Source organism: Loxodonta africana, chromosome 1 (assembly GCF_030014295.1).
Source record: "Loxodonta africana isolate mLoxAfr1 chromosome 1, mLoxAfr1.hap2, whole genome shotgun sequence".
Lineage (NCBI taxonomy): Eukaryota > Metazoa > Chordata > Mammalia > Proboscidea > Elephantidae > Loxodonta > Loxodonta africana.
Genome location: NC_087342.1, coordinates 239,639,611 through 239,711,699, shown reverse-complemented (window position 1 = coordinate 239,711,699; position 72,089 = coordinate 239,639,611). Strand labels below are relative to the sequence as shown.

Below are 72,089 nucleotides of genomic sequence, written 5' to 3'. Positions count from 1 at the left end.
ACTCAGGGCCTGAGCCCATGTCCCTCTTTTCATCCTCAGGTTGTCCATTAAGGCAGACAGCAGCCCTCCAGTTTAGAGACAAGTGAGAGAGCTGAGATTCAGGGAGCGTGTCGCTTTCTCCAGACCATCTTGTTGGAAGGCGCCATCAGTGTTGAGCTTGGGAACGAAGCCTCTGCCCTCTGAATGATCACCAATTCCTCTTATTAACTTCTCTCTATTCATGTCTTGAGGATGTTGAATATTTCCTACCTCCACACTATTTCTAGGTTCTCTCGTGGCGTAAACGGTAAAGCACTCAACTAAGAGGTTGGTGGTTCGCGTCCACTCAGAGGGGCCTCAGAAGAAAGGCCTGACAATCTGCTTCCAAAAGGTCACAACCTTGAGAACCTCCTGGAGCAGCTCTGCTCTGCGCACACGGGGTTGCCGCGAGTCGGCGTTTACTCGACGACGATGTCTCGGAAGAGACAGCTTCTGGTACGGTCGGCGGGGACAGAGGTACAGAGGCCGACCATGCTGCCTGATTCTAATCTGGATTTCTAGACACAGCTAGGTTTTTTTGGAAAACGTGTTTTTCCTCAGTGGTCAAAATCAGGTTGTGAAACCATGTGCCCCAAGGGGTCTTGACCACGTGGCCATCTGCACCTCTCAGAACACCAGTACTCCGGAAGAGTGCTGAGCGCTGTTGCCAGCAAGACATTTTTTGTAAGTTAGACAAAGAAACTGCATGTGAGCATCCTGTGAAACCACCTGCAATCCCTAATCGTAGCCATTAATAATCAATAACCAATCCAATCCCTAATCGTAGCCATTAATAATCAATAACCAATCCAATCCCTAATCGTAGCCATTAATAATCAATAACCAATCCAATCCCTAATCGTAGCCATTAATAATCAATAACCAATCCAATCCCTAATCATAGCCATTAATAATCAATAACCAATCCAATCCCTAATCGTAGCCATTAATAATCAATAACCAATCAGTGTCTTGCAGTTTTACCCTCTGAGCCAATAGGGTGCCCTTTCCCACCTCAGCAGGATCCCACCTCCGGCTTCCCTCACTGGAGAGGCACCGGCCAAGAGTGACCCGTGGCTGCCTGGTGCCTGCTGCAGTTGTACACCCAACCCCCGTTCCAATCCCCTCTACAGACACCATCGTCTCATCTCAGTGAGCTGGGTTGTCCCCTTTTCTAACTGTAATCTCTGCTTAGAATAAACTTCTTTGATTTTATCTTAAACAGATTTGGTTCTTTGACACAGTGACAGCAACTAACACCAAAGGACCATTTGTTACAATGCCGTTTTTCCTACCTCGGGGGTCCTGGTGCTTTCTTCAGAACACTTCGCCAAGATCCAAGAGGCAGCAGCCCTGAAGTGCAGGGTCAGACTGAGACAGGAAGCTGGCATCGCCCCACCTGGTGTTGGTCCTGGTCTCTCCCCTCAGGTAGGCTGTCCGTGTCCAGGATCAGCCCAGGACGGGATGGACATGGCCCATGCTGCATCAACACCAGCTCTAAGGACACGAGCCTCATACCCTCTCCTCTGCCCCGGGATTTCGAGGAGAGTGAGAGACAGAGAAGGAAGACACACAGGGCATTCTCCTGTGATTCAGAGAGGCTCCAGGGCTGAGAGAGGCAGAGCTCCGAGGAGACTGCAGACCCCAATGTCAGCACTGGCTCCCCCTGAGCTGAGCACCAGGCGGTCCTCGTTTGGTGAGGATCTGGTGAAATCCCCGGTGTCAAAGGCTATGCAGTCAGGCTGAACTCAGTAGACTAGCAGAAAACGAGCCCAGTGTGGAATTGAGTTCCTGCTGTCATTGAACCCTTCACTCTAGCTTTTCTCTACTCAGAACGTCAGGAATGTTACCAAAGGTTTGCTTTGCCACCCAGGGGCTCCTTTAGTTTCTGTGGCCTCTGTAACAGAATACTGGCAGCTGGGTGGCTTAAAGCACGACTGTGTAACTCTCACTGAGCTGGAGGCCAGGACTCCCAGTTCAGGGCTTGGGAGGAAACCGGAGGAACAGAACTCCCTGGAAACCTCGTCTCTGTGGCTGCAACCTCCCTCCATGTGAAGAGGAGATGGTCTGGGTGGATGTGGGACCAACAGTGTCAGACACAGGCTGAGCTCCCCCCAATGCTGCCACAGGAATTTCACACAGGAGCTGCTCTGGAGACCCTCTGGCCGGACTCAGGCCAGCACATGCCCAGGGCCCCAGCTCGGCACCAGGCCTCCTGCCCCCAGACCAGCATATGGCCCAGGGCTGGCACTGGGCAGCCCCCAGGACACTAGGCCTCTTGCTCTCAGGCCAGTACACAGCCCAGGGCCCGTACCAGGCAACCCCTGGGACACCAGGTCTCCTACCCTCCAGCCTCCTCCCTTCCTGAACTGACCAGGTTGGTGATGAGACACAGGGTGCGAGAACCTCCACGGCTGAGTTTCAGTTAGCATCTGCTCCTCCGGGTGCAGAGGGGATGCCAAGCCTCAGAGAAGCAGGGTGTTAATTGGGGAGAATCTCCACTAAGCTCCCCAGGACCGGGCGGGAGTCCCCCACCTCCCATCTCTCCTATCTGTATTTAGCCCCTTTTCTGACTACTGGAGAGAAAGAAGCCTGAAAACAACACTGCTCTTACAGAAGGAGAGCAGGGGATGACAGAATCCGAGGGCTCCCAGGGCTCAGCAGTCCCTCCGGCATCTCCCACCCGCTCTCGGGCAGTGTCCTTAGGGTGTCAGTGTGGGAATCAGGGGGTAAGGTCTGGTGTCCAGGCCTGCAGACACAGCATCAATGCCCAGTCTCAGCTCCCTATCCCACCTCCCTGGGTCCTGGACACCCCCATGCCTCACTGCCCCTTCCACCCCCCTCTGAAGGAGAAGCTTGCAAGGACTAACTAGGACCAGGCTAACAGACACCGCAGGGGCAGGGGGCTCAGAGGTTTGCTCAAGGGCACGGCATGTTTGTGCCAGGGTCCTTCCAAGTCCCTCCCTGCCAGGCCTGGCTCAGACAGAGGTATTTCTCCTGGCTACTCTGAATGAATTATAAGCTCAAAGAACACACTGATGTCCAGGCACCTCCCTAGATGTATAGGATTTCCAGCCTGCACTAAAAATAACCAGCTGGCACACAATCACACCTTTCAGAGAGCCCTGGAGGTTTCCCTGCAGCATCAAAGCTTTCAAGTGCTAATTGCAAAAGCAGGACAGAATCAGCTTGTCTGCTGCTGCCCTTGGGGGTACCCCACAATCAACACCCAGCTCAGAAGGAAACAACAAAAGGCGCTTTTCAGGTCAAAAACAAGCCCCATGTTGTCACTGGACACACACAGCCAATACAGGCTTTTTAAATTTTGTCAGTGCCTTTGACTCAATATTGGAAAGTGTGTTTCTTTGTTGTTTTTGAATCATGTTCAACTTGCCGATGGAGGAAGAAATGTAAACCATTGATTAAAGGACTATTTTCTTGACTATTTTAAAAGTTAATCAGAATCAATAAGAAGAAGACAATCACCCGGTAGAAAAGCTGACAAAGAACATAATCAGACAATTCCTAGATAAACACAGATGTCCCTTAAAATGAGGAAAAGCTACACAACTCCGTCATAAATGGAGAAATAGGAATTGAAACCACACCTAACTACAGTTTTCACCTGTCATGTTAGCAAAGCTCCAGAGGAGCCACCCGTTCTGATGAGAGGTGCTGGGAGACACCTGCTTAGGCCTTTCTGGTGGCGGGGCAGGTGGCACGGGCTTACAGAGGGAAACCGGCTGCACGGACGCCTACTTTCCACCGCAGTCCATAAACACACCGGCATATGTTGCAAATGACATGAGAGAACCTCTGGCTGAGGAAGGCTGCCTCAGGACTTCTGTCAAACTGCCTCACACAGCCTTTTCTGTTCTGTCAGGACCACCCCAGGGGAGCTCAGACCCCAAATGAAAACAATCAGCACCCGAAGTCCAGGACTGAACAGACCCCACTCCCTCTGCTTTTGGCTTCCCATTGTCTTAACTCCTTCCCCTTCTGTCACTTTGTCACTCTGTGCTAGTTTGCATATTGCTGGGGTGCTGGAAGCTATGCTACCGGTTCTTCTAATACCAGCAGGGTCACCTAAGTTGGACAGGTTTCAAAGGAGCTTCCTGACTGAGACAGAATAGGAAGAAGGACCTGGACATCCACTTCCAAAAATTAGCCAATAAAAACCCTATGGATCCCAACAGAATATAGGCTGACTTGCTTGCTTAGGACATATCATCAGGGGGGATCAATTCCTGGAGGAGGGCATCATGTTTGGTGAAGCAGAGGGCCAGCGAGGGCAAGGGAGACCCTCAGTGAGATGGACCCAGTAACCACAACTATGGGCTTGAACGTGCTGGTGATTGTGAGGATGACGCAGGCAACATTCTATATCATCATGAGTCGGAATCACCATGAGGATAGCCATCTCCCATCTCTCTCTCTCTCTCTTTCTATCTCATCCTATCTTCTCAGGGCTACTCTGTTCCCCTCCCATAAGGGAACAGGGCACTGGGGCCACAGATCTCTCACAGGTCTGCTAGAGGACCTCCCTGCCACTCCCTCCTTGGCAGGAACTATACTGCATTCTGAGCTCTTGCTGCCCTTCCCTTAAAAACCTTTTCAAATTCAGAACTTGCTTTTACTTCTTAATAAAACCTTAACTTTCATTGCCATTGTTTCGCTTTGGGTTTTAAAATCCTACTTTGATGGGCAGTTATTGCTTAGGGGTACTGAGCTTCTGTTTGGGGTGATGAAAAACTTTTGGAAATAGTAGATGTTGATACCCCAATTGTACAGATGAGGAGACTCAAGCTTCCAAGTGGTTACGCAACTTTCGAGATTCATATGACGCCGTTGATGAAGCTGAGCGTTCACCCCAGGCTTCCTGATTCTTGGACTGATACTAGAAAATGCTTCCTTTTATTATTTAAACATACAGTTCAGAGACACAAGAAATATAAAAACATTATGGAAAACTTTGAAAGGTTTCAACAAACAGATGCAGCGCTGGAAGTGCTCATTCATCTATGCCAAGAAATTCAGAAGACAGCTACCTGGCCAGCTGATGGAAAAAGATCCATATTTGTGTCCATTCCTAAGAAAGGTGATCCAACAGAATGCAGAAATTTTCTAGCAATATTATTAATATAACACGCAAGTAAAATTTTGCTGATGATCATTCCAAACTTGTTGCAGCAGCACATAGACAGGCAACTGCCAGAAATTCAAGCCGGATTCAGAAGAGGACTTGGAACCAGGGATGATTTCAGATGGATCTTGGCTGAGAATAGAGAATACTAGAAAGATGTTAACCTGTGTTTTATTGATTATCCAAAGGCATTTTTTCTGTGTGGATCATAACAAATTATGGATAACATTGTGAAAAATGGGAATTCCAGAATACTTAACTGTGCTCATGTGAAACCTGTGCAGAGACCAAGGGTTAGTCATTCAGACAGAACAAGGGGATACTGTTTGGTTTAAAATCAGAAAGGTGTGGAGCAGGGTTGTATCTTTTCACCATACTTTTTAAATCTGTATGCTGAGCAAATAATCTGAGAAGCTGGAATATATGAAGAAGAATGTGGCATCAGGATTAGAGGAAGACTCATTAACAACCTGCATTATGCAGATGACACAGCCTTGCTTGCAGAAATCCAAGAGGACTTGAAGCACTTACTGAAGATTAAAGACCACAGCCTTCAGTATGGATTACACCACAACATAAGGAAAACAAAAATCCTCCCAACTGAACCACTAAGCAACATAATGATAAACAGAGAAAATATTGAAGTTGTAAAATATTTCATTTTACTTGGATCCACAATCAATGCCCTCGGAAGCAGCAGGTAAGAAATCAAATGACACATTGCATTGGACAAATTTGCTGCGGAAAAAAAAAAAAACTTTAAAGTGTTAAAAAGCAAATATGCCACTTTAAGGACTAAGGTGTACCTGATCCAGCTATGATGTTTTCCATCGCCTCATATGCATGTGAAAGCTGAACCATGAATAAGAAAGACCGAAGAAGAGTAGATGCCTGTGAATTATGATTTTGGCAAAGAATTTTGAGTATACCACGGAAGAAGCACAGCCAGAATGCTCCTTAGAAGCAAAGGTGACAAGGCTTCGTCTCACATACTTTGGACATGTTATCAGGAGGGGTCGGTCCCTGGAGAAGGACATCATGCTTGGTAAAGTAGAGGGTCAGGGGAAGAGGGGTTGACAGGTGTTAAATCTTAACAAAGTCTTTGTACTCTTGACTTCCTTGTTCTTGCTATATGAATGCTTGACTTTTTTTCAGTTTGCATGCCGCCTTATTCATGAATTTTTTCATCCTCCTCAAATAAAGTCATTATAAATTTAAACTTTGCCTTAATCTCTGAAGTTTTCTTTGACCATACAAACACATGAGTGTTGTCAGTGCGCTCAAACATGGCGACCACTGGGAGGACCATACAAACACATGAGTGTTGTCAGTGCGCTCAAACATGGCGACCACTGGGAGGACGGCAGAGGAAGAGGCAGCACCTTGCTCTGTTGCACTTAGGATTGCTATTTTGTCAGAACCAACTCGACGCCGTCTAACCAAACAACAGAAAACTTGGACAAAAGACGCTTGTATTCCTACCACACTGATTAGAAATGTACAACTATTACCGTTTCTCACATGCATACATTTTTATGTAGTTTAACCTCAGTCCAAAGCACTGACAACGCCAAATGCTGAGGAAGACGTGAAGCAACAGGAACCCACATTCGTTGCTGGTGGGGATGTAGATGACACAGCCTCTTTGGAAGACAGCCTGACAGCTCCTTAGAAAGCTAAATATGATCATACCATACGACCCAGCGATACTCTGCTGATATTTACACAGATGAGAGGCAAATTATGTCCACACAAAAACCTACACTTGAGTGTTTATAGCAGCTTTATTTATGATTGCCAAAAATTGGAAGCAACCAAAACGTCTTTCAATAGGTGACTGGTTGAACAAACTGTGGTACAGCCACACGATGGAACACTATTTGGTGATAAAAAGAAATAAGTTATGATGCCAAGAAAAGACATGGGAAATGTTAAATGCACATTGCTATGTGAAAGAAGGCATTCTGAAGAGACTACACACTGTCTGATTCCGACTCTATAACATTCTGAAAAAGGCAAAACTATAGAGACAGTGAAAAGTTCGGGTGCTGTCAAGGGTTCGGGGGGAAGGGGCGAACAAATGGAGCCCAGGGCATCTTTAGGGCAGTGAAATTATCCTATATTACACTGTAATGTTAGAGATATGACATTTTGCCTTTGCCAAAATCCATGGGACTGTACGGTTGTGAGGATGGTGCAGGACTGGGCAGTGTTTCATCCTGTTGTACATAGTATCACTGTGAGTCAGAACCGACTCAACAGCACCTAACAACAACATAGGACTGTACAACACAGAGAGTGAACCCTGATGTAAACAATGAACTTTAGTTAATAACAAAATATCAGTATTGGTTTATCAATTGTGATACCTGTACCACACAAATGCAAGATGTTAATAATAAAAGAAAATGTATGTGTGAGTGGGAGAAGTATATGGGAGCTCTATACTTAATATGCAATTTTTCCATAAACTTAAAACTTTTCTAAATAATAAAGTCTAATAAAATCCCATATAACACCATTTTATGATCTGCTTTTTCATTTGCTGTTTTGTAAAATTCTTTCCCTTGTTGAGATAGCCGCAATGATTATTGTAGTGTTACCTAATATTCTAAGCAGTAGATGAGTCATAACTTATGTATCTTTTCTCCATTCCATGGGCAAACACATTAACTGGTTTTCAGTGTTATAAATAACGGTGCCATGGATACCTTTGTGCATGTATTTGTGGCCATATGGGATTTTAAGCTGAAGTACAGTACACTAACGGTGCAGAGGAACCCTGGGGTTCTGGGGACATGGTTGACAATTTGAGCTGCAAACGATTGGCAGGTTTGAGCTGATTCATTGCCTGGTTGTCTCTGGTCTGTCCTTACTATTTCCTTCTCTCAGGTGTGTGAGGATGAGAGGAGAGTTTCGTGGGCCTCCGGCCTGGGGCCTACATAAGTCCTGCTGATGGCTACCCCTCCCACATCCTCCCTGTCTACTCTGCTCTGAGCAAATTCCAAAGCCCTTTGGTCATCTGTGCACATAAGTTTGTATTGTCAAAAGAAATTTCAGAGATCAAGGCAAATTTTAGATTTATAATGAGTTTATTTGAGGAGGTTGAAACACTCAGGAATCAGGCAGCACCCAAATCGAAAAAAAAGTCTAGGGTTTATATAACAAGAATAAGGAAGTCAAGAGTACAAAGACTTAATTAAGATTTAACATTTGTCAAAATTGGGTAAAAGCCAAAATACCAAACCCGTTGCTGTCGAGTCAATTCCAACTCATAGCAACTCTGTAGGGCGGGGTAGAACCGTCCCGTAGTGTTTCCAAGAAGCAGCTGGTGGGTTCCAGCTGCTGACCTTTTGGTTAGCAGCCAAGCTCTTAACCACTGTGCCACCAGGGCTCCTAAAATAGGTTAAAAGATGTTCAAGTAGCATGTAGTCATAGATGCAGTCAGTTGTTGATCTTGTTGTTAGGTGCCACCGAGTCAGTGCCAACTCATAGCAACATTGGGTATAACAGAAAAAAACGTTGCCTGGTCCTGCGCCATCTTAATCATCATTGATACGTCTAAGCCCGTTGTTGAAGCTGCTGTGTCAATCCATTTCTTGGAAAGTCTCCCTTTTTTCCACTGATCCTCTACTTTTTTTTTTTTGTTGTTGTTGTTTTTTTTCCTCTACTTTACCAAGTTGGAGATCACAAAGTCTCTTATCCACAACAGTGAGGATGATCTGAGGAATTGTGACTCTGGGCGGACGACATTCGTGGGTCACAGGGGCCAGTAGGCCTAGCTCTGTTAGTTTTAGGAAGCATGTGGTTTCCTTAGGAGCTGGGACGGTTTCGAGCTTCCAGTTGTTAGGCTACAGCAACTCTGGAGAACACACGTATTTATTTTTACAGTATTTTGTGCAAAGAGTACCTACCTTCTCCAAGAAGGCCCTGGGACAGATGCTGAAATCACCAATGTGCTGGTCCTGTAATGTCCAGGAGAGCTTCTCAGAAAAGAGGCCCAAATGCATTTTTTTTTCTTTTATAGATACACAAGGTATTTGAACTTACTAGGGTCTGGGGAGATGGGGTTATTGTTGTTAGTTGCCACTGAGAGCATTTTAACTCACGGCAACCCCATGTGTGCAACGTAGAACTGCTCCACAGGGTTTTCAAAGTCTGTGACCTTTTGGAGGTAGATCGCAAAGCCTTTCTTCCGAGGCATCCCTAGGTGAGTTTAACCCACCATCCTTTTGGCTAATACTTGAGTGCTTATCATTTGTGACGCTCAGGGAGTCCAGGCAGATGGGGATTAATTAGTGGCCTAATGGGTCCACAGTTGCTGCATGGGGTGATGAAAATGTTCTGGAAATATGGTGGTGATGGTACCATAGCACTGTGAATGTATAAATGCCATTCTATTGTACACCTAAAAATAGTTAAAACTGCAAACTTTGTGTATATATTCACCACAATAAATATTTTCATTGAGCTCAGAAAAGCATGGCTAACAATTCCCAGCACTGCCTGCTCCTCTCTCAACCTGGGGTCCTTCTATGTGGACACCGGAAGGGCCACAGGGGATGCCAGCTGACCATCACTCCTGTTATGGAAAAGGGCAGCAAGGGAAAGGCTACCACGAACTAAAAGAGAAAAATATTGTTATGGATTGAATTAAAACCAAAACACCAAACTGAATGCTCTTTCTAAATCCCTAGGTTCTCCCTTGGCAGTGAATTTATAGCTTTTCTGTGAAAGGGAAGCATCTAAATTACTTTCATATTTATAGAGTTATGAATTAGGATGGTTTCTTTATAGCCTTTAATCTTTGAAGTTGTTTCGAATGAGATCAAAAGAAAACTGAGTTAACAAGCAGTTTTTAGTATCTGCTCCACTATGCATACTGTGTGTTACTGCGGAGTTGGTTCCGACTCCTGGCAGCACCACATCTGCAGAGTAGAACAGCTCCAGAGGGTTTTCGGGGCTGTGACTTTTCAGAAGCAGATCTTCAGACCTGTGTTCCGAGGCACCTCCGGGTGTGTTCGAACCACCAACCTTGTGGCTAGTAGTCAAGTGCTTAACTGCTTTTGCCACCCAGGAAGTCCAGTTTTTCTGACCTTGTAAACGGTAGCCTGATCACCCCTCACAGGGGTCCACTGTTACTGCATGGGACTCCTGTGAGTGCTGGACACGCCCTTTGCAAAACCCTTTTAAGAGAAAAAATCTAAGAGAAAACCATTACCAATTTGATGTTAATAAATTAAAAAAACTTAAAAGAAATAATAAATTTACTAGTAAAATATAAATTTGCAAGCTGACTCAAAATACATACGAAACAATGATAAGATCTACAAGCATTAAAGAAATTGAATAAATATTCAGACATTCAGGAGAAACCTACCAGGCCCAGATCATTACACCAGGCACCCCAGCAGCGTGGGAGGACGGAACGGGACGTCTCTGAGGGCGGCAGAGTGGCTGGCTGTCTGGTTGCAGGGCTGACCTAGGAGCCACGTGCTGCACATTTTTTGCAGGGAGCACAGCATGGGCACACACTGGACACATACGGACACTGTCCCTGATAAGCTTGGCTCTGTCCCTCACTGCCTGCCATGTCTACAACCTACCCTGCCCCTGGGCTCGTCCCCCAGCTCACCAGCAATGCTGGAAGTGGGCGCTCACTGCTGCTTCCCATTTGGCCCCATTTCAGCAGCCGTGTCCAGTACTCAGGACCTTTAGAGGACTTGCAAACCCCAGCAAGATGGGTGTCCTAATATCCGGGCCTGCCTACATCCTAGGGACAGAGGGCCAAGAGATGGCCTTATGTAATAAGGGAGGGGTGGCATTCCCTGGGGTTGGGGGGCCCTTAAATCCCTTACTCAGCTGTGAGCTCAGCTCCCAGAGGGCAACAAAGAATCTGTCAGCTGGGCTCCTGAACACATCTGTCATTCCTCTGCCTGGCCTGTGGTACACTGCAGCTCTCCAAACACTAGGCTTCCAACCCTGCTGTGTTAGCTTTATACACAGGCCCTCCTGGAAACCACATCAGTGTCGCTTCACGGGCCTGATGTTGACATGGGAGCTGAGAGTTTGGGCTGTTTGACCTCAGGGTCGGCCTCAAGGGAAGCACAAATTCCTTCGCTTACTAACCGAAACATAGAGATGGAGAGAGATAGATACTTTTAAAATAAACAAACTTGTTGCCATTGAGTCAGATCTGACTCATAGGGACCCCATATGACAGAGTAGAACTGCCCTATGGAGTTTCCAAGGGGTGGGCTGGTGGATTTGAACTGCTGACCTTTTGGTTAGCAGCCATAGCTATTAAGCACTGCACCACCAGAGCTCCAGGTAGATATATAGATGGGTAGAGAGATACATAGATGATAGATAGGTAGACAGACAGACAGACAGACAGATAGATGTGTAGATGTTGAAAATCCTGGTGGCTTAGTGATGAAGAACTTGGTTGCTAAAAAAAAGGTCGGCAGTTCGAATCCACCAGGCTGTCCTCGGAAACTCTATGAGGCAGTTCTACTCTGTCCTATAGGGTCACTATGAGTTGGAATCAGCTCAACGGCTATGGGTTTGGGTTTTTTTTTTTTTTTTGGTATAGATGTAGTTTTGGATTGAATTGCGTGCCCCCAAAATAAGTGTTTTAATTCCTAACCCCTGTGCTTGTGGATCTGTGTACAGGCTCCTCCTGAGCACAAGTAAGTGTTCTGGAATTCCCACTCTCCCCAATGTTATCCATAATTTGCCATGATCCCCAGAGTCGAATGCTTTTGCACAGTCAATAAAACACAGGTAAACATCTTTCTGGTATTCTCTGCTTTCAGCCAGAATCCATCTAACATCAACAATGACATCCCTCGTTCCACGTCCTTTTCTGAATCCTGCTTGAATTTCTGGCAGCTTCCTGTCAATGTACTGCTGCAACCTCTTTTGAAGGACCTTCAGCAAAATTTTACTTGCATATGATATTAATGATATTGTTTGATAATTTCTGCATTCGGTTGCATCGTCTTTCTTTGGACTAGCAATAAACATGTACCTCTTCCAGTCAGTTGGCCAGGTAGCTGTCTTCCAAATTTCTTGGCACAGATGAGTGAGCACTTCCAGTGCTGCATCCATTTGTTGAACCATCTCAATTGTATTCTGTCAATTCCTGGAGCTGTGTTTTTCATCAATGTCTTCAGTGTAGTTTGGACTTCTTCCTTAAATACCATTGGTTCCTGATCATATGCTATGTCTTGAAATGATGGAGAATCACCCAATTCTTTTTGATTCCATGCATTCTTTCCAACTTGTTTTGATGCTTCCTGCATCGTTCAGTATTTTGCCCATAGAATCATTCACTATTGTAACTTGAGGCTTGAATTTTTGGCTCTCATGGAATTGTTCTAGTTTTCTTCAGTTTCTGCTTGAACTTGCATATGAGCAATTGATGGGCTGTTCTGCAGTCAGCCCCTGGCCTTGTTCTGACTAATGATATTGAACTTTTTCATCATGTCTTTTCACAAATGCAGTCGATTTGATTCCTGCCCATTCCACCCGACGAGGTCCATGTATATAGTCACCATTTACGTTTTTGAAAAAGTGTATTTGCTATGAAGAAGTCATTGGTCTTGCAAAATTCTGTCATGCCTGGTTTAAAGCCAGGAAAGTTGTGCGTCAGGGTTGTGTCCTTTCACCATACCTACCCAGTTTGTATGCTGAGCCTGTCATCCAAGAAACTGGACTACATGAAGAAGAATGGGGCACCAGGATTGGAGGAAGGCTCATTAGCAACCTGTGTTATGCAGATGACATAACCTTGCTTGCTGAAAGTGAGGAAGAATTGAAGCACTTACTAATGAAGATCAAAGGGATTACGTTTTAATGTAAAGAAAACAAAAATTCTCAACTGGATCAATAAGCAACATCACGATAAATGGAGAAAAGATTGATGTTGTCAAGAATTTCATTTTACTTGGATCCACAATCAACAGCCATGGAAGCAGCAGTCAAGAAATGGAAAGACGCATTGCTTTGGGCAAATCTGCTGCAAAGGACCTCTTTAAAGTGTTGAAAAGCAAAGATGTCACCTTGAAGACTAAAGTGCACCTGACCCAAGCCATGGTGTTTTCAATCACCTCATATGCATGGGAAAGCTGGACAATGAATAAGGAAGACGAAGAAGAATTTGTGCCTTCGAATTAGGGTGTTAGTGAAGAATATTGGCTATACCATGGATTGCCAGGAGACTGAACAAATCTATCTTGTAAGAAGTACAACCAGAATGCTCCTTAGAAGCAAGGATGGCGAGAGTTCATCTCACATACTTTGGACATGTTATCAGGAGGGATCATTCTCTGGAGAAGGACATCACACTAGTAAAGTAGAGAGTCAGAGAAAAAGAGGAATACCCTCAACAGGATGGATTGACACAGTGGCTACAATAATGGGCTCAAGCGTGATAACAATTGTGAGGATGATTCAGGACCAGGCAGTGTTTTGCTCTGTTATACATAGGACCATTATAAGTCAGAATCAACCCTATAGTACCCAACAACAACCACATGCTTGTGGGTGTGATCCCACTTGGAAATAGGGTATTCTTTGTTAGGTTAATGAGGCATATCAGTGTAGGGTGTGTCTTAAGCCAATTACTTTTGAGATATAAAATGAGCAGGTTAGGCTCAGAGCAGAAAGCACAAATGAGGAAAGATAGATGCCACACCACATGAGATCTCCAACAGAAGCTGGGAAAAAGACAGGGACCTTTCCCCACAGCCCACAGAAAAAGATAGAAAGCTTTCCCCTAGACCATGCACCCTGAATTCTGACTTCTAGCCTACTAAACTGTGAGAAAATTAATTTCTGTTTGTTAAAGCCACACATTTGTTGTCTTTTTGTTTAGTAGCACTAGATAACTAAGATGCATAAATAGATGATAGATAGAAGGATGGATGGATAGATGGGTGGGTAGATGAACTGATGGATGGATGGATGGATGGATGGATGTTGCTAGTTGCTGTCAAATCGATTCTGACTCTTGGTGACCCCATGCGTGCAGAGTAGAACCGTTCCGTAGGGTTTTCAAGGTTGTGCAACCTTTCAGAAGCAGATCAACAGGCCTGTCTCCTTATGCATCTCTGTGTGGTTCAAAACTCCAACATTTTGGCTAGAAGTCAAGTGTTTAGCCATTTGCTAAACACAAACTCCAGATAGATAGATGGATGGATGGTTGGATGGATGGACCTAGATAGATATAGAGTATAAATTTGCTCCAACATTTTCTGTTATTTTCCTTCCTGAAGTTTTATTTCCTTCTTGATTTTATTTGCACCACATTTACTCATCTTGAACTAATTCGCACCTTTTCTGTCCTTGTCTTTGATGCATCTGGTACATCAGCAAGGGCAATTTGCCTGCCTTTTTGTGTTTGAGGATTTAAAATGGCAGCTGGCAAACTCATGATGCTAACAAACAAAAAGCAGATTCTGCCCAAACTTTGCTTTAATTTATGCTCAGAGGCATGGATTGAAGGGGAGCGAGCACCACCCTGGGAGTCTGGGAGAACACCGGGTGCTGACTCCATTGTATCTTGTGGCTTCAGGAAAGTCACGTCATCTCCCTGGCATTCAGGCCTTCTTCTTAGAGGAAGGGGCTAGAAGTGACACCTTCTGAGGCTTTAGTTGTGAGGAAGCAGGAAGAAATCTAACAGTACATTCAAGATGCCACTGAAGAAAGTCATTATTAAAAGAATTAGCCTATAAGAAGTAGGTTGGAAGAAGCCAATTGAAAATATGTCTTTACTTTTATTTCTGACTCCATGTTTTTAAAAACATATGTTCTAGTCAACTCCTATTCAACCCACTGGTGAGCGAGGACTTTTCCCACCCTAAACAGTATGAGGTAGTCAAACACAGGGCACCCAACACTGGACAGAGGAGAACCACAGAAGTGTATTAGTAACATGTACTCACATCCCAGGGGCGGAGGTCATTGCACACCTCATAGGGCTGCACTCAGGAGCAGAGTGAACCAGCAGGCACTGTGGGAGGCAGGCTTTGTGGTAACAAAAGGTAGAGGTGATCCCTGGTTCCTGCATGAGAATGTGATTTCTTGTTTGAATAATTCTGCAGGCTGGCAGAGAACTGACACCAATTAGGTTAAGGACCGGGTGGCGTGCAATAGTTCATCTAAAAGGGTGACAAATCAAGTGAGGAGCTTTTATAATAAATAACATATGAAAAACAACAATAACACTATAGCCCCATGTTGTTGCTAGGTGCCGTCGAGTCGGTTCAGACTCATGGCGAACCCGTGTACGACAGAATGAAACGCTGCCTGCCTGGTCCTGTGCCAACCTTGTAATTGTTTCTATGCTTGAGCCCATTGTCGCAGCCACTGTGTTAATCCTTCTCATTGTGGGTTTTCCTCTTCTTCACTGGCCCTCTACTTTACCAAGCATGCTGTCCTTCTCCAGGGACTAGTTCTTCCTGATAACACACCCAAAGTATGTGAGATGTAGTCTGGTCATCTTTGCTTCTAAGGAGCATTCTGATCCTGCTTCTTCCAAGACAGATTTGTTTGTTCTCTTGGCAGTCAGGGTATATTCAGTATTCTTCACCAACACCACAATTCAAAGGCATCAATTCTTCTGTCTTCCTTATTCATAACCCAGCTTTCACATGCGTATGATGCAATTGAAAACACCACGGCTTGGGTCAGGTGCATCTTGTCCTCAGGGTGACATCTTTGCTTTTCAACCCTTTAAAGAGATGTTTTGCAGCAGATTTGCCCAGTGCAATGCGTCTTTTGATTTCTTGACTGCTGCTTCCATGGGTGTTGATTGTGGATTTAAGTAAAATGAAATCCTTGACAACTTCAAACTTTTCTCCATTTATCATGATGTTGCTTATTAGTCCAGTTATGAGGATTTTTGTTTTCTTTATGTTGAGGTGTAATCCATACTGAAGGCTGTGGTCTTTGAACTTCAACAGCAAGTGCTTCAAATCCTTTTCACTTTCAGCAAGCAAGGCTGTGTCATCTGCATAACACAGGTTGTTAATGAGCCTTCCTCCAATCCTGATGCCCAATTCTTCTTCACAGAGTCCAGCTTCTCGGATTATTTGTTCAGCATATGGATTGAATAAGTGTGGTGAAAGGATACAAACCTGACACACACCTTTCTTTACTTTAAACTATGCAGCATCCCCTTGTTCTGTTCGAATGACTGCCTCTTGATCTGTGTACAGGTGCCTCATGAGCACAACTAAGTGTCCTGGAATTTCCATTCTTTGCAATGTTATCCATAATTTTTTATGACCCACAGAGTAAAATGCCTTTGCATAGTCAATGGAACACAGGTAAACATCTTTCTGGTATTCTCCGCTTTCAGCCAGGATCCAACTGACACGAGCAATGAAAGCTGGATTCAGAAGAGGATGTGGAATGAGGGATAGCCCCATACACAGTAATTGTGTTTCAAATTTTAAGAGAAAGCATTGCCAACTTTATGTTAATAAATTTGAAAACTTAGAAGAAATTATAAACTTACTAGTAAACTGTGAATATTCAAGTTGAATCAAAATAATGAAGAAACGTGGTAAGACCTACTAATATTAAAGGAATTGAATAAATACTCAGACATTCACAAGAAACTTACCATGCCCAAATGTTATACAAGTAAGGCCTTGTATAAGTAAATACAACGTAAATTTTCAATTCCATTACAATGAAAGTAAGAATCCTGCCTTTTGTATACTGTTTATGGCAATCTAACTAATAAGAAGGAAACCTTTACAACTCATTTTATGGCTAGTGTAGCTTTGGTTGGAGTCCCTGGGTGATACAAATGGTTAAACCCTCGCTACAAACCTGAAGGCTGGAGGTTGGAACCCACTCAGTGTCACCACAGAAGAAACCCCTGGCAACCTACTTTCAAAAAATTAGCCATCAAAAACCTTATGGAGCTGTCCTACTCTGACACACATGGCGTCAGCATGAGTCAGAATCAACTGGACAGCAAGTAGAAAAACTGTGTTATAAAAACTAGATAAAAATAATACGAGAAATGAATTTAATAGATCAACCTCATTTATGAACATAAGATACAATCTTAAACAGAATGTTAGCTAACTGATTTCATCAATGTATTAAAAATCATCACAAATAATTTGATGTCTGGACTTTGCAGAAAAGTCATCTGGAGTGGTGGAGTTGGGGATGTGGCTAGGCCTATAGACTAAAAGATTAGTCTTGAGCTGACACTGTGTTATGGGCACACTGGAGTTCATGTTCTCTCTACATTTGCATATGTTTGAAATTTTCCAGAATAAAAATGTTTAAAAGTGGAAATAATATCATAACTAAATCTTATTTAGTCCATGGCTACATGATTTAACATTGGAAATTTTATTAATGCAATGATCTTGTTGTTGTTGTTTGAGGTTGTTGAGTCAATTTCAACTCGTAGGGACCCCATGTGACAGGTTAGAATTTCTTCATAGGGTTTTCTTAGCTGTAATCTTTAAAGAAGTAAATTTCCAGGTCTTTCTCCCATACAGCTGCTGGGTGGGTTCAAACAGCTAACCTTTCAGTTATCAGTCAAGTGCTTAACCATTGTGCCACCAGGGCCCCTGTCATCTTATTAACAGATTAAGTGAGAAAAACAATTATTATCTAAGACGATAATATTTTTCCACACTGTTTTGCAATAATATTGTGTACGCTGTTGTTGTTGTTAGTTGCATTCAAGTTAGCTCTGACTGGTGATGACCTTCTGTATAGCAGAATGAAATGTTGCCTGGTCCCCCACCATCTTCATGATCATCAGTCTGTTTGAACCCATTATTGTGTCAAATCATATCATTGAGGGTTTTCCTCATTTTCTATTTTACCAACCACGATGTCTTTTTCTAATGATTTGTCTTTCCTGATAATGCGTCCAAAAGTAAGTCTTACCATCCTTGCTTTTAAGGAACATTCTGGTTGTATTCTTCCGAGATTGATTTGTTCATTTTTCTGGCAGTCCATGATATAGTCATTATTCTTCACCAACACCACAATTCAAATGCATCAATTCTTCTTCTGTCTTCCATTTTCATTGTGCAGCTTTCGCATACACACGAGACAGCTGAAAAGACCATGGCTTAGGTCAAGTGTATCTTAGTCATCAGTGTGACACCTTTGCTCTTTAACACTTTAAAGAGGTCTCGTGCAGCAGATTTGCCCAATGGAATACATCATTAAGAAGAAAAGAAAGTTCCTTTAACCTAAAAATAGGGTAGCTACCAAAAATTACACAAAAAATTGTGAAATGTTAGAAGGATTTTCTTTAAAATGGAACAAGGGAGAATGCCCACTAGTATGGTTGCTATTTAACATGGTACTGGATATCGCAGCTTCTACAGTAAAACTAGAAAAACAAGTAGAAAACGTAAGCATTACGTGTGTAGTCAATATTTGTTAGGGAGAAAGTCTTCTTTCTCCAACACTTTTTCCCACCTTCCATCTCTAAAAAACCTTCCTTCCACGTAGAGGAAACTCCTCTAGCTAACACTCCTTTCTTAACATTTCTTCATGGTCTCCACACCCACTCACTCTAGGGGAGGTGGAGTGTTAAGTTGCTGGTGATGTTGGAAGGAGAGACTGGACCTGCACCTAAAACCAGCTTTATGGGCTTATCACCTGTCCACTTGATGGATCCATGCTTAGTCAATGTTCTGCTGTTGCCATCTTGAAATTCTCAATAACTTTGTCTTTGAACTGATGTTCTGTAAATGAAATCTGCTGAGACGATGATGCATGTGAGTTTGCTGCTCCAGGCTGCCTCATTCCCATGTAGATTCTGGGATGCCCATGAGCACAGAATTCTGGTGGACACCCATATGTGGAAGCTCAGTGAGGCTCGAAGTGAGTCCAAGGTAAGCATGTTACATCTATGACTGAGCCAAGCAGTCAGTCTCCAGAAACCACGCTTTCCACGGAAACCAGAACTTACATTGAACATAGAAAGAAGACAATGGCCTTCTAGGAAATACAAACAACCAAGAACCCTATCATATCCTTTCTTATTCTTTTGATAGTTAACTTATGTGTCACCTTGGCTAGGTCAGTGGGCCCAGTCATTTATGCAAACCCTACTCTGTATGGTGCTGTGACGATATTTTGTAGATGTGGGTAACGCTTATAATCAGTTGACTCTAAGTAAATATCAGTGTTGACATTGTGGTGGGCCTCATCCAAATAGTTGAAGGCCTGAAGAACAAAAACTAAGGTTCCCTGGAGGAGAAGGAATTCTGCCTGAAGAATAACACAGAAATCCTGTCAACTTGCCCTGTGGATTTTAGATTTGCTGGCCCCCACAATTGTTTGAGAAAATTCCTTAAAATAAATCTCTGGACATAGAGATATACGTTGTTTTTGTTAGTTGCTGTCAAGTCAGCCCCGACTTATGGTGACCCCCATGAGTACAGAGTAAAACAGCTCCATAGAGATCTCAAGGCTGTGACCTTTCAGAAGCAGAACACCAAGCCTGTCTTCTGAGGCACCTCTGAGTAGATTTGAACTGCCAATCTTTCAGCTTATAGCCAAGGGCTTAATTGCACCACCCAGGGACTCCCATGTAGATATATAGACACATAGACACATGGATCCGTGGATACATAGATACATATCCTCCTGGTTCTGTTTCTCCAGAAAATCCAGACTCATGTTACTTCCCTGTATTAGCCAACCCTTACATGAAAACGATGACACAGACAGAAACGGGGGATGACGGCCCATGGTTTCTTCTCCATTCAGTCCTTCCTTACTCATCAGTGAGCGAAAGGTAGAGGGTGTGAGTAGACTGTGAGTGTATCAAGAGGTGAAATAAAAGCACCTGAGTTAGTTTCATGCTGTATTTCCACTGTTCCAGTAAGAAGGAAATGTGTATGTATCTATGAGCTACAAAATACTAATTGTGTCATTTCAGTGATTCCACATATGAGTTAAATGCTCAGGTACTTGCCTTCAAAACTGGCATCGCACAATGTAAAGGTGAATGGTAAAGTTCATGCCTATAACTTTAAATTTTTGTACATTTAAAAGCACCTTTTTCCTGTGTTGAACAAGGGTCCTCTGTTTTCATTGTGCACTTATGTCCTCAAATTCTACAGCTGGTCCTGCCTGTATCTCTGCCCTTTCCTTCCTTTTTCCTTTTGATGGTCAGCCTATCCCAGAGAACGTGTGCTCTTCATTTTCCTAAGCCAAGTGGTCAGCAGACTGACAAGTCCCTGGCACCAAGGGGACAGTCCAGTACTTCCAATTATTAGGTGGTAAATCTACTAATTTGGGGTTCACTGTTAGGAAGCCCACTAGTCTGCAGATATGATACTTTCTATAACATCAGCATTTTCTTAAATAGAGCTGATGTCATGATCTTTGGCTACTTGATTTTTTACTTCTTTCTTAGTTGCTTCAGAACCTGGACAGGAAAGGGGAGTGTTATTTATTAGGTTAAACAAACACTCTAACTGCTTGATTATGTACACTGAAAATCCAAGAAAAGCCACACATAAACTCTTAAAATCAGTAAGAGCGTTAACTAAGGTTGCTGGATACAAAACCAATAAACATACTCACATATACGCACATGCACAAAAACATACACACACACGCCAGTGTAAATAACTAGAAAATATAACTTAAAATTCCAATTCCATTTATAATACAAAAAATAAAGTATAGAGGGATTAATTTAACAAAAATTGGACAAAACTAAGATAATTTAAAATTTTCTGAGATACATAAAATAGATCTAAATACATGTTCATAGGAAGACTTGTTATCATGGAGATGGCAGTGCTTCTCAAAATAACCTATCAATTAAAGGCAATCCCATTGAAATACAGAAAAAGTTTTTCAAAGAAGTTGATCAAATGACCCTGTTTCATATGCAAGTGTCAAGATTCCAAAATGACTAAGACAACTTTGAATAAGAACGGTTGAAATCTTCAACCTGTACCAGATATTAAGACTTTTTAAAAGCTGTGAAAAATAAACAATAGAATAGATAGCCTTCCAGAAAGTACCAGTACCAGTTGCCATCAAGCCGACCCTGACTCATGGCGACCCCACGTATATCAGGGTAGAACTGGGCTCTATTGGGTTTTTAATGGCTGATTTTTCAGAAGTAGATCACCAGGCCTCTCTGCCCAGACACCTCTGGGTGGATTTGAACCTCCAATCTTTCAGTTCAATACTGCACATTCGCATACTCAATGTAGCAGGGGTGCAGGACAGCTCAGTAGGAAGGCTGGACTAATCTGTTCATGGCATTAAGTCAATTGGTTGTGAGTATGGAGAAACAAAAGTAGAACACTTTCCAAACATACTAACATAAAAACCAAAAGACGAAAAAGCTATATTTGAAAGGAAAACATTTAAAACTGTAAATAAAAATATATATTCATAATTTATAATATCAGACTAAAGAGAATCCTATGAATAAGATTTTGATAAAAATCCACAAACCATAAGTGAAAGATTCATAAATTTGACTATACTGAAATAAAACCCTGCCTGCAACAAAAACACTAGGCTGTTGTTAGTTACTGTCAAGTAGATTTTGACACTATAAACAAAGTTAAAAGGCAAGCCACAGCCGGCGACTAAAAGTCACTTTAAGGACTAAAGTGTGCCTGACCCAAGCCATGGTATTTTCAATCACCTCAAATGCATGCGAAATGAATAAGGAAGACAAGAGAAGAACTGATGCCTTTGAATCATGGTGTTGGCAGAGAATATTGAATATACCATGGACTTCCAGAAGAACAAACAAATTTGTCTTGGAAGAAGTACAGCCAGAATGCTCCTTAGAAGCAAGGATGGCGAGACTTCTCACATGCTCTGGACATGTTATCAGGAAGGACCAGTCCCTGAGGAAGAAACCATACTTGGTAAAGGAGATTAGTGAAAAAGAGGAAGACTCTCAGTGAGATGGATTGACACAGTGGCTGCAATAATGGACTCAGGCACAACAATCCTCATTACTGTAACAGCAGTTGCAGGGAAATAATGAAACCACTTTGGAGAGATGTGGAGATATACACCAAAAACTAAACCAAATCCATTGCCATTGAGTAGATTCCAGGGTTGTCTTCTGAGGAGCCTCTGGGAGGGTTTGAACTGCCAACCTTTTGGTTAGCATTCAAGCACTTAATCATTTATGCCACTCAGGGACAAAGGTAAAGACATGAGAGACTGCTAGGTGATTTCTAGATTTTTTTGTATGTTTGAAATATTTCAAAATTTAAAATATGTTTTTAAAGAAGAAACAGACATTGAACCCTTGAAAAAATAGGCACAGTACCTACGTTTGGAGTCCAACTTTTAGTATTTAGTGGTTTGGTGTTCCTGCCACCCCATGAAGCTTTTGTCTTAACAACAAATAAAGACCCTAAGTGGTGTCCTAGAGTCAAATTCACTTGGGAGGGCCCTGAATTCAAGGTGGGGGCCAGGGCTTGGGCCAAGCCTTCACGTCTTACTAGCTGTGAAGAGCACGCTGATTCAGCCCCTGGATCTTAAAGAGGAGACTTCGATTCACTCACTGAGCTCCAACTAAGTGGCAAGTCCTATCATAGCTAGCTTGGAACCCTGGTAGCACAGCGGTTAAGAGGTTGGCTGCTAACCAAAAGGTCAGCAGTTTGAATCCACCAGATGCTCCTTGGAAACCATATGGGACAGTTCTACTCTGTACTATAGGGTTGCTATGAGTCAGAATCGACTCCATGGCAACTGATTATCATATCATAACATTGTGAAAAATGGGAATTCCAGAACACTTAATTGTGCTCATGAGGAACCTGTACGTAGACTGAGAGGCAGTTGTTTGAACAGAACAAGGGGATACTGCGTGGTTTAAAGTCAGAAAAGGTGTGTGTCAGTGTTGTATCATTTCATCATACTTATTCAGTCTGTTTGCTGAGCAAATAATCCAAAAAGCTGGACTATATGAAAAAGAATGGGGAATCAGGATTGCAGGAAGACTCATTAACAGTCTGCAATATGCAGATGACACAACCTCAAATGCTGAAAATGAAGAGGACTTGAAGCACTTACTGAGGAAGATCAAAGAATACAATATGGATTACACCTCAACATAAAGAAAACAACGATCCTCATAACCAGACCAATAAGCAACATCATGATAAACAGAAAAAAAGATTGAAGTTGTCAAGGATTTCATTTTACTTGGATCCACAATCAACCCCCATGGAAGCAGCAGTCAAGAAATCAAAAGACGCATTGCATTGGGCAAATCTGCTGCAAAAGACCTCTTTAAAGTCTTAAAAAGGAAAGATGTCACCTTGAAGACACTTGACTCAAGCCATGGTGTTTCCAATCGCCTCATAAGCATTTGAAAACTAGACAATGAATAAGGAAGACCAAAGAAGAATTGATGCCTTCGAATTACGGTTTTGGTGAAGAATATTGAATATACCATGGACTACCAAAAGACGAACAAATCTGTCTTGGGAGAAGTAAACCAGAATGCTCCTCAGAAGGGAGGATAATGACACCTTGTCTCACATACTTTGGACATGTTATCAGGAGGGACCAGTCCCTGGGGAAGGACATCAAGCTTGGTAAAGTAAAGGGTCAGTGAAAAAGAGGAAGACAGACCCCCAATGAGATGGATTGACACAATGGCTGCAACAATGGACTCAAGTATAACAACAATCATGAGGATGGCGCGGGACCAGGCAGTGTTTGGTTCTGTTGTATGAGGGGTCACTATGAGTCAGAAGCAACTCGACGGCACCTAACAACAAAAACAACATCATAGCTACCGAGGAGTCGTGGTGGCTCAGTGGCTAGGAGATCAGGCTGCTAATCAAAGTGTTGGCAGTTCGAATCCACGAACCACTCCTTGGAAACCCTATGGGGCAGTCCTACTCTGTCCTATAGGGTGGTTATGTCTTACTATGATAGTTCTACTGTGTCCTATAGAGCCAGAATCAACTTGATGGCAACGGGGTTTATCACAGCTACTGAGATGCAAATATAAATACAGCAAGGCCATGCCTTAAAGAAGGTTCCCATCTCACTAGGAGCCATGATCTTCAACAAGAGAGTTGTTTCTGAAACAGCAAGCCTTCGTTTAACTCTCCACACCTCCACATGCTAGCTGGGTAACCTTAGACTATCCACTTACTCACTGTGGTTTTAGTTCCTTTAGCTTTAGAACACTGTACAGATCTAACATACCTGCCATATGTTTGTTGTTAGTTGTCACTGAGTTGACCCTGACTCATAGAGACCCCACGTGACAAAGTAGAGCTGCCCCACAGGATTTTTCAGGCTGTAATTTTTTAGGGAGGAGATCACCAGGTCTTTCTCCTCAGAGCTGTTGGGCACGTTCCAATACACCGCTTTCTGTTAGCAGCTGAGCGCTTATCCATCGCTCCACCAGGGCTCCTTTACCGTATTTACCTCTTGGAATTATTGTGAGCATCACAGAAGACTTTTGCGAGGTACTTGGTAAAAGTGGTTAGTAAATATTAACTATTAATCACCTATACTTGTTAAAAATAAATAGGAGATAATGTCAGTCATTAATGACTCCACTATCAATCTCAGAGTTAGTTAATACCTCTCTTAACCCAAACCGTTGACATGCACTCAACCAAAGGGCCCTGAGAATCCTTTGATAAACTATCTTTTCCCCAAATTACATGTAAAAGTACAATCTTAATATTAAATGGGTTCCTAATTTTTTTTTTTTAAATTACCTCAGATCCCTCAGCTAATAAAGTTGTTAGGTGACAAGGAGGCAGGTGTGACTCACAGAGACCTTACGTATAACAGAATGTGCCATCCTCACTATCATTGTTATGTTCCAGCCCGTTGTTGCAGGCGCTGTGTCAATCCACCTCATTGGGGTTCTTCCTCTTTTCTGCTGGCCCTCTACTTTACCAAGCATGATGTCCTTCTCCAGGGCCTGGTCCCTCCTGACAGCATGTCCAAAGTACATGAGATGATGTCTCTCAATCCTCAGTTCTAAGGAGCATTCTGGCTGTAGCAGATGCAAACTCCTAGAGCCTCAGCATAAATTTCTTTGGGTATATACAGGAAGAATTTAAATTTCTTGTACATATTTTCCATCGGTTTTCCTCATCATCAATGATCTTTTTGAGATGAACATTTGTGATTTGTGAACCCTTCACTAATGGTTTTGAGTACAGCCATACTCTGCAGACCTGCTGAGTTCTGATTCTAAAACTTCCTCTGTTTTGAACAGTTTGAGTTTGGCAAAATTAAAAGGTGTCTTAAGGCAAATAATTAAGCATAAATAAAATTTAAGTGATATTCTACTCCAGGAACTATTATTCTCATTATTTTAATGACAAAACTTGATGGAGTGAGGTGGGATGCCTTCTGCAAAGTCCTGAGAATCATTGCTGGAGCTAGAAAACCATGTTTTGTTCTACACAGTTACATAAACTATGGAGACAGGTAATCCCGAACCGAAACCTATTTGCAGCACACTCTGAGCAAACTGAGTTCAATGCCTGTCAATCCGTAAGCACGTCGAGGCAGCTACCACAAGGTATTATCCACACATTATGTTTCTGTAGTAAAAATTCAGAAGACCAGTGTATTCTGATGGTTTTACAACAGCGTGTTTCAAAATTAAACATAAACCTGTTGCTGTAGGAAGTTCCTATAGAGTCCAATCCACTTCAGTGACTGATAGTTGAGAGTAAGTAAATTAGCCTAACAGCAACAATGAATGCTAAGTGCTGTAAAAGGTGGTTAAAGGCAATAATTTCTGCAATGGCCAGGAGCCCCATACAGATGCTAACTACACATTTTTTAGCTTCAGGAACCAGCAGGCTGGAAGGCTGCCTTCTAGACAAACCTCCGAGCACTGCTGCCAACCGAGGCTAACACGCTGAAGTACCACGCGGGTTCCAAAGAACCGCGGAGGCTTCATTTCCTTTTCCTGAACGACTGGTTGGCGCAGAAGTACTGGAGCAAAGGGGGTGGGGGCCTCTTCTCTCCTGCCGAGGATCCGTCTTAGCACCTCGACAAGCAAGGTGAGTTTTTGGTTCTGAGCATCACCAAGGAGTAAGGACAGCCTTCTTCATCACAAGACAGCCTGTTCATTTTTCCTTCATTAAGTGATCAGAAGAAAGGCGGCCAGGCATACAGGTGACCCCCTACTACAAATTCCAACACTAGCTCTATCTTTTTTCGGTGGCACAAGCTGCTAGCCAAAAGGCTGGGGGTTCAAATTCCTCAAAGGTGCTTCAGAAGAAAGGCCTGGTGACCTGCTCCCCCAAAATCAGCCATTGACAACCTTGCGGAGCACAGTTCTACTCGACACGCGTGGTACTGCCGTAAGTTGCGGTAGACTTGACGGCAACTGGTTTGGTAAGAATTAAAATATCTGCCAGGGTCCTGGTGGTGCGAATGATAAGTGCTCAACCACTAAGCACAAGGTTGATAGTTTGAATCCACCCAGAATTTCCTCAGAAGACAGGCCTGGTGATCTGCTTCTGAAAGTCATGGCCTTGAAAACCCTGTGGAGCAGTTTTCTGCACATGTGGGGTCGCCAGGAGTCAGAGCTGACTCGATAACAAATAACAACAACATCTTCACTATTGGTGTCGTTGTCACTGGTCAGAGATTGTCAGTGTCGACCAGAAACAACCATGACCAGTGTAGACCAGCCACAGCTGCTTCCACCTGCAAGCCTTCATTAACTGCTATTTTCCAAACCCACCTTCTCTTGAGGCTTCGTGATAGTAAAGCCAAGAAACCTTCACCTATTTCAGGAGAAAGACTACACCTTTCCAGAACCTGTCCTTTTTTTCCCAACTGACTTCCTCAAAGCTTCTTATAAAAAAGAGGGGGTTATCTTTCTCAAACCAGACTGGCAGCTCCCTGGAGTGCCAGCCTTCCTTGTTGCAGCAATTTGATTTACTCCCAAATAAAATCTTTGTTACGGTTTTTATATTTTGAATCCAGTATCTGTCACTTGACATCAGAATGGATTTAAGTTGCAACTTCAAACTCTGATGAGGCCCAGAGGGTTTCTAAGTTAGAGCGTGGCCGTGATGGTAGCAGTGACTGATTCTACCTGTCTCCGAATCAGAGGCGACGTGCACCATCACCTCACCCCAGGATGTAGAGTGTGTCACTGAGAATTTGAAGTCTAGGAACTGAAACCTAAAACTCCAAAATATGACCCCAAATGAGACAAGGGAAGGAAGCTAGGAAAAAATAATTCTTAAGGAAAACGAAGTTAGATACACTGACAGGAACGGTTTGGTGTTTTGCCCTGGCGTGCATTTTGTCCCTGGTTGAAAGGAAAAGAAAGTAAAATTAAAGAGAAAATAAAGACTTATTAGAGTGTCTTTATTTCTACAAGGATGGTCTTATTTCTATAATTATATATTCTTACATCAATAACCAAAACCAAACCCATTACAGTCAAGTCAATTTTGACTCATAGCGACCCGATAGGACAGAGTAGAACAGCCCCGTAGGGTTTCCAAGGAGCGACTGGTGGATTCAAACTGCTGACCTTTTCTTTAGCAGCTGAGCTGTTTACCACTGCGCCACCAGGGCTCCAAGGATTCTTGTTTCTTATTGAGGATAAAGAAGTCGCATTGAGAACAATCTTCAGTTCCTTTGCATCCTGTGTTGCTTGTGGCGCATTTTTCAAGAGGCAAAAGGTTTTCAAAACCACAAATGCGCTTTGAGTTACTGACTTATCCCCACCTTGGCTTGCCCCCGCTGCCACGCCCCTGGGTCAGTCCCTCTCTGGGAATCCAGCCTCCTAACTGGTTCTCTGGTTTCTTATCAGTCACATATCAACACAGTCACCCAAAGGTCTTTCTATAATCAACATCTGCATGTTCTTCCTGATTCATGGTCTTCAGTGGCTCCTTTCTACACACTAGCTGACGTCTGACCTCTGTTGGATAACCTACAGGTTCCTTGTGAATCGCCCATTGTCTGCCTCACTCCCACGCTCACTCTACAGAACTGCTCTTCCTTCATGGCCCTTGCTCGTGCTCTATCCTCCTCCAGGAATGCTTCTGCCTCTTCCCTTCATTGACCCCTTCCTCCCCCTCCTCTTCCTCTCTGCCCTCACCCAGCCCCAGCTCCAGCCTAGTCCCTGCCCTGCACTTCTTCTCCCAATGGCCCCTTCAACTCTGAGTCCTCCAGGGCCTCCCACCCTCAATACGCAGCCTCCTGGTTGTTATGGTTAGCCAGTATCAAGTCGGCCCTGGCTCCCAGTGACCCCATGCACCACAGAAGGAATCAATGCCCGGTCCTGTGCCATCCCCATCCTCAGTTGCTGATCAGACTGCTGTGATCCATAGGGTTTTCATTGGCTGATCTTCAGAAGCAGATCACCAGGCCTTTTCTTCCTAGTCTGTCTTAGTCTGGAAGCCCTGTTCAGCATCATAGTAACCACTGAGCATGACTATTATGTTATCATTGTGTATGTGCAGATTTCTCCAACCAGACAAGCTTCGGGAGACTGGTATGCCGTTCCTTCCACGCACAGCATTGAACATAGTTGTTAGAACATATCAGGTTCTCAGCACATAAGGCTGGCTGGATAAGCAAATTGGCTTGACTTTTCCTTAGTGCCCCAGCTACCCTCCTGGTCATAAGAAAAAAATGATGCATTAAATGAGAAAAAAAAATGCGGTATGTTAAATTTTCTCTTTCCTACAACCCTAAGTCTTTAAATTCTCCCTCTTCTCTTTCTCAGCTCCTCTCAATTTCTGCTCTGTAAATGCAAAGAGAACAGAACAGCCTCGGGAGGAGAGCCCAAATGTCTAGGATGGTGTCTCTTATTTTCCATTTAATATGCTTGTAAAAAATGCTCTGGAACAAGCAATTCATTTACAAATTGGGCAGACGGCGTGAATGGGTATTTCTCAAAAGAAGTTATACCCATGCCCAATAGGCATGTAAAACGATGCTCTACATCACTAGTCAGCGGGGAAAAGAACATCAAAACCAAAATGAGATATCACTACATGCCCACTAGGATGGCTATTGTCAGAACAACAACAGAAGGAGGTGGGGAGAAATAGGGACCCACATCCATTGCTGGTAGGAATGTGAAATGGCACAGCTGCTGGGGAAAAGAATGGATGAATCTTAAAAACACGCAAAGTACAATAAGTCAGACACAAAAGGACACAGATTACATGATCCCACTTACATGAAATATCTAGTGTAGGCAAATTCACAGAGACAGGAAGTAGACCAGAGGTTAGCAGGGGCTGGGGGATGGGAAGGAGGGATTGTGGCTTGATGGCTGCTGAGCTTGTTTGAGACAATAAAACAGATTTAGAAACAGGGAGTGGTGACGGTCGAACATGCTGAGTGCAGCTAATGCCCCTGAATTGCATGGTTAAAATGGCAAACTTTATGTTATATATATTTTAGCACAATAAATAAAATCCAACATAAATTATACTTTTTGATAAAGTGGAGAAGCACAAAACATTTCCCAGAGTAAGCATGTTACTTGTTAAAAAATGTTTGAAAGAGACAGCCACAATTTATTCCGTAATTACACGCTTTCTTGTATTGTTAAAAAAAAAAGTATGTATTTTATATATGGATTCAACAAATGCTTACATTTTTTATCCTAATTGTTTTTACCCAACTTATTGCTGCTTCTCTATGTAAACTCTTTAATGGGAGGGGCCCTGCTTTGTACCCTCCAAGGAATGCCCCTTAGAATCGAGGATGGTGAGACTTCGCCTCACATACTTTGGATATGTATCAGGAGGGATCAGTCCCTGGAGAAGGACATCATGCTTGGTTAAGTAGAGGGTCAGCGAAAAAGAGGAAGACCCTCAACGAGATGGACTGACACAGTGGCTGCAACAAGGGACTCAAGCATAACAACGATTGCGAGGGTGGTGCAGGACTGGGCAGTGTTTCCTTCTGTTGTACACAGGGTCGCTATGAGTCAGAATCAACTTGACAGCACCTAACATCAAAGGAATGCTCCTGGCTCCATAACTTAGTAATTGCGGAGTTCTCCTTGGTTTATTGATTAGCTGGTTTGCCTACCATTTCTGGGCTCTGCTCTCATAGCCACAGGCAGCAGGCAGATGGCTCAGCAATCCGCGTGTTCCTAAGCCCTGCTCTCCTTCCCAGGAGCAGGGAATTCAAATTCCTCTCCAGTTACAGCCGCAAAATGCCATTCAGACGCCCTAGGAACATTCTATCCCCCAAATGCCATTCGGATGCCCTAGAAATGTTGAACAGTGGTTCCTTCCTCTTAAAAGCAGTCTGGTGACCGCCAGCATTCTGCAGGACCATGTATCCGCCCCTGCGTTTGTGGATAGCCAGCTTCCTGGCAGAGTAGCTTCTATAGTCCTTTATCATTTCCAGGGCACCTTCTGACAGTAGTGCCCTCTGTGCTCCAGGTGAAAAGCCGCTGCAGCAGCAGGAGCTGCTAATCAATCCACTTGAACTCAAAACACATTTGCGTAGTTGCACCGGCAAAAATACTCAGATTTAAGAGCACAGTTGTTTGCAAAGGAAGGGCTTGCACTGTTGGTGGGTGAAGCCCCCGTCTTGAGAAGCTGCCCTGGTAGCAGTTCCCCCAGAAACCCAGCACAGGAGAGAGGGCTTTGGGTCAAGAAGGACCAGGCACTGAAGGCGAGAACCCTCTTTCCTTTCTGTGGAGTCGACTGCGACTCACGGTGACCCCGCTTGTGTCAGAGTACGGCTGCGCTGCACTGGGGGTTCGATAGCTGAGTTTTGGAAGCAAATTGCCAGGCTTAAGTGTTTCTTGGAGTTCAACCATTTACAACACCCAGGGACTCCTTGTACAATGTTGTGTGCTGTGGAGTCGATTCTGACTCATAGTGACCCTATATGACAGAGTAGAACTGCCCCATAGGGTTTCCTAGACAGTAATCTTTATGGAAGCAGAATGCCAGGTCTCTCCTGCAGAGCGGCTTGTGGGTTTGAATTACCCACCTTTGGTTAACAGCCGAGCACTTAACCATTGTGCACCAGGTCTCCCTCCTTGTGCAATAAAGCCCCAATAACGTGTGGGTTTGAACATTGCTTTACATTTCAAGCTGCTTTTAGAAAGCTAAGAGAGGGCACTCCTGCTGCTGGTCAGCAGATCCCATTAAGGAAGGGCGGGAATTCCATCCAGACTGGAAGGAATGTTTGAATTTCAGCACTGGCCCTGGCCTCTTGCAATGTTTGCACTGGAACACCTTTCCACGAAGAGGAGCTGCAGCCTTCTCCGTCCTTCCTTGAGACACCTTGGAGGACAACTGCTTTGTTCTAAAAGTTCATCTCTTTAAGCTGCGTCCTGAACTAGCCAATTGTTACATGACTAAATTAATTACTGTTTTGGGTTTTTTTTTTTTTTTTAATGCCTAGTATAAGATCTACTCATATTTTTAACCATGTTTCTTATCAGTTTGCCCTCTAAATGAGCCTGCCAACCATGCTTTAGCTCAAAGGTTCTAGAACGTCCCCGACAGCCCCACAGGGCAAATGCCCACAGGGTAAATGCCCTTGACCTCAGAATCCCACCCAGGCCCCTTCTCTCCCTCTCAGTGTAAAGGGAGGAGCCTGTGAACCATTCAGGAGAAAGCTGCCTGAGAGCGGAAACGTCAGCAGGACTCAACAGGCAGCTTAGTTGCAAACCCTGCCACATTGAGGGCATTTTTCTTCAGGAAAATAAAGACCAAAAAGTTGAGCAGAACACTTTATGCTCGACTTAACTGTTCTGAAGCCAGAGTTGAGGCTCTGTGATAAGAAGTGATTTCCCATCTCAGGGGTAGAAGACCCTGGTGCTAGAGAAATGGGAAGAACCAGAACAAAGGAAAAAGAAAACGCTTTGCTTTTATTTGGGAAGATAATGGCATGATTTGGGTGTTTCATTCACGTTGAGAGCTCAATATAGGAGTTCATACTCAAAACCACTTTCCACTGCAGTGTCTTGTAACTGCACCCCTCTTTGGAGGCAGTGACGTGGGAGGGTGAGGACTCACTCATGGCTGGAGTGGGCCAGGTGTGCCTGGCCAGCGCTCCAATGACGGTGACAATACACAGAACCAGGACCGGCAGTAACAAAGGTTTGCCCTGGGAAGGCGCTTGGGTGGCTTGTAGAATCTTCAATGTGTGGGTTCCAGATGAAATGTCTCCACACACACAGCCCCCAGTCTGTGGGCTGAGCCCAGGGCTGTTCTGTCACCTCCCTTGACAAGGTCCCTTTGCAAGCGTGACTTCAGAAGACAAAGCCAACTGGCAAGGTGACACAGAAACCCAGATCTGCATAAAGAGCTGAAAAGGCCGGACAGGCAGTTCCTTGTGTAGTGTTTGATGGGGGGAAGCCCCTTGTGCCTATTGAGGCAGTCAGGTGCACTGGGAGTGTCTGTCCCTTGTTTAGAATGCTGGCTGCCCCCATCCCCAGGTGGGGCAGGGGTAGGCTATCCCTGGGCTCACACCATGGTCATGACTCGGAGCGAGGCAGGCTGGAACCTACGGATCTTCTTCTTCAGGGCCCTGGAGGCCTTCACACGGCAAAGTCTGGGCACTGGTGATGGCCTCAGCCCAGAGCTGGCTCGTGGGGGCTGTGGGGCAGCTGATGGAGGCCTTGCAGGGTCCCCTGGCCCAGCTGTCCCCCAGCCCAGCACCGGGCCGCTGCTGCCTGGGCCACAGTCCCCCTCAGCCTCACTGTCGCTGGACTCCCCATCCCCAAAGCAGTTGGTGGTGTGGTCGCTGCTGCCCTCATCCTGGCTGCTCTCTGCAATGGTGGAGTGGAAGAGGGTGGTGCACTCGGCTGAGTACTCAGAGTGCTGTGACTCACTGCGGGCACGGGGGCCCGGCTGGGGCAGCGGGGGCCTGCCCTGGGGAACTTCTGCCCTCCTGCCCTGCGGCCTGCGAGTCCCCAGGCCAGGGTGGGCAGGGAGGCTGGTGGGGTGGGCCCTGGCTGAGATCTCCACCGAGGACTGCCACCTACGCTGCTTCCTCCTGGTCCAGCCACTGGCCACCACGCCAAGGGGGGTGGCACCCAGCGGGTACAGGGCCTGGGCTGATGCACGGTGGCTCTGCTGCTGGGCTACCACCAGGGGCACCAGGAAGGGCACAGGGTAGAGGCTGGTCTCAGAGCAGGACCGACCTGGTGCCTCCCCAGCCATGGCTGCCCTTCCCCTGAGACGGCCATCCCCAAGGGGCCCGTGGGAAGGGTTCCACTCTGGGGGCAGCCAGGGCACTGGGGGGGCCCTCCACTGCCTCTCTGGGAACCTCAGCCCCTCCCTACCAAACCTCAGTGCCCTGTCACTCATCCTCCGCTTGACTTTTGCAGCCTTGACCCTGGGGCGGCCTGTTTTTGGCCGTGCAGGGCAGGCTTCGGGGGCAGCAGCAAACGGGGTATGGACAAGCTGCCCCCAGAGCAGAGAGGGGCTCCTGGTGCCCCCTTTTGTACAGGGCAAGTCATCCTTGTCATCCCAGTAATGGGGGGTGGGGTGGGATGGCCAGGCCTGGGGACGAAGGGGGGCGTCCTGCTCCTGTAGATGGGGGCCCCAGGTGGTCTTCTCAAGGATGTAGCTCTCTGAGGGCATGGAAGCTTCGGGAAGGGTGGCAGGCTGCTGGGTGTCCACCAGAGACACAGATCCTGGCTGCATGGGGCTCCCCCTGTGGGTGCTCTCCGTCTGAGTCATGCCTTCCACTTCCTTGCTCTCCAGAGAGCTGACAAGCTTCTCAAGCTGACCCTCCCGGTTCACACTGTGTCCACTGCGTGCCTGCTGGGGTGCAGCCACCCCACACCTGGGGGGGCCCTGCTCACCGACACTGCCCCTCAGGGGGCTCCCCCGGCCCCGAGTCCGCTGCAGCAGCTTGTCAATGTAGGCCCCTGCCCGGTGGGCCTCGGGGACAGGTCCGAGCCAGATGGAGCTCACACCCATGGAGCCAGGAGAAGGGTTCCTAGGTGGCTCGCTGCTGTCAGCCTGTGGAGTCTCCTTGGTCAGGGTGAACAGGGGGCTGTGGAGGGCCACCGCGTGCAGGGGGCTGGGGTATAGGTACACCTCCTTGCCACTCCGAGACACCAGATCACTCTGGTACTTGGGGTCCATCACTTGTGGCAGGATGTGGACCCCATGGCTGAGAGAATAACTGGACCAGGCATCAGTGCCAGCTCGCTGGGACCCCACCTCAGCCGGTGCCTCCCTCTCAAGGTCTCCTAGGAATGAGAAAACGTAAAATAAACAAATTGTGGAAGGGATGCAAGGCAATGTTAACTGCATAATTAATTACAAATCTAATTAATTCATAATTAATCCACTTAATTAAGGCACAATCTCACTCTGTGCTTTATGACAGCAAACCTTTCCCCTATTCAAGGCTGAATACAGAAGACAACCTACAATCCACCATCTACACCAGGGCCTTAGACTTCAGAAAGTTGGTGGGGAAAAAGTCGCACTGGCACGCTGATTCTGCCTCATGGATTCAACCATCCCCTTTTAATGACAGTGTGTTTGTAAAAGAGAAACCGCAGATTCTCAATACGCTGCTCAATGCCCTCATTCTACCCAGGACTACGAGGGTGTGCGGAAGGACGGTGTGCCTGCGCTACACGGGTTTCCAGATGGCGGTCACAGGTGATGCCTCTTCAGTGCTCACACAGATGCTGCGAGGAGCCACGTGGGGATTTCCGCCAAGAGAAGACCAAGTAGTTATCACTACACCAGGTCTTGGATGACAAATAAAACGGTGAAAAGTGACATCTTTGCCTCTTGAGACAGTATAGAGAAAAACTGTGGCTCTTCTCCAACACCCAGAATCCAAGTGTTTGCCGAATCATCCTTCCACATCCACGCCCAACTCTGCTCACCTTCCAAACGGTATCAGTCGGGCTGCTGGAGAGATGTTTTTAAACTTTTTGATGTCCATCTTAAATAAGAAAAAATTCTTCTTATTAGAATAGCTCTGCTATAGTAAACAGAAGTGGCTGTTTGATTCTTACCTCCATCTTAAAAAAAAAAAGAAAAAAACTTGCGAACTCTAAGGTTCTATTTGTCTGGTTAGTCCCGGCAGATGAAGTCTACGTTCCACTTCTGTGTCTTAATCATCAGCGTTAAACGCATTCTGCTCTGCAGCTGGAGTCCTTGGTGATGTAAACAGTTAATGCACTGGGCTGCTGACTAAAAGGTTGGAGGTTCAAATCCACCCAGAGGCATCTCAGAAGAAAGTCCCAGCAATCACCTTCCAAAATCAGCCGTTGGAAACCCTGCAGAACACAGCTCTACTCTGACACACGCGGGGTCCCTGGCTCCTGGCTCCCCGCAGCCACCGTCGAACACAGCTCTACTCTGACACACGCGGGGTCCCTGGCTCCTGGCTCCCCGCAGCCACCGTCGAACACAGCTCTACTCTGACACACGCGGGGTCCCTGGCTCCTGGCTCCCCGCAGCCACCGTCGAACACAGCTCTACTCTGACACACGCGGGGTCCCTGGCTCCTGGCTCCCCGCAGCCACCGTGGAACACAGCTCTACTCTGACACACGCGGGGTCCCTGGCTCCTGGCTCCCCGCAGCCACCGTCGAACACAGCTCTACTCTGACACACGCAGGGTCCCTGGCTCCTGGCTCCCCGCAGCCACCATCGAACACAGCTCTACTCTGACACACGCAGGGTCCCTGGCTCCTGGCTCCCCGCAGCCACCGTGGAACACAGCTCTACTCTGACACACGCGGGGTCCCTGGCTCCTGGCTCCCCGCAGCCACCGTCGAACACAGCTCTACTCTGACACACGCGGGGTCCCTGGCTCCTGGTCCCCCGCAGCCACCGTGGAACACAGCTCTACTCTGACACACGCGGGGTCCCTGGCTCCTGGTCCCCCGCAGCCACCCACTCACACTGGAGATAAAGTTCCCCCTTCTCCACCTTACCTGCAGACACGGGCCTGGTTCTGAACCTGCCCCAGGCCCTGCAGGTATCCTCCGCTCTGCCCTCTGCAAGGTGGGGCTTTCGAGGGGGGCCAGGAGCCGCGTGCACAGTGGTCTCGTCGGCCGACCGTGGCCGGTACTCCCCAACCCTGGTCGCGGGGTGCTGGGTGCTGGGCAGCAGGCTGCCGAGGGAGGAGGACACGGACTCACTGCAGACAGAGGCACAGGAAGTGGAGCGCGAGCAGGAAGCAGCGTCGCTCAGCTCGTAGAAGCCTGGGAGGGTGGACGGGGTGTCAGAACATGTCCTGGACAAGACAGCTGCCACACTGCAGGACCCCATCCTCCCACAGGACCCCCCATCCTCCCGGTCCACCAGGAGGGGGATTGCATAGTCGGAGGAGGGGGATGGCCCCAAGTGAGGCTGGGTAGTGACACTGGTAAAAACCCAGGGATGGCCCAAGACCTGGACATGCTTCCAAATTCTTCTCTGTGGTCACCCCCATAACAGTGGGCGGACACCACCTTGAACCTGGTAACCAGGTTCCATAGTATCTCCCACACCTTTGCATGACAAACAGTCCATTTAATCCCCTGGACCAGGCCCCTGTAGTCGCAGGGTACTGGGTCCCCCTGGGCCAGGCCTGTGTGGTCTCGGGGATGCTGGATCCTATCCCCTGGACCAGGCCCCTGTGTCTCATGGGTGCTATGTCCTCTGGGTGCCAGGTCTGGTACCTGAGCTGGGCCGGCTGTCACTGTCTGGCGGCTCGCTGGCGCCCTTGCGCACACCCAGCTGTAGCTCACTGATCTGCTGATCCAGCTGGTCCAGGTGGGTTTTCAGCCCCGTGTCCTGTTGCCTTAAACGGGACTAAAAAGCCAAAGAAAGGGAAATGAAAATGTGGCACATAATGACTCAACATGGTGACAAGGTTTGCATTCTGAATGTAATTCAAACCTCAAAAGCCTAGTGAAATGGACCTTCTTAGAGTCTACTGACCCCAGCCAGGCTTTGCCCTCCAATCACAGATTTCTTGTTTTTTTTTTTAATTAACAATTTTCCATGAGCTGTGTCTTTATAAGGATGCCAACTCTAGGACTTTGAGAGTGAAATCAGCTCAAAAATGGCACCAGTCCCTCGGGCAGGCCCAGGGCAGCAGTTCTATCTCTACTTTGCTCCTGGCTCTAAGCAAGGATCCCATCTCCCACGCTCACTCACCCGCGTCAGGGGCCTGGGCCACTGCTTCTCTCGTGTTCCTGTCCCATGTGGTCTAGGGACACTGGGGAGAGCTACCTTCTGACTTTTCAGGGGATAAGAAAGTATGCCCCCCCCAGCCCCACACAAAAAACCCCAACGCCACTGAGTCGATTCCAACTCATAGCCACCCTACAGGACAGAGTAGAGCTGCCTCATAGGGTTTCGAAGGAGCGGCTGGTGGATTAGAACTGCTGACCTTTTGGTTAGCAGCTGAATGCTTACGAACCCGTTACCATGGGGTTGATTCTGACTCATAGCGACCCTAAAGCTGTGAGTAGAACTGCTGCATAGGGTTTCCAAGGAGCACCTGGTGGGTTCGAACTGCTGACCTTTTAGTTAGCGGTTGCAGCTCTTAACCACTATACCACCAAGGTTTCCCTGAAATTCCCAAGGGAAAAAAAAAAGGCTTCTGTAGGTTTTTTAGCCCTGGTGGTGCAGTGGTTAAGCGCTCGGCTGCTAACTAAACCATCAGTGGTTTGAACCTATCGGCTGCTCCACAGGAAGACAATGTGGCAGTCTGCCCCCATAAAGATGTGCTGCTTTGGAAACCCCATGGGGCAGCTCTACTCTGTCCTACAGGGTCGCTGTGAGTCGGAATCCACTGGATCACAACACACTTGGCTTGGTTGGTTTGGGTAGGTTCTTAGCACCCTCTCCCCCAACCCCCTCATATCACAAGGAACACTCTGAACTTCCCTAAGCTCTGGAGGACTCCCTGGGTGGCACAAAAGGTTATACTCTCGGCTGCTAACCAAAAGGTTGGAGGTTTGAGTCCACCCAGAGGCACCTCATAAGAAAGACCTGGCAATCTACTTCCAAAAAATCAGCCATTGAAAACCCTGTGGAGCACAGTTCTGCTCTGACACACGTGGGGTTGCCGTGAGTCAGAACTGACTTGATGGCAACTGGTTTTCAGTTCTGGTAGAGACACCAGGGAAGCGGAGTTCTCAGTAAGGGGTGGGGGTGGGGGATGCAAGAGGTGATAAACGCCGGTTTGCCAGGGCCTGGGAAATGTGCCGGGAGGGTCTCTCCGATTCAGAAGTTCACACCTCAGCTCTGCTACTGAGCAGCTGGGCCTGCCTTCTCCCAGCCTCAGCCTCCTCGCCTCTAAAGTGGGTTACTGCGAGCATCCACTAACAACATACCCTGCGAGTGTGCACGCATGTGTGTACAACATGTATGTAGAACTAGCACGTCACCAGGTGTAGTAAATGTTGACTTCCAATTAGAAACCTCACCCTGTTTTCAGAGGTCACTGCAGACATTTCTTGTTTTGACAAGCAATTAAGTTGAAAGCAAATAAGTAATGAATGCAATTATGTGGTCCATCCCATTTACGAAAATGACCGTATCTCAAATTTATACACAGGAAATGTGACATTTCCCTGGTTCCAGGGCAGAGGGGATTATGTCAGTGGTTTCAGACACCTGACGAATCTTCACAAGAAATGAGCAGGTAATGGCCATTTTCTACTTGAATGACAATTCTTTCTGCACAGTTTTCCAACATGGGCAGATGTCACACCAGGTGAGGTACCCCAAGGTCTAAAACGGGCACAGCCATGAGTAACCTCAGAGCATCGAGGCCACTCACAGCTTGTCCCCCAGGACCCAACACAGGGGGGTCTCAGGGCCACCACTTATAGCAACACAGTCTTGAAGCCATAAGATAAAAATCATCCCAAATTGAATCGAAACTTTATACTACTTGAGTCCGTGGGTGGTGCAAACACTTGATTGCTCGGCTGCTAACTGTTAAGGTTGGCAGTTTGAATCTACTCAGAGGTGCTGTGGAAGAAAGGCCTGGCAATCTACTTCCAAAAAACCAGCCACCGTGAACCCTATGGAGCCCAGTTATCCTCTGACACACGTGGGGTCACCGTGAGTCAGAAGCGACTCGACAGCAACGTTTTTTGTTTTTTTTAATATACTAATCAGAACCACCCAGCCCAGCCTAATCAGTTTTCTGACCTTGCCCATTTCTAGAAGGGTAAAGTGTTAACTCAAGTGAACAGTGCTACTAAAAGCCGGCCCATCTAGCAGAGAGAGATAGGGCCAGCTGAAATGACCATCTCTAAAAAGACATCCGGGTTCAAACACAGGAGCAGTGAGTATTTCTACTGCAAAGGACTTCTTGTCATGTCATAAAACAAACTGTGGTACCAGCAGGAATATAAGGGTCCTGGCACTTTAGTGTTTAAAAGCATATATTTGACCTCTTCCCCTCCAAATGATGGAAGACGTCTCTAGGCCCCCTCATTCCACCACTTCTTTCCTCCCTCCCTAACCCCCTTTCGAAAAAAAAAAACAGAATCAGCCCCCGTGTTTGCACTGGACTAATTGCTCTGTGATTAATGTTTGGCCAGCTGGTCCTTCAGGTGGAGGCTTCTGATTAATGGTCTCAGCCCACCAAGCACACAGCAGGCACCCAGGTACTCACAGGTTATTTATTACATCCCAGGGTCCCACCATCCACGGGTTATGTCCTCCTTGTTAGCCATTCCCCTTCCTTTTGTTGCTGTTGTTGGGTGCTGTCCAGTCGATTCTGACTCAGAGACCCCCTGTGACAGCAGAACGGCCCCTTTTCTGGGCTATAATCTTTATGGGAGCAGATTGCCAGGTCTTTTCTCCCAGAGAGCTGGTAGGCTGGTCTGAACCGCCAACCTTTCGGTTAGGAGCCCAGTGCTTAACCATTGCACCACCAAGCTCCTTCCTCCTGCCCCTGACTTACGTCCTGTGCTTTTCACTAGCTCCTCCTCGGCACCGAACTTGCCGCTAATCATCAATATCACTTTATGCAACCAAATTGAGTCTCACCTGGTGCAGAGCCAGCCGCAGGGCTGACTGACCCCCATGTTCCCACAGAGAAAGCCCACGCCTAGTCAGCTTGGCTCTAGCGGTCCCGCTGACTGTCCCCACAGTGAGGGGCAGGCTGTGTGTGGCTCCCCCCACCCGACACTCGATTTCACTTGCTTTGCCTTTTTCTCCTCATGTTCAATTTTGCATGTTAGCCTTTTCACAGCCTTTTGTTCAGAGGACAGGAACAATACATGCCTTAAGCTTCAGACTAGAGATGACATCGAAAGTGCTGGAGCCCCAGGCAGCACAAACAGTGAACACGTTAGGCTAACCGAGAGGCTGGAGGCTTGAGTCCACCCAGAGGCACTTCAGAAGAAAGGCCTGGCAATCAACTTCCGAAAAACGGCCATTGAAAACCCCACAGAGCACAGTTCTACTCTGACACACGTGGGGTTGCCATGAGCTGGAGCTGCTGCCACGGCAAAAAAAAAAAAAAAAAAAATCAAGAACACGACCTTCCTGTCCTTGAAAGCTAAGCATGTACGAAGGATATTCTGTGCATGAACCCTGTGGCTTCAAGCGTCGGCAGGTGAATTTTACCACCTCTATTCCAAACGGAGTCAGTCCCCGGGTGCTGCAGATGGTCACGTTCTGGACTACTAGCTGAAAGGCTGGCCATGCCACCCTATCCAGAGGCGCCTCAGAACAGAGGCCTGGTGATTTGCTTCCAAAAGGTTACAGCCTTGAAAACCCTACGGAGCACAGCTCTACTCTGCACACACGGGGTCGCGACAAGTTGGGGTCGACTCAATAGCACCTAACAGCAGCAAGTTTAGAACAGGAAGCCCTAGCACAAGGCCCAGGCTCACAGGCGAGTCCAGGATCGGAAGCCCGGGAGCTGCAGAAGCCCCGCGCTGTCCCGTGGGTGCTTCTCCCACGTGGGGACCTTGAGAGTCCTCGCCCTTCCTTTCTCCCTTCCTTTCTCTGTGTGTTCTGAGCACTGTTGGTCCAGGGGATTCCAGGCATCTGACAGCAGGGACCAGCCCTCGGCGCGCTGCCTCGGCAGGGAACGCTGCGGCCTGGCAGCGAGAGGAATCGCTGCGTGCGGCCGCTTTAGGACAAGTCCCGGCCAGCAGAGTCCAGCCCAGGACGTTCTCGAGGATAAAGTTTCAGGGCAGAGTCCGCGCTGCCCTCTCTTCAGTCCGAGTGGTGCCCCTGGCTGGCCGCAGCAGCGACACCTGCTGGTGAAGGTGGGCATTTCGGACTCCGCTCAGGCCTTGGATCCGGGGGCTTAGCCTTTCCACGCCAGTGCTGCTGGGGACCCTGGTCGCTCACGAATCGGAAATGCAGGCACTGCATGGCACAACCAGTGCTGCCAGGGCCGCCCCAACACTAACACGTTGCTTTGGCCAGCGGTCCTGGCAGTTTTCTCTGGCTCAGAAACACCAGTGTTTCAGAGGGAGAATATCAGAGATACTGACTCATAAGTGCTAATGTGATGAGTGCTTCCAACTTCCAAATTACAGGTTAAGTCCTCAGAAATACTCAAGCTTATTTTCACTTGAGAAGCCCTGTGAGAGACCGGGATTAGATAAATATTCTTCCTGTTTTCGCACCTGACCCAGGACCAAGGCTAACCCTGCGTCGAGGGGGCGGGAACCCTCCTTAACCAGGCTTCCTGGGGTGTGAAACTGCCTTTTGACTGTGTTCTTCATTATGGAGTGAGTATCACTCCTAATTTTTTCCCTGTAAGAAAAATGTAAAAGTGTTACATGCTGGGCTGATGTCACACGGATTCAATTATTTTTCTCTTTTGATCACATAATCCGCTCCGAGAACAAAGTTCCAAGACAAACCCTACGTGTTCCTTCTGGCCTCCACATAAAGAAAAAAAAAAATTAAACAGAAAAAAATGTTTGATCTTCTCTTCCACAAGGCCACTTGTAATTAGAGGCTGGTGCTCACAAGCCTGATTCGTGTATGACTTAAGCCCAGTTAATCATCAGCTGTGTGCTCACAGCCCCACAGGACAAGTCTCCTTAGCGCCTTCCTGTCACACAGGTGTAACACACCTTCCCAGGCCATTGTGTGCCTCACTGAGGGCAGGATGACGTCAGGACTGCACCTGAACACGCTGTTACGCCTGAGGAACTTGAGGGAGGTTGGTAAAACACGGGAGGAAGGCTCCAGAACCAGCCAGCTCCCTCTCCACATGGCAGCATTTGATTACAGACGGATGGAGAGTGTGGAAAGATGGGTGCCCTGGGCCTTCTCACTCAAGACTATCACACCTCTGCCGTGTGTACCATGGGAAGATAGCAGGAATCCTAGCAATAGCCAAAGCTTTTCTGGGCCTGGACTCCGAGGGTACCAAGTTCCTTAATCCAGAAGCACTGGACCAGTAACAAGACGGAGCTCTACAGGGCAAAACTACCACTTCCCCTAGACGACCATGACCTCACTGTTTAAACAGCACAGCCTTGAATTTCCAGTTAAAAAAAGAAACTCTATTTGGAGGAGTTAGAATAATTCAATCAAGTCGCCATCTTTGGACAGCATTTTTATTTTTCTTGTAAGAAATACTGCAATTCTGCAAGACCTCTTGAGTTGTTTCCAATAGAAGAAAGGAAATCATACAGAGTAATAACGAGAATACCTTCGATCGTATAAAAAGGAACTGACATTCGCAGGAACCCAAGTACCCCTGAGAAAGGCACAAAGTAAAGAAACCATAAAAGGGCCGATTTTACCTCCTCGGTTACGAGGATACGCCTCTTTTTACCGATCAGGTTACATCTCGAAGCTGAAGAAGCCCGCATCAGCATCACGTTTACAACGTGTTAGAACGACGTGGCCCCATCCAACCCTCCCCATTACTGCGCGGTTAGGGCTGCGCCCTGCACTCGGGCACTGTGGTCCCCCGACCAACGCAGTTACTTCAGAGCCTGGGGGTGGGGGAGAGGGTACCATACAAGGATTCGAGGTAGACCAACCCCCACGGGGGAAGTAGGGGAACGCACTGTATCTGGACAATACTGCAAAGCAAGCACACAAGGGCACAACCTAAACACGCCCGTGGAGCCCGGAGTGGGCATAGGCGGGGCGCAGAGCCCCCGCACTGCCCCGCCGGCTTCCCGTCCCGTGGCCACTCCGAGGGTCGTTACCTGCTGCCCGGGATCCCGCTCCCCGCGCCCCTGTAGCCACTTAGTTTTACACCGAACTGCCTTCCACTCCAACCCCAAAAGGGTGGCGCCTCAATCCAGCAGACAGCCCATCATCACCAACTAGCACAAAGCTGTCGCGGCTTGCCCCAAGTAGAAGAACCCCTGGTTTTGCAAACCACGAACTCTAGTGAGCCCGGTGCCAGCCTTACCAGCTGCTCCTTGAGCGCGGCCAGCGCGCCCTCCAGCCGGCGCTCCTGCCCGCGGGGGTCGCCAGCCGCGGAGCCCGGCGGCGGGGGTTGCGGGCCCAGGGCCCCCCGCACGCGCGCCTGCTGCCGCTCGCGCAGCACCTGGAGCTCCTGCAGCCCGGCCAGCGCGGCGCGCAGCCGCGCTCCGACTCGGCGTCGGTCCCAACCCGCGCCCGGCGCGCCCGGCGCGCCCGGCGCCAACATCCCCGCAACTGTGACCCGTGCGCCCCGCGGGCGGGTAGGGCGGCGAGGCGGCGCCGGGCGAGCGGGCGGGGCGGGACGGGGCGGGCCGGGCGCTCGCGACCCCCGCCCGCGCCGCCGCACACTTGCTCGCCCGCCTTCGCGCGCTGCCGTCCCCGCCCCCGGCCAGCAGGGCGCCCAGGTTGGCTGGGATGCAGGAGAGGTGGGGCGAGGGCGGGGTGAGCGCGCTCCGAAGTCGCTCCCCGCCGGCCTCGGCTCCACTGCGCGCCCCCGGCCCAGGTGGACGCGAGCGCTCCTGCCCCGGCACCGTGGCGGTCCGCCCGGAGAACCCGGAGGGCTTCCCAGGACCGGAGAGAACCCAGAAAGCGTCATGTGACAAAGAAGGGGACGGAGGGGAAGGAGGAGCCCGGGCGTAGTGCAACAGGGGCAAGAATGGACAGAAGGCAAAGCTAGGTCTCCTTTCGGTTCTTTACGTTGTTAAAAGGAATGCACGGCCATCCCCATTCTGAGGACGTGCACCCGTCAGACACTCACTCGGCAAACAGTTGAAAAACAATTCCGCTGTCCTAGTGTACATACCTGCAGTTTGGAAACCACGGCTTACTTTTTTTTTTTTTTATGACAGTTTTATTCGCTTATAATCCATGTTGTTGTTGTTGTTAGGTGTCCTCGAGTCTGTTCCGACTCATAGCGACCCTATGCACAACAGAACGAAACACTGCCCGGTCCTGCACCATCCTTAGAATCCTTGTTATGCTTGAGCTCATTGTTGCAGCCACTGTGTCAATACACCTCGTTGAGGGTCTCCCTCTTTTCCGCTGACCCTGTACTCTGCCAAGCATGATGTCCTTCTCCAGGGACTGATCCCTCCTGACAACATGTCCAAAGTATCTGAGACGCAGTCTCACCATCCTTGCTTCTAAGGAGCATTCTGGTTGTACTACTTCTAAGACAGATTTGTTCGCTCTTTTGGCAGTCCATGGTATATTCAACATCCTTCGCCAACACCACAATTCAAAGGTGTCAACTCTTCTTCCGTTTTCCTTACTCATTGTCCAGCTTTCACATGCATATGATGCGATTGAAAACACCATGGCTTGGGTCAGGTGCACTTTAGACTTCAGGGTGACATCTTTGCTCTTCAACACTTTAAAGAGGTCCTTTGCAGCAGATTTGCCCAATGCAATGTGTCTTTTGACTTCTTGACTGCTGCTTCCATGGCTGTTGATTGTGGATCCAAGTAAAATGAAATCCTTGACAACTTCAATCTTTTCTCCGTTTCTCATGATGTTGCTCACTGGTCCAATTGTGAGGATTTTTGTTTTCTTTATGTTGAGGTGTAATCCATACTGAAGGCTGTGGTCTTTGATCTTCATTAGTAAGTGCTTTAAGTCCTCTTCACTTTCCGCAAGCAAGGTTGTGTCATCTGCATAACGCAGGTTGTTAATGAGTCTTTCTCCAATCCTGATGCCACATTCTTCTTCGTATAGTCCAGCTGTTCGTATTATTTGTTCAGCATACAGGTTAAATAGGTATGGTGAAAGAATACAACCCTGACGCACACCTTTCCTGACTTTAAACCAATCAGTATCCCCTTGTTCTGCGTGAACAACTGCCTCTTGATCTATGTAAAGGTTCCTCATGAGCACAATCAAGTGTTCTGGAATTCCTATTCTTCACAGTGTTATCCATAGTTTGTTATGATCCAAACAGTCAAATGCCTTTGCATAATCAATAAAACACAGGTACAGATCCTTCTGGTATTCTCTGCTTTCAGCCAGGATCCATCTGACATCAGCAATGATATCCCTGGTTCCACATCCTCTTCTGAAACTGGCCTGAATTTCTGGCAGTTCCCTGTTGATATGCTGCTGCAGCCGTTTTTGAATGATCTTCAGCAGAATTTTGCTTGTGTGTGATATTAACAATATCATTCTATAATCTCCACATTCAGTTGGACCACTTTTCTTGGAAATAGGGATAAATATGGATCTCTTCCAATCAGTTGGCCAGGAAGCTGTCTTCCATATTTCTTGGGATAGACGAGTGAGCACCTCCAGTGCTGCATCTGTTTGTTGAAACATCTCAATTAATATTCCATCAGTTCCTAGAGCCTTGTTTTTCGCCAATGCCTTCAGAACAGCTTAGACTTCTTCCTTCAGTACCATCGGTTCCTGATCATATGCCACCTCTTGAAATGGTTGAATATCGACTAATTCTTTTTGGTATAATGACTCTGTGTATTCCTTCCATCTTCTTTTGATCGTTCCTGCATCATTTAATATTTTCCCCGTGGAATCCTTTACTATTGCAACTCGAGGCTTGAATTTTTTTCTTCAGTTCTTTCAGCTTGAGAAGCACCAAGCGTATCCTTCCCTTTTGGTTTTCCATCTCCAGCTCTTTGCACATGTCATTGTAATATTTTATTTTGTCTCCTCAAGAAGCCCTTTGAAATCTTCTGTTCAGTTCTTTTACTTCATCAATTCTTCCTTTTGCTTTAGCTGCTCGACACTCAAGAGCAAGTTTCAGAGTCTCCTGTGACATCCATCTTGGTCTTTTCTTTCTTTCCTGTCTTTTCAGTGACTTCTTGCTTTCTTCATGGATGATGTCCTTTGATGTCATTCCACAACTCGTCTGGTCTGCGGTCACTAGTGTTCAATGGGTCAAATCTATTCTTGAGATGATCTCTAAATTCAGGTGGGATATATGCAAGGTCATATTTTGGCTCTCATGGACTTGCTCTGATTTTCTTCAGTTTCAGCTTGAACTTGCATATGAGCAATTGATGGTCTGTTCCATAGTTGGCCCCTGGCCTTGTTCTGACTGATGATATTGAGCTTTTCCATCGTCTCTTTCCACAGATGTAGTCAATTTGATTTCTGTGTGTTCCATCTGGCAAGGTCCATGTATATAGTCACCGTTTATGTTGGTGAAAGAAGGTATTTGCAATGAAGAAGTCTTTGGTCTTGCAAAATTCTATCATTTGATCTCCAGCATTGTTTCTATCACCAAGGCCATATTTTCCAACTACTGATCCTTCTTCTTTGTTTCCAACTTTTGCATTCCCATCGCCAGTAATTATCAATGCATCTTGATTGCGTGTTCAGTCAATTTCAGACTGCAGCAGCTGATAAAAATCTTCTATTTCTTCATTTTTGGCCCTAGTGGTTGGTGCGTAAATTTGAATAATAGTCATATTAACTGGTCTTCCTTGAGGGCGTATGGATATTATCCTATCACTGACAGCATTATACTTCAGGATAGATCTTGAAACGGTCTTTTTGATGATGAATGCAACACCATTCCTCTTCGAGTTGTCATTCCCAGCATAGTAGACTATATGCTTGTCTGATTCAAAATGGCCCATACCAGTCCATTTCAGCTCACTAATGCCTAGAATATCGATGTTTATGCGTTCCATTTTATTTTTGATGATTTCCAATTTCCTGGATTCATCATACTTCGTACTTTCCAGGTTCCGATTATTAATGGATGTTTGCAGCTGTTTCTTCTCATTTTGAGTCATGCCACATCAGCAAATGAAGGTCCTGAAAGCTTTACTCCATCCACGTCATTAAGGTCGACTCTACTTTGAGGAGGCAGCTCTTGCCTAGTCATCTTTTGAGTGCCTTCAACCTGGGGGGCTCATCTTCCAGCACTATATCAGACAATGTTCCACTGCTATTCATAAGGTTTTCACTGGCTAATGCTTTTCAGAAGTAGACTGCTGGGTCCTTCTTCCTAGTTTGTCTTAGTCTGGAAGCTCAGCTGAAACCTGTCCTCCACGGGTGACCCTGCTGGTTTCTGAATACCGGTGGCATAGCTTCCAGCATCTCAGCAACACACAAGCCCCCACAGTATGAGAAACTGACAGACATACACCATACGCCATACAATTCGCCTGTTTAAAGCATATAATTTCAGTGGCTTTTAGTATATTCACAGAGTTTTGTAACCATGACCATCATTAATTTCACGTTTTTATCACTCTCCAAAAATCCCACACCCATGAGCATCAATCACCCTCTGCTCAGCCTTTCCTCCCTCCCTCTCCCTGACCTAAAACACCAAAAAAACAAACCCCAATCTGACTCATAGTAACCCTGTAAGGACAGAGTAGAACTACTCCCTAGGGTCTCCAAGGAGTGGTTGGTGGATTCAAACTGCAACACTTCGGTTAAAAGCCTCAGCACTCCCCAGCTCCTAGCCACTGACTACTGGAGCTCCCAGACCTAGGCAACCAGAATCTACTTTCTGTCTCTACAGATTTGCCTAGTCTGGAAATCCCATAAAAATGGAATCTGAATACACTGTCTTTTGTGACTTGGCTTCTTTACTTACCATAGTGTTTTCAAGGTTCATCCATGTTGGAACATGTATCAACACTAGATTGCTTTTTATTACCAAATAATATTCCATGGCTCCTTAGAAGCAAGGATGGCGAGATTGTGTCTCACACACTTTGGACATGTTGTCAGGAGGGATCAGTCCCTGGGGAAGGACATCATGCTTGGTGAAGTACAGGGTCAGGGGAAAAGAGAAAGACCCTCGATCAGAAGGATTGACACAGTGGATCCAATAATGGGCTGAAGCGTAACAATGGCTGTGAGGGTGGCACAGGACTGGGTGTGGCTATCTCACAATCTGTTTATCCATTCATCAGTTGATAGACTTTTGGATTGTTTCCACTTTCTGGCTGTAGTATAATTATGATAGATTCACTTAATATATAAGTAATAAAATAATATTCCTACAAACATTTGTGTCCAAGATGTTGTTTGGAAATATCTTTTAATTTTTCTTGGATATAAACCCAAAAGTGCAATTGCCGGGTTTTCACCTATGTTTCAGAGCCCGGCAGTTGGAACCCGGCAGCCACTCTGCAGGAGAAAGAGTGTCAGTCTGCTTCTGTAGAAACGTACCGCTTTGGAGACCCTGTGGGGCGGCCCACTCTGTCCTGGAGGGTTGTTATGAGTTGGATTTGATTTCATAGCCATGGGTTTGCTTTTTGGTTTTTATTCAATGTTTAAGTTTTGGAGGAACTGCCAACTTGTTTTTTACATTTTCAGCAGCAGTTTGTGTGGGTTCTGCTTTCTCCACGTCCTGGCTGACACGGGTTTTTTTTATTATAGTCACCCTAGTCGACTGGACGGCAATGGATCTGTTTCAGTGGGTGTGAGAAGCGGAATCCCATTGTGGTTTTGATTTGCATTTCTGTAAGGACTAGTGATGCTGAGTGTTTTTTCATGTGCTTGCTGGTCATTTGCATAGCTTCTTTGGGGAAATGTCTTTTCAGATCCTTTGCCCATTTTTTAATTATTTGTCAATTTATTACTGAGGTGTGAGAGTTCTTTGTTCCAGATATAGCTCCTTTATCAGATATATGACGTACAAATGCATTCTCCCTTTCTCTTCATCTTCCTGATGGCGTCCTTTGAAGCAGAAAAGTTTTTAATTTTGACAAAGTCTAACTTGCCTATTTTTTCTTTTGCTGCTTGTGCTTTTGGCATCACATATAAGAAAGTATCGCCTAACCCAGGGTCACAAAGACTCCCGTCTGTGTTTTCTGCTAAGATTTGTATACTTTTGGCTCTTACATGTAGGCCTTGGTCCTTTTGTTTTAGTTGTAATAAATATGTTTGCAACAAAATATTTATCATTTCAGGATTCTTCACTAGTACAGTTTACTGGCCATTAATTACATTCCTCAGGTTGGGCAGCCATCCCCATTATGTGTTTCGCCCCTTTTCTATACAGTGTGAGGAGAGGGGCCTAACTTCATTCTTTTGCATTTGGATGTCCAGTTACCACACTGCAATTTGTTGAAAAGACTGTTCTTTTCCTATTAAATTGCTTTGACACCCTAGTTAAAATCCATTGACTGCAAATGTGGGGTCTATTTCTGGATTCTTAAATCTATTCCATAGATCTATATGTCTGTCCTATGCCAGCATGACACGGTCTTGATTACCGTAACTTTGTAGTAAGTTTTGAAGTCAGAAAGTGTGGACTCCTCCAACTTTCCTTTTCAAGACCCTTTTAGCTATTCTGGTCCCTGTATTTCCATATGAGTTTTCAAATCAGCTTGTCAATTTCTGCAAAGAAGCCAGCTGGAATTTTGATGGGATTGAATTAAATTTGTAGATCAGTTAGGGGAGTATTTTGAACATTATATTGCTTCTGATCTAGGACATGAGACATCTTTCCATTTATTTTGGTCTTCTTAAATTTTCTTCAATAATTTGTAGCTTTCAAAGTATAAGTTTTGTACCTCTTTTATCAAATTCATTCCCTAGTATTTTGTTCCTTTTGATGCTACTGTAAATAGAATTGTTTTATTAAATTTTATTTTCAGATCGTTCGTTGGAATTGCATAGAAATACGAAGTTTAGTAAGTTTATCTTGTACCTGCATCCTTGTTGAACTTGTTTATTCATTATAACAGTGTTTTAGTAGGTTACTGTAGAATTTCCCATCTATGAGTTCATGTCATTTGCAGATAGAGGTAGTTTTACTTCTCTCTTTCCAATCTGGGTGCCTTTTATTTTATTTTCTCACCGAGTCGCCCTGGCTAGAAACTCCAGGGCAATGTGGAATAGCAGTGGGGAGCGTGGACTTCCTTGTGTCGGCTCCTGATCTCAGGGAAAAGCAGTCAGTCTTTCCCCATTAGGTGTGATGTTAGCTGTGTGTTTTCTCAGATGCCGTTTATCAGGTTGAGGAAGTTCCTTTCTGTTCCTAATTTTTTGAGTGTTCTTATCAAAAGAGGTGTTGAATTTTTCAAGTTATCTTATGGTGCCTTTCTTTTCTCCTTGGTCCCCTGTGCTGATCTAATCACCAGCCCCATGTTGGAGAAAAGCATTAGGCTGGGACTTGAAAGACCTGAGTTCCAAGCTCTTATACCCTCAGTTTCCTCATCCGTACAATGTGTGCATTGAAGAAGACCTCTAATGTCACTTTTCCTTGTAAAGAACCGATGATCCTTCCTTTACTAGAAGAGAGAGGGAAAGAAGATGCAAAAGAGAGAGGGAGTGAGAAGGCGTGAGCCCTTTATCGGTTATGTGTCTTCTCCCCACCATGGGCTCTCTTAGTGGTGTCTTTGGTGAAGTTCTTAGTTTCAATGTACTCGTATTTATCATCGATGCTTTTGTGCCCTTTTAAAGAAACTTTTGCTTGCCCACACACATGAAGATATGATTTAATGCTGCCGTTTAGAAACTCTCACCTTGCCTTTCTCATTTAGATCCATCATCCACCTAGAATTGCTTTTTGTGTATTGTATGAGGTAGGGAGATCAAGATTTACTTTTTTCCAAAACACATATATAAATGCAATGTTTACTTAAAAATACTCATTTTGCACTGTTCTGTAGGACCACCTTTTTCATAAATAAAGTGTTCCTATGTATTTAGATCTGTTCTGGACTGTTTTTTGTGCTTGATTAGTATATTTGACTATATTCAGCAAAGCATGTTCTCCCGCTAGAATTCCATTGAAAATGTCTGTGTATTTTGTACTTAGAAAAGTGTGAAAGGCATACACCTAAAATGTTAGTAATAGTTATATATGGGTAAAGGGGTATGGGTGAATTGATTTTTTGTTGTATTTTTATTTTTCTATTAGTGTTACATGGGTAATTAAAAAAAAAAAACAGAAATTTAGTTTTGTCTTCAAGCATCTCTCTCTCTTACATGACCACATTTGTACATTAGTGAAGAGAAATTTTAAAAGCAAAGAAAGTTACAGGCATTTCCAGCCTAGGACTAAATAAAGAGCAGTGGCTTAATTATTTGACTAAAATGAGTGACCCATTAGCAGATACACATTGGCTCCTATATGTGTTAAGCCAACCCTATTAAGCTAATGATTGTATTCTGGCCTGCGATTAATGAGGATTATGCAATTAGGTACAGCCTAAATTCATCAATCAGCAGATAGATTTTCCTTTGTCCATGAAATAATCACATCAAAAATGACTGGGACCCCAGGATTCCCTCGCCTTGTGGACTTCTGGGAAGGAGCTCCCTGTGTCTACAGCTCCCACAGGGGAGGCTCCTGTCAGTTGGCACCTTCTCCATGTGGTTTCTGGGCATGGAGCTCCATTGCATGCAGTTCTGCCGTTAGTAACGGTGGGAGTTGCCTCCGTGTGGAGTCAGGAGAAGATGCCAAGGATGTTGTGTAAGGCAGAGCTGCAGATGATTCTATACACCTGTTCAAAAGAAAGGAGTGGCTCTCCACCTTCACATCAGCAACATGTAAAGGGCATAAGCCGGAAAAAATATCCAGAGATGCTCCACCATGTCTGCAGAGAGAAAGTACTGGATCGATGCTGCCGTGCTTCACAACCTACTTGCCGTCACTGGAATTTTCATCGTCTCATGAGGCCCACATTTGTTGTAATGGAGGCTTCTTAGATAAATGATTTTTCATTTGATTGTACAAAATTAAGGGATGATTTATTACATCCAAAGCCACATTTGAACCATTGATTTTGTGTAAGTTTTCCAATGTTTCTTCCTGCTCATAAAGGTGCCTTGTGGATTTTATATCTTCTGGTCTTGTAATGTAAACTGAACGACAGTATTTGCTGTTCTCATGTCTCCAAAGAGCAGCAAGAAGACACGACTTCAGCCCCTAAAGCTCCACTGACCTTCAAAGAAACTTTTCCTCAAGACAGGGGTCACCTGGGCGCAAACCCAGAAGATGCTGACTGGCGTTAGCGCGTACACTGGGAGAGGCTCTTGAGCCTCCCTGGAGTAGGCAAGGAAGAAACCGCCTTGTGTTTTCCCTAAAGCCACTATAAATCTCCTCATAAAATGATGTCAATCTTTCACACTCAGGTGTCTAGACCTGATGACTTGATGTTACTTGATTTGCAAAGTCATAGTGAGTGACTGCAGTGTTAAAGTTACCTTTTAAATAGCCAAAAATGCCACTTACATGCTGCCAGGAGTCCTCTTCCTGATTTACTACGAAAATTAAGTCCTGTCTGGATGCCTTTTCTATCCTCATTTTTCTCTCTCTGTACTGAGCGTTCACTAATGTTCTTGTTGGGTGCCCTCGAGTCAACTTTCTACTCCTAACAACCCCGTATGACAGAGTAGAACTGCCCCATAGGGTTTTCTAGGCTGTAATGTTTACAGGAGCAAATTGCCAAGTCTTTCTCCTTCAGAGTCGCTGTGTGGGTTATCAACCAAGCACTTAGCAATTGCACCACCAGGGCTCCTTCAGTAATAAAACACTGGTCAGTTCAGCCTTCTTCACATGTACAATTCAGTGATATTAATTATGTTTTTCATGTTATTTAGCCTTCACTGTTTCCACCTCCAAATTGTTCCACACCAAAACCATTGCTATCAGGTTGATTCAGACTCATAGCAACCCTGTACAACAGAGTAGATCTGCCCCATAGGGGTTCCAAGCCTGTAATCTTTATGGACGCAGACGGCCACATCTTTCTCCCACGGAGCGGCTGGTGGGTTGGAACTGCCAAGTGCTTAGCCACTGTGTCACCACTTGCCATTTCAACTTTCTTCACATGTACAATTCAGTGACATTGTGTTTATCGTGTTTTTCAACCGTCACTGTTTTCATGTCCAAATTTTTCCATAGTTGAGTAATATTTTTATCTTAACTCCTTTCCTGATGAGTATGTTTTTAGACTTGGTTACTTTCTTCGCCAAGACTTTTGAAGAAGGCCGGTGATCTTTTCGAAGGCTTGAAATGCCTTGTTTGTGGCTTCGTGTGGGGATATAGTAATACAGGCTTGAGTAGCAAAATAATTCAAAATATATTTGTGTGTGTGTGAATGCACACCCCACTAAAGAGCACAGTGTGTCCTATGCATCAATTTGCAAGGCAAATTATAAATGTTGAGGAAGACCCTTATCATGGATTGAATTAAAAAAATAATATTTTTTTGATTGAATTATGCCCCCTCAAAAATGTGTATATCAATTGGACTGGGCCATGATTCCTGGTATTGTGTGATTTTCCTGTATGTTGTAAATCCTGCCTTTATGATGTTAATGAGGGAGGATGGGCAGCAGTAGCGTTAGTGAGGCAGGACTCAGCCTAGAAGATTAGATTGTGTCTTGGAGGCTATCTCTTGAGATATAAAAGAAAGAAGCTAGCAGAAAGACAGGGGACCTCATACGACCAAGAAAGCAGAGCCAGGAGCAGAGCATGTCCTTTGGATGCGGGGTCCCTGCACCTGAGAAACTCTTTAACCAGCAACCAGCAGAAGATTGAAGACAAGGACATTCTTCCAGAGCCCACAGAGAGAGAAAGACAACCCCTGGAGCTGACACCCTGAATTTGGACTTTTAGCCTACTTTACTGTGAGGAAATAAACTTCTCTTTGTTAAAGCCATTCACTTGTATTTCTGTTACAGCAGCACTAGATAACTAGGACAACCCTCAAAAAGATGAACTGACACAGTGGCTGCAACAATGGGCTCATGTATTGTGAGGATGGTGAAGGACCGGGCAGGGTTTTGTTCTGTTGTGCATAGGTTCGCTATGAGTTGGAACCAACTCAATGGCACCTGACAACAACAACAACGTTTATTTTTGGAATAAACGATGAACTAGAAAAGAGATTCCTGGGGCTTATGGAAATTAACATTTGATATAGAGCTATAAAAACTGTTGCTTTTGTATGTTACATGAATTAAGGTAGACGGCATCCTTTAGTGACATGTGTGCTCATTTTTAAGACAAGGAAATTGACGATCAGAGTGTTTGGGTCGCTTATTTAAAATCTTGCAACTGTAAGATGCCCTTGTAAACTTCAAACCTAGGTTTGCTGACATCAGTAACATTCCTATTTTTACCCCACATGCCTAAACTGCCTGTAGTATTTGCATAATGCTCTATGCTGGTGCTAAATCATCATTAAAAGGCCTCTTGATTTGAGTCTCTTTTTTAAAACATCACAGGTGTACATATGTTGATAAGATTACAGGTGTACAGATGTTGATAAGATTATACATGTGCAGATGTTGGTAAGATTTCAGGTGTACAGATGTTGATAAGATTGCAGGTGTACAGATGTTGATAAGATTTCAGGTGTACAGATGTTGATAAGGTTGCAGGTGTACAGATGTTGATAAGATTTCAGGTGTACAGATGTTGATAAGGTTGCAGGTGTACAAATGTTGATAAGATTACAGGTATGCAGATGTTGATAAGATTGCAGGTGTACAGATGTTGATAAAATTGCAGGAGTGCAGATGTTGATAAGGTTGTCCCTACACTGATGTTGATTTATTAATCTGCTCTCCCTTGCTGAGTGCCCTGTGCAACAACTAAGATGCAGGTGGCAAAGAGGACAGGTTCCACTGGACTTGGGAGGATTCTAGCCAGGAATGCAGACAAGCCTATGTGGACATTGACCCTATTTGTTAGGTTTACAACATCAAGTTCTTATTAAAGGAAACGTGGAAGACAACCAGATTTAAAGGCATATGGCTGTAGATGAAAAGGAAGGTTGACTGTATAATTCTTCAAACAAATAGGAAATGGTGCTGGGATTTTGAAAGTAATGCAAACAGTGGAATAGTAATAATTTATTTTGTCTTCTGGTTGCACCAGGCATCAGTTTAATGTTAATCCTTTAATAATTCACTGTATAATCCAGTTATTTATGTAATAAATTCACTGTTTTTCAGAAACAAACAAAAAACTCATAGGGTGTCTATGAGTCATAATTGACTTGGTGACAAAGGTATATTAAAGATACTAATGCCTTTCCACCACTGCACGTCTGTCAGTCTGTCTTACTGTGGGGGCTTGCCTGTTGCTTTGATGCTGGAAGCTTTGTCACTGGTATTTCAAACACCAGCAGGGTCACCCGTGGTGGACACGTTTCAGTGAAGCTTCCTGCCTAAGACAGACTAAGATGAAAGACCTGGTAGCCTACTTCTGAAAAAATTGTCCAGTGAAAACCTCAGGAATAGCAGTGGAACAAGGACGGGGCAGTGTTTCCTTCTGTTGTACACAGGGTCATTATGAACTGGAACCAACTTGATGGCACCTAACAACAACAAACCCTTTTCCATTCATAGTTGTTGAACAACTTTTCAAGTTTGTGATTTGAGTTTTAACTTTTATGCTGTACAGACTCTGTGTGTAATCAAAGAGCTGATTTGCCTCTTTTATGGTTTCTGGGTTTTGTCCCTTAGTACAGAAACCCCATCCAAGACTATAAAACTATTCTTTATATTCTTATAATATTTTATTTTTAACCTTTAACTCTCTGGGATTTACAGTTTTTGGGGGGGAGGGTGAGTGGGGAAGAGGATGGTGTATGGGAGGGATCTAGCTTTATTTATTTCTCTTCTCCCAAAAGCTGGTTAATTATCTCAGTACTCCTTGCCCACTAATCTACCCTAGCTTTACAGATTTGAAATTCTACCTTCAGGAGAGACTAAATCTTACATAAAGATGGGTTTATGCCCGGAAACACTCTCCCTAAAATAAAGTAGATAAAGATTAATAAGGATATATGTAATGCATACACAAGCTTAACACAACCGTTTTTTCCAAATGATATGATAATTAGGCTATAATAACACTTTCTGAGATTGTATGTAACTTTACGCATCCCAGTTAGTACAGCCTCACTGCCTGGGACCCTCACCTGTCTCAGGAGCAGGAATGTCAGGTAGAACCCTCTGGGCACTTTGACAGACATCTGTCTAATGCCAGGTCACAGGGGCTGTGTCCTCTGAGGTCCAGTGGACCCACTACCCACAATCATTGGGAACAAAGGCACCTGCTCCCTCCTCGTCCAGGTGTGGAAGAGCCGCAGGATATGGAGAGCCCGTGTCCTGCAGGTGAGGTGGAGTCACTTGAGTGGGCCTGTGAGTTCTGGTCCCTCCTCACTTCCTTTGTCTCCTCTGAAGGCATTTCCCTATATGTGCTGGCGTCCACGAGGCAGGAGAGCTGGTCAAAATCACATCAAATACAAGCAGCCTAGGGCCGTCTCGTGTGAGGGGATCGCTCTGTGACTGGAGAGGGCCTCAGCAATCAACAAGACCACTAGAAAGTATTCAGCACAAGGACCAGAGTGATGGAGAAGAAATTAAATGATAGTAGGTATTTTTTTTTTTAGGTATATTTCTTTAAGTGGGAATTATATATTTTGGAGAAGTCCCTGGCTGGAGCAGTTAACATCCTTGGGTGCTAAACAAAAGGTTGGAGGTTCCAACCCATCCAGAGGTGCCTCAAGAGAAAAATCTGGTGATCTGCTTCTGAAAAATCAGCCATCGAAAACCCTACGGAGCACAGTTCTACCCGGACACACGTGAGATTGCTGAGAGTTGGAGCCTCCGTGATGACAACCATACACATTTTGGAAAGAGGCTTTTCAAAGTTAATTAACATAAAGTGGGTTTCAGTGTCCTTCTCTCTGAGGAAGGTTCACCTTTGTGGACTGCCTTCTTTCTTGACATGGGTACTGGAGGAACATTCCTTTCTATACCCACACACTCCCCCACACAGCTTTGCTCTGCAAGTCCAGGGTAGTGGCACTCAGTGTCTGTATAATTATTATTTTACAGAAATCGCAGCACTAACAGATGTTCAGTAACGGCTGAAAAGCAAGGAAGCATTTTAATCTTTGAGAAATAGGAAACTGTTAGGAAATTTATATAATTGTACAAGCGTAATTGTCAAAACAATTTTATAGGGGATTAAATGAAATGATTGTTGTCGGCATCTAAATGGTATAGCATTTTACTGATTACTCAAATATGCTTTGGATAATGTAACTAAAAAAGCAGTTAAAGACAACTCTCTCTGCACTCCCAGACTAAGTGATTTAGGAATACTTAAAGGCTCATGGTCACTCGAAGTCTTAATTCTCTCAGCCATCATCCTTAAGGCACACGTCCTTAACACCATCTGGGAAGTGGACTAGTCTGGATTGTTTCCATAGAAAGCTACAGAGGGGGAGGGGGTGCCCTGTGTCCCAAATCTTTGCTAACTGCCTCACAGTACAACATGACTTTTGTTTTTGGTTTGTAATAAATAAACCCTGCTGGTTGGCAGAGGAGAGAAAACAATGCGAGATTAAGAGAGCTGTCTACAGCTACACAACCAAATTCATGACAATTTCTATGTAACCCCTCACAGCAATATTTACTTCCTAGGTGAGGGGAAGGAACAGAATACACTACCTGACATTTAGAGGTAAAACACATACCTGTACATGACTTCCCCTGAGCCAAATTTAATATTGGCAAGGGCCCAACAGGTAAAATTGCAGAATTGTTGTGTATTGTGCTGTGTATATTTTCACCAAAACACATAAAAAAGAAGCACACAACTGCTTCGAAATGGTGAGGTTGTGTCTTAGTCATCTAGTGCTGCTAGAACAGAAATACTACAAGTTGATGGCTTTAACAAAAAGAAATTTATTTTCTCACACTTTAGTAGGCTAGGGCACTTCAAGATCTATCCTGAAGTGCAACGCTGTCAGTGATAGCATAATATCCACACGCCTACAAGGAAAGACCAGTTAATATTATTATTATTCAAAATTATGCACCAACCACTAAGGCCAAATATGAAGAAACTGAAGATTTTTACCAACTTCCGCCATCTGAAATTGATCCAACATGCAATCAGGATGCATTGATAATTACTGGAGATTAGAATGCAAAAGTTGTAAACAAAGAAGAAGGATTGGTAGTTGGAAAATATGGCCTTGGTGATAGAAATGATGACGGAGATCGCATGATAGAATTTTGTAAAACCAATGACTTCTTCATTACAAATACCTTTTTTTCACCAACATAAAAACAGCAACTATACACATGGACCTCTCCAGATGGAATACACAGAAATCAAATCAACCACATCTGTGGAAAAAGACAACGGAAAAGCTCAATATCATCAGCCAGAACAAGGCCAGGGGCCAACTGCAGAATAGACCATCAATTGCTCATATGCAAGTTCAAGTTGAAACTGAAGAAAATTAGAACAAGTAGAGGTGAGCCAAAGTATGACCTTGAGTATATCCCACCTGAATTTAGAGAACATGCCAAGAGTAGATCTGACACGTTGAACACTAATAAGCAAAGACCAGATAAGTTGTGGAATGACATCAAGGACATCGCACATGAAGAAAGCAAGGGGTCATTAAAAAGACAGGAAAGAAAGAAAAGACCAAAACGGATGTCAGAAGAGACTCTGAAACTTACTCTAGAATGGCAAGCTGCTAAAGGAAAAGGAAGAAATGATGAAGTAAAGGAGCTGAACAGAAGATTTCAAAGGGCAGCTTGAGAAGACAAAGTAAAGTATTACAATGACATGTGCAAAGAGCTGGAAATGGAAAACCAAAAGGGAAGAAACGCTCTGCATTTCTAAAGTTGAAAGAACTGAAGAAAAAATACCCGAGTTGCACTATAGAAGGATTCTATGAGGAAAATATTAAACAGCTTGGGAAGCATGAAAAGAAGATGGAAGGAATACACAGAGTCACTATACCAAAAAGAACTGGTTGATGTTCAACCATTTCAGGAGGTACCATATGAGCAGAAACCAATGATACTGAAGGAAGACATCCAAGCTACACTGAAGGCATTGGCAAAAAACAAGGCTCTGGGAATTCAAGAAATACCAACTGAGATGTTTCAGCAAACGGATGCAGCACTGGAAGTGTTCATTCATCTATGCCAAGAAATTTGGAAGACAGCTACCTGGCCAACAATCTGGAAGAGACCTATATTTATGCCTATTTCCAAGAAAGGTGATCCCACCAAATGCGGAAATCATTGAACAATTTCTTTAATATTACATGCAAGTAAAATTTTGCTGAAGATCATTTAAAAGTGGCTGCAGCAGTACATTGACAGGGAAATGCCAGAAATTCAAGCCAGATTCAGAAGAGGAAATGGAACCAGAAGTATCATTGCTGGTGTCAGATGGGTCCTGGCTGAAAGCAGAGAATACCAGAAGGATGTTTCCCTATGTTTTATTGACTATGCAAAGGCATTTGAATGTGTGGATCATAACAAATTATGGATAACATTGGGGAGAATGGGAATTCCAGAACATTTAATTGTGGTCATGAGGAACCTGTACCTAGATCAAGAGGCAGTCATTCAGACAGAACAAGGGGATACCGTGTGGTTTAAAGTCAGGAAGGGTGTGCGTCAGGGTTGTATGCTTTCACCATACCTATTCAATCTGTATGCTGAGCAAATAACCTGAGAATACGCTAGACAACATGATGAAGAATGGGGCATCAGGATTGGGAGAAGACTCATCAACAATCTGTGTTATGCAGATGACACAACCTTGCTTGCTGAAAGTGAAGAGAACTTGAAGCACTTACTGATGAAGATCAAAGACCACAGCCTTCAGTATGGTTTGCAGCTCAACACAAAGAAAACAAAAATCCTCACAACTGGACTAATAAGCAACATCACGATAAATGGTGAGAAGACTGAAGTTATCAAGGATTTCATTTTACTTGGATCCATAATCAACAGCCATGGAAGCAGCAGTCAAGAAATCAAAAGACACATTGCATTGGGCAAATCTGCTACAACAGACTTTTTAAAAGCGTTGAATTGCAAAGACATCCTCTTGAGGACTAAGGTGCACCTGACCCAAGCCATGGTGTTTTCAATTGCCTCATATGCACGTGAAAGCTGGATGATGAATAAAGAAGACAGAAGAATTGACTCTTTTGAATTGTGGTACTGGAGAAGAATATTGAATACACTATGGACTGGAACAAAGTACAACCAGAATGATCCTTAGAAGCAAGGATGGTGAGACTATGTGTCACATTCTTTGGACATGTTGTCAGGAGGGATCAGGATAAGGACATTATGCTTGGTCAGGTAGAGGGTCAGCAAAAAAGAGGAAGACCCTCAACATGATGGATTGACTTCATGGCTGCAACAATAGGCTTAAGCATAACAAAGATTGTGAGGATGGCACAGGACCCAGCAGTGTTTCATTCTGTTGCACGTAGGGTCGATATGAATGGGGACCAACTTGATGGCACCTAACAACAACACAAGTAGGCTAGAAGTCCAAATTCAGGGCATCAGCTCCAGGGGAAGACTACCTCTCTCTGTTGGCTGTGGAGGAAGATCCTTGTTGTCAATCTTGGCCCTCAAAATTTCATGTCCTTGCTACATGTAAGACACATTCACTCCATCATATCATTGCAAAAGTCTTAAATCAACTCCAAGTCCAAAATCCAAAAATTCCTCTTAATCTGTGAAATCCAGAATGCAAGTTATCTGCTTCCAAAGTACGATGGTGGAACAGCCACAAGGTAGATATTTCCATTACAAATGGAAGAAATTGGAAGGAAGGAAGGCAAAACAGGCACCAAGCAAGTCAGCAGAACACCTTACATTAGCCCTCAAGTCTTAAAAATAATCCTCTGTTCTCTGAGACCATTTACACAATGTCCTTGCCCTCCAGCCTCTAGGTATTGGCTACACTCTCTTGAGTGGAGGCCCCTCGGCCCTGGGCTTCAGCTCTACCTTCCAGGCCCACTGGGACAGCAATTTTGCTCCCTAGGGTTTAGATGCACCGTTCTCCTAGCCCATCTGAGTGCTGACTCCACTCCAGCTGAGTGCCTGCGCACACCAGAGGCCATGGTTCCACCCTTTGAAACTCCAGAGGTCATGGTCATACCTTTTGAGACTGAAGCAACTCGGCTTCCTGTGTTCCTTGTCTCTTCAGCTTCTTCTTCCTATTTCCTTGGCCTATTGGCCCTTCAGGCCTCTCAGCTTGCGTCTGCCCTCCTGGGGCAAATGTTTCAAGGTTCTGTAGCTCCACTGATAAGTGCCTGGAGGCACCCCACTCTGCCAGTACACTTCAGCTGGAAGGTGCTCAGCTCTCTTGCTCCATGGGTTGGCAAACCCAGCTCCACCAGTAAGTGCCCAGAGGCACCCCACTCCACCAGGAAGTATCTTGTGCACAGACACTCAGCTGTCTCACTCCATGGGTCAGCTCCAGTGCTGTTTGGCACTGGTCTTTTTGTTCCATCGCAGCTGGCTCACCACTGATGCTGGTCCTGTATTGCTGTTTCTCACCATCTATGCCTTCTCCAGTGTTAACAGTTCTACGCATTTCCTTCTGAGTCTTCTATCTATTCACAGTTTCAAAACTGCTTCCACATTTTAGTTATCTGTTAGAGCAGCGCCCCACTCCCAGTACCAAATTCTGTCTTAGTCATCTAGTTCTGCTATAACAGAAATACAAGTGGATAGCCTGAATGAAGAGAAATTTATTTTCTCACTGTCTAGTAGGCTAGAAGTCCAAATTCAGGGCATCGGTTCCAGAGGAAGGCTTTCTCTCTCTGTCAGCTCTAGAGGGAGGTCCTTCTCATCAATATTCCCCTTGGCTAGGAGCTTCTCTGCACAGGAACCCTGAGTCCAAAGGATGTGCTCTGCTCCCAGTGCTTCTTTCTTGGTGGTATGAAGTCCTCACTCTTTGCTTGCTTCCCTTTCTTTTTATCTCTTGTAAAATAAAAGGTGGTGCAGCCCACACTCCAGGGAAACTCTCTGTACATTGTATCAGGTTGCGACCTTGGTAAGGATGTTATAATCCCACCCTAATCCTCTTTTACATAAAATTGCAATCACAAAATGAAGGAGAAACTCACAATACTTGGAATCATGGCCTAACCAAGTTGACACATATTTTGGAGGGACACAATTCAATCCATGAGCAATATAATCTATACATCACCTGGAAAGAAAATCAGTGTAAGATGAAAAGGAGAATTTCTAAAGAGAACCTGTATGTCTTTTTATTTTTTAACTTATCTAGTGTAGATAACTATTCAAATGAACACAGCTTACTAAATCGATTTCCTTAAAAGACTCCCTATAACTCTGTTCTTCGCCTGATAGGAAAGGAAGCCTTGTTGATGTTTTAACTGCTACATTTCTCTAGTGGTAACTCCTCAAGTGTCCAAAGTACAGCTCTTCCCCAGAGCTCACAAACAAAAAACAAAAACAAACAACATAGTCAAACAGAGAACAGCGGGTGGGCTTTATCAGATGGCCCAAGCCAATTGATTATTAGCATTTATTAGGTTATTTTTGGTAGATATAAGTAGCAGCCAATAATAAGAGGGAGACGAAGGTTCCTCTCCTGATCTAGCACCAGACATGAGACAGAACTCTGACCACACGGAAGCATTTGTTAGCAAGTAGGCACAGACCTGGCCATTCAAATCTTCTCGTAAGCATTCCTCTGGCACCCCAATCAAGTCCTCCTATGGTGGATGCAATAATATTCCAGTGGTGTGTCTTGGCTGACCTTTCTGTTGGATGAGGCCATAGAGCAATGCTTTCAGTAGAAAGATTCAGAGTCCAAGGGCAAAGACAACCCCCAAAGGGTTTAGATGGCTGCACTCTGTTCAAAAGGAGCAGATGGGCTTGTATGGCATATCTTACCAACCCACACATCTTCAACACCACTCCCCCCACCTATCAGCCTCTCCTGGGCTGCATGTCCCAGCAGAGATAGCTGAAGCATGCCGTCACCAAGTGGGGGCTCCTGAGTAGGACTGCTGACTGAGCGGTTAGACTGTGTCTCATTGATTCTTGTTGTTAGTTGCCGTTAAGTTGGCTTCAACTCATGGTGATGCTATACATAACAGAACAAAATGTTGCTCTGTCTTGTGCCATCTTAATGATCGTTGGTATGTTTGACTCTATTGTTGCAGCCATTGTGTTAATACATCACTGATTAGGGTTTCTCAAATGTCCACTACCTGTCCCTGGTGAGAGGATTAAAACTAGCACCAAAGACATATTGCTCTGTCTATGCTGAGATATTAAAACATTACAGTCAATATATTCTTGATGCTTTACCCACAAAATGGGGTTCCCTGTAAACATTCAATTTAGATTGTACTTAATGTTTGGTTACAATCCTATGCTGCTGAAAAGCTACCACCAACATCGGTGACGTGCTTAGGCATGAGTTCCTAAAGAAGCTTATCACAAGAAAAACAACTTCTAAGACGAAGTGCTAAGTGGATTTAATTACTCTGGAAAAAAAAAAAAAAGACTTTTTTTGTTCAAATCTAGAAGGTAATGGGCCATGAGTGATGAGTTTTTTTGAAAAACAAAACAAAAGTGATTTTATTTCCTTAGTTCTGTTTGACCAACGAGGGGTCACTGAAGACACAGTAAAGTCCTGCTTGGGGTCAGTGGAGACTAGAATGTGTCCATTAGTTTCCTTTCGCTGAGAATCACTTGGCTTCTCTAGTGATGTTTTAATTGTTTCACTATCCTTGGGTTAATGGTCTACCAGCCACTTTTTATGCCTCTAGACCTCAGAGGTAAGGCATTACTGCATTTAATGCATTGAGCGCTAGGGTGGATCCCTTTTGAAATGTGTGAAGCTCAGCGGACCACAGTCAGAGCCTCATTGTTGTGTAGGTTGAGAGTTCTATTAGATGATGCTTCCTGAATGTGTTAGTTTTATAAGCTTTTGGCTTTTTTCCCTTTACTTCTGTGAGATAAGGCTTGCAAGTATGATTATGGCTTTCCTGGTGGTTTTGTTTTTTTCTGTGTCATATTTGGAAAAGCAGAGGATCCCCATGTAACCTAATGGAAAGGTGCCCACAATAAATTCTCTAGTTCTTGTTGGTATATCGTCGTACCACAGATTGGTGTCGCCATACTGCTACTTGCCTCATTGGTGGCTTGTATTACCGGATCATATTTCTCAAAATTCATATTACCAACCAAAAATGTAAACACACTCAAATAATAAGCATGTATTCCGATACTGAAAACACATGGCATCAAAAAAAAGAAAGAAAAGAAAAGAAAAACTAAGGAGAAAAAATGTAGTAAGGGAAGTTAGCGAAGGGCTGAAGTGGGTTGCCTGCTGGCTCAGTGTGCCTGCCTTTCAGCAGCCCTCTACCTTCCCCCTTGTTTCTGCATCTCTCAGCTCAGCCCGTTTTGCATAGCAAGCCCTTGGTGCTGGAAGCTATTTGAAAGTCCACCCAGCATCTCCATAAATACTGACCCATAGTCAGAGTCAATGATGGGTGTCAGAAGCCAAATGGGACAGTTCTCTTAAAAAAATCAATTTTATTATTTTTGAATAGGAATTGCATTTACATTAGTCAAAGAACAAAACAATGCAGATTTTATATGATTGCTAGGTTGTCCCACCAACCCCAATAGGCAATCATATCTAGGTATTTCTTATTCATTCTTTGTGGCATTTTTTTTTTCTGAATACGAGCAAATCTTGATATATATTCTTATTCCCTATCTTTCTCCTATGATACACAAAATGTAACATGCAATATAGACTGTCCTGAATTTTGGTCTTTTCATTCAACCATATTACCTGGAGGTAGTTCTGTAGCAGTTTAGCAAAAAATTCTTATTCTCAAAGCCTTCATCAATCTTTGCAGGTGATGAGAAAAGTACTCGAAATAGGAGACCAAGTTGTCATAATCCAGTGACAAACAGTAGGTGACAGCATGACAACAACGCATCTGTACTGTCCCTACAAATGCTTACCTGCAGACAAGAGAAGTAAAGACATTAAGCCAAGCACCTACGAAATCAGGTGATGGTAGGGAAAACAAAATTTAAATATTAATAGAAAAAAAGAGCTACAAATGCTGGCATTCTCACACCTTCTTATGATGAATGATACCAAATTTGTAATTGTTGTGACTTTTATATATGTGGGAAAATTTGTGAAAGGCAAATATTCCTGAGGCAGGGAGAGAAACGTCATTTATACAGGTGTTTATAGAGGACATCATGCTTGGCAAAGTAGGGGTCAGTGAAAAAAAAGGAAAACCCTGGTAAAGTAGGGGGTCAGTGAAAAAAAAGGAAAACCCTGAACAAGACGGACTGACACAGTGGCTGCAACGACGGGCTCAAATATAGAACGACTGTGAGGATGGCGCATAACCAGACAGTGTTTTGTTCTGTTAAACATAAGGTTGCTATGAATCGGAACTGATTCGGCAGCAACTAACAACAACAACATAGAGGTCCCAGGCCTGTGACCTGGTAGAGGACTGAGTACTATTTTTCTAAGTAAACTTGTTATTTACTTATAAAATGTGTACAGAAAAGTACACAAGTTGTAAGTGTATGTTTACAAAATGTACACACCTACACAACCACGTGTAGATCAAGAAAAAAGACACCCAGCCTTTCATTGGCTCCAGCCACCACCTCCAGGGATGCCCTGGTATCTAATACCGAAGCTACGCTTACTGGTACTGAGCTGTGTGTAAATGGGATCCTGCTGTCTCTTCTGTCTGGCCTCTCTTCAGTATCACATTTGATTCACAGCCACGTTCTTCCAGGGAGCTGTACTCTCGTTGCTGTGTGATATCCCACTATTCGAATATACCACAGCTTATCCATTCTGTTGCTGATGTGAGTGGCTGTGGTTGTGTCTGTATGCCAACAACTGTTCAAATTTTAAAAACATTTTAACATATTTTGTAATGAGTTGTGTAAGTAAAGAGCATAAATAGGGCGTAAACAGATGTCGTCACTGGTGTCCCGTGCCTGCTGTCGACGGACAGGTGTCGGATGTTTTCTGATGGGAAGAGGGCATGCCAGAAGCAGCTGCAGCTTTCTAGGAGGAAAGAAAAGCAGCGATTTAGGAGAAAGGTGAAGCTTTTGCAGCAACTGTGATCTACAAGTTCTTCACATAAAACATAAAACCAGTTCTCCGCACTGGAATGGACCAGAATCTGTCCTGCACACAACAAAATTCCACCTAGGAAAACCTGAATGAGAATAAAATCCAAATAAATGTCGAGAGGCTGTTTAAGTATAAAGTAAGACTTTTATATTGGGTTGAACCAAATGAAGTCGCTGGAGTTTTTATTTAAAATGGTTGAATACTGACTTCATAAAATTTAACCCCATATTGGTGCACTTACACATCAAGATTAAACCAAAAAACCAAACCCGTTGCTGTCGAGTCAATTTCAGCTCACAGCGACCCTATGGGACAGAGTAGAACTGCCCCACAGGGTTTCCAAGGGTGTATTCTTCATGGAAGCAGGTTGTCACATCCTTCTCCAGCAGAGTAGCTGGAAGGTTCACACTGTCGACCTTTCGGTTAGCAGCTAAGCACTTAACCACAGCATCATCAGGGCTCCTTACATCAAGATTAAAAAAAAAAAATTAGTCTTGTTAAATTCCTTATAACACAAAAACCCATTGTCATCAAGTAGATTCCAACTCATAGCTATCCTATAGGACGGAGTAGAACTGCTCCATAGGGTTTCCAAGGAGCGGCTGATGGATTTGAACTGCAGACCTTTTGGTTAACGGCCACACTCTGAGCCCCTGGGCCACAAAGTCCCCATTCATAAAACAAGGTCGCTTTTAAATAATTGAATAAATGTATTAACACTACATGGAAGAAAAATTACAGAATTTCTTAAGGTAACAAAGAGAAAAACAGAATTTATTAAGACTACAAATAACAGTTAAGAAAACACAAGGCAGAAATGAAAGCTGACCAGGAGATTAAAAAATACTCAGAGGAAAAAACTTTTCAATATGCTTCATGAAATTTACCATCACTTGATGGGTTTGTACTTGTAAACCTGTGGTCAGGAAATGTTTTCTTGGCTGCACCGTCAGGGCATTAGAATGTGGTTATATATAAATAAATTTGGTTCCAGATTGAAAAAGGCATGTGGCAGGGGTTGTATTATTTCACTTTATTTATGCAAACTGTATGCTGAACAAATAATCTGAGAAACTGGACAATATGAAGAACATGACATCAGGATTGGAGGAAGACTCAATAATAACCTGTGATCTGCAGGTGACATGACCGCATTTGCCGAAAGTGAAGAGGACTTGAAGCACTTACTGATGATGATCAAAGACTACAACCTTCAGTATGGATTACACCTCAACATAAAGAAAACAAAAATCTTCATAACTAGCAACATAGTTATAAACGGAGGAAAATTTGAAGTTGTCAAGGATTTCATTTTACTTGGATCCACAATCAATGTCCATGGAGGCAGCAGTCAAGAAATCAAATGATGTATTGCATTGGGAAAATCTGCTTCAAAAGACTTCTTTAAAATGTTCAAAAGCAAAGATGTCACTCTGAGGAGTAAGGTGCACCTGCCCCAAGCCATGGTGTTTTCAATCACCTCATATGCATGTGAAAGCCAGGCAATGAATAAGGAAGACTGAAGAAGAATTGATGTCTTTGAATTATGGTGTTGGTGAAGGACACTGAATGCATGATGGACTGCCAGAAGAACAAACAGATCTGTCCTGGGAGAAGTACAGCCAGAATGCTCCTTAGAAGTGAGAAGGGCGAGAGGTTGGCTCACCTGCTTTGGACTCATCATCAGGAAAGACCAATCACTAGAGAAGGACATCACGTCTGGTAAAGTAGAGGGTCAGAAAAAACAAGGGAAACCCTCAGGAGATGGATTGACACAGTAGGCACAAACTCACCACAATCGCGAAGTTGGTGCAGGACTGGGCAGCATTTTATTCTGTTGTACATAAGGTTGCCATGAGTTGGAGGGGACTTGATGGCAACTAACAATAACAACATATGAGAAGATTTGGTTAATATTATGTTCTCCTAGAAAACCAAAAAAGAGAGAGAGAAAAAAAAAGAGTCTTAGTTTGTAATGAGTATCATAGACCCTTCGTGACTGGATTCCCCTTCCCCAGTGGGGTCTCCTACACCAAGTCTTATCACCAAAGTCAAGAAGCAAGTATGATACCAATGCCGGTTTCCAAATGGGAAATTCTTAATGAGAGGAATATGCCCTTGTTACTTTTCCCCTCTTAGAAGTCATTAAATGAATGGACTAATATTATTTCATTTACAAAAAAAAATAATAATAACTAGCTCTCTTCTTCCTTTACTGTTTCTAACTAATGTTTTGACTCTAGCAACTTCTGCTGTTTTTTTTTTTCTAATTTGAAAAGAACACTTAACACTGTACGTGGTACAGTGGAGATCAGGTCCTAGATAACAGAAGTGGATGCTCTTTTTCTGTTGGCAGAAAACGTGCAGTTATTTTCAAGATAACTTTTTCATGAGAGTTACTTTTATGTTCCTTATTGGACTGTGAGGCTGTTGAATACCATGCCTTTTTCTTCTCTGGAGACGAAGTTTGGGAGAGCCTACAGGCATTCAGTCCCTAGCTGTTGGTTGGTGTTAGAAGGAATAAACCAGTTTGTCTGCCCTGCTCAGCTCCAGCCATTGTTTTTCCGCAGGAAGAGCCGCAATCCAGTCTTTGGCACATCTTTGTCTCACCTTCCCCTCTTGACTAAGCTGAATATCTGGTTGCTTGTGGAAAGTTCCTTAGTTATATGGGTCTCGTTGGATTTACACTTGAATGATGACTCTCACCTGCTGCTCAGGTTCAACAAGCTGGCACCTGTGGCCACTCAGTGCACACACACCCCTCACAGCAGCTGGCCTGGTGCAGCTCCCCCCATGTAGCCTCACAAAAGACTGTCTTTGTTGGAAAGTCTGACATGTTTAAAGACTTCATCTCCGCTGGCACCAGTCCAGAGAAGGTGGGGAAGGGTGGCAGGCTGACAGCTTGTTTTGCTTTTCTGTTGGCTGCTCTTAGGCCTTCCATTCTGTCCTGAGTGGGGGACACACCCCCCTTTTGGTAGGAACAATGAGCTTGATTCTTCAGCATCCTGGGGGAACTGAGCTGTGTTCTGTTTTGGCAACTCAGGTAATCTGCTGTCAGAAGAAATCTGCCTTTTAGGCAGAAATGGCTGAGTCGGAATCTCAGGTGCTAAGCAGAGATGTAATTTCCGGGAGAAATATGTGTCTCACAGTCTCACGAGTAGCATAAGAGTCAGAGCTGACGCTGACACGAGGTGAGCAAGGGAAGGGTCATCGCTCTGTGACCGAGAGCACATTTCCAGGGAAACGCCCAGCTCAGCTCTTCATTCTTGGTCCACCCAAGGGAAACTCCTTGGACAACTCAGGTGGCCAGTGTCACCTGCCCATGGGCAGTTCTCACCCAGCAAATAGGACCAGGTGAACCTGCTGTCACAGACAGAGAGGGAGAGCAATGACAACAGAGCTACACCCTAGCCATATCATTCAGGGGTCAAGCTTCTTTAATTTCCTACCTCTTCCAACATTTTTCTACTAGTTAAAAATAATATTCAAGGGCAAGTATTGTCAGGAAAAGAAGTTGTCTTAGTTATCTAGTGCCTCTGTAACAGATATCCCACAAGTAAATAAATGGCTTTAACAAATGGAAATTTATTTGCTCACAGTTTAGGAGGCTAGCAACCCAAATTCAGGGTGCCAGGTCCAGGGGAAGGCTTTCTGTCTGTCAGCTCTGGGGGAAGGTCCTTCTTACCAATTTTCTCCTGGTCTAGGAGATTCTCAGCCAGGGTCCAAAGGACATACTCCATTCCTGGCTCTTCTTGCTTGGCGGTAGGAGGTCCCTCTCCTCTCTGCTCACTTCTCTCTTTTATGTCTCAAAAGAAATTGACTCAAGGTACAATCTAATTCTGTAGATTTTGGCCTACCTCATTAACATAACTGCCTCTAATCCTACCTCATTAACATCACAGAGGTAGGATTTACAACAGGTAGAGTTGTAAATGACAAAATGGTGGACAGTCACACAGTATGGGGAATCATGGCCTAGCCAAGTTGACACACATTTTTGGGAGACACAATTCAATCTATAGCATAAGTCAGTAAACAGCAAACAAGGAAGGGCAATGAGTGCCCTTCCTTTGGTGATGGGAGAACTGTTAAACAAGGTGAATACATTGTTGTTAGTTGGCTCCAACTCATGGTGACCCCAAGTACATCAGAATGAAACATTGTCCTATCCCATACATCTTCTTGATCATTCATGTGCTCGAGTCCATTCTTGCAGCCACTGTGTATGTTGAGTACCTTTCAATGTAGGGGGCACATCTTCCAGGACTATATTGGACAATATTCTGTCGTGATCCATAGGGTTTTCTTTGGCTGATTTTTCAAAGGTAGATCTCTAGGCCTTTCTTCCTAGTCTGTCTCAGTCTAGAAGCCCCGCTGAAACCTGTCCACCATGGGTGGCCCTGCTGATATTTGAAATACTGACGGCACAGCTTCCAGCATCACGGCAACACACAGGCCCCCGCAGCAGGCACTCAGGCAGAGGGTGGTGACTATATGCAGAACATAGGTATAATTGGCACATAGTCCTGGTAGTCTTCATAAACACCCAGCAGAACCTGGTGCCCTCTTGGTCTCTCCAGTGGCTCCCAACACTATTAGAATTATTCATTCTAATTACCTGGGAAGCTTTAAAAAATCAATGACTCCCTTGGTGGTATAAGTGGTTAGGTGCTCAACTACTCGGTTGGTGGTTTGAACCCACCCAGAGGTGCCTTGAAAGAAAGGCCTGACAATCTGCTTCCAAAAGATCACAGCCCTGAGAACCCTATGGAGCAGTTCTACTGTGCACACATGGGGTCACCATGAGTTGGAATTGACTCAATGGCAGCTAACAACAGTGATGCCTGCTAGTCTCCTTGCACCCTTTCCAAAATGATTTAACCAAGCTCCCCAGATGAGAAGAGCCTATGAATTTGCATTTTTTGAAACTTCTGGTGATTCTAACATACAGATGGAGAACACTGCCTCTCTCTCATGCCTGGAGCCCTTGGTTGTGTCCAAGGCTGAGGCATAGGCCTGACATCTCACCCTACCATCTCTCAGCCCCAGCCTGATCTGGTGCAGCATGGACCTCAGGCACAGAAGGGATCTGTGTTTGCTCATCAGGATCAGTAACGTAGCTTCATGTGTGTTAATACCGGAAACCTGTGACGGCTGTCTGAGGATTTGACCCTGGGAGAGGTGATTTAACATCTTTGGTGGCTCAGTTGGTAAGTAATTAAAACACCAATGCTATGTATTATCATTGGTCTTAAGGGTTGTGCAAGTACCCAGAGGCTTTCTAGCAAAGGGAGTGCTGTTTTATTAATCAAATAAAACATGGCAATCTGGGCGGGCCCTCTTCAGAGGGTGTTTCTCGTAAGAGTGGATCAGGGCTCAGTGTCACGGTGCAGTTGTTGACAGTCAGGCTGCCCTTGGGGCATAGCAGAGACGTGTGCGTTCTCACTGCTGATAACTACAGGCTCTGCCACCTGTCCAGCACTTGCCAGCAATGGGGATGTTTGAATTCCTAGGAAATGACATAAAACACAGGAAAAGATGGTACGGCACAGTAGAAAGTCTTCAGACTTCTTAGGATTTTTACAGGTGCTCTCTCCATCTGCTCTTATAAGAATATGAAAGAATCATTTTAAGGACCAAAAATAATTGAGTCAACA

General features: G+C 44.9%; 1 protein-coding gene across 1 annotated transcript; it reads right to left on the bottom strand.

Moving 5' to 3' along the window:
- Nucleotides 1-32,637: 32,637 nt before the first annotated feature.
- DACT2 (dishevelled binding antagonist of beta catenin 2) lies at nucleotides 32,638-43,749 on the bottom strand. Its single transcript, XM_064294986.1, has 4 exons — nucleotides 43,510-43,749; nucleotides 36,818-36,950; nucleotides 36,089-36,358; nucleotides 32,638-34,376 (listed from the first exon to the last, which is right to left on the bottom strand). The coding sequence occupies exons 1-4, from the start codon at nucleotides 43,747-43,749 to the stop codon at nucleotides 32,638-32,640; spliced, it is 2,382 nt and encodes a 793-aa protein (XP_064151056.1).
- Nucleotides 43,750-72,089: the final 28,340 nt, after the last annotated feature.

Bases quoted from the DNA above. Each gene is read 5' to 3' on its own strand.
- DACT2 (XM_064294986.1), bottom strand. From the start codon at position 43,749: ATGTTGGCGCCGGGCGCGCCGGGCGCGCCGGGCGCGGGTTGGGACCGA. The intron at 36,951-43,509 runs GTAAGGCTGGCA...TTGGCTTTTTAG, and splicing joins CCGCGCTCAAGGAGCAGCTG to TCCCGTTTAAGGCAACAGGA. The intron at 36,359-36,817 runs GTACCAGACCTG...CCACCCTCCCAG, and splicing joins TGACAGCCGGCCCAGCTCAG to GCTTCTACGAGCTGAGCGAC.